General features: G+C 38.2%; 1 long non-coding RNA gene across 1 annotated transcript; it reads right to left on the bottom strand.

Annotated features, from left to right (window-relative positions):
* Positions 1-55,277: 55,277 nt before the first annotated feature.
* Positions 55,278-58,723, bottom strand: LOC123602070. Its single transcript, XR_006714358.1, has 2 exons — positions 58,694-58,723; positions 55,278-55,377 (listed from the first exon to the last, which is right to left on the bottom strand). It is a non-coding gene; the product is annotated as an uncharacterized LOC123602070 (long non-coding RNA).
* Between the last annotated feature and the right edge of the window lie 12,078 nt (positions 58,724-70,801).

Here is a 70,801-nt window from a genome sequence, read left to right as displayed (position 1 = left end):
GGTGGGAAATTACTTCCAGTGCGTCTTTTTAAAAAACTGCTTATCCTTTTTCCCCCAACTTTTCCTACCTTGCCCATCCCTTACCCCAAGCTACTTTATTTTAACCCCTAGTTATTTGACTTAGTGTTCACCAAAAGTGATGGACTGTCATCTTCAGGTGGAATAATTATAGTAACTTTAATTTGCCCTTAAGAGGTACACTTTCCATTGTTCCTCTTGATAACAGTTTCTAAAATCTTAAAGTTCATTCAGCCAGCAAGTCAGCCTGCCTAAATATTTCTCAAACTCGTCCCTTCTATCCCCACTGGCACTTTGTAAGTTCAGACTTACCTTACCTGAGCAACTACAACAAACCATTAACTAGTTTCCTTACCTGTGGTTATGTCACTTTCAACTCATTTTCTACCCACCTACTAAAGTGATTTCTCAAAAATGCCCATCTGTCTTTATCATATTATGGCCCAGGACATACAGGATCAAGCCTGCATTCCTTTTGAGGGGACGTCTGGCCCCCCATGCCTTCCTCACTCCCACTTACATCCTCTGCATTTACTGCTATTTGCTGTATCTGCTAGTGCTGGCTCTTTTCTTGAAAAACTGCCCCTCTTCTTTACTTGGCAACTGTCAGAGTATTTCTTCTAGTATGCCTTGGCTCTCCCCCCCTAAAGATTCTATCCTGCAAACCACTCCCATTGGAATAGCTATTTCTGTTTTTCCCCACTCATTCACTTAATATATTGATTTGAGATGATCTGTTTCTTTCCTCAGTATATCAGGTCTTAGTCAACCTTATGCCCACTAGGTTGTATTCACATTCCAGTGCTTAGTTCAGAGAGGGAGGTCATAAGTATGTGTGGAAATGAACTGCAGTCTTCCCATATTCTTCAACAAAGGGAATGCAAGGTTTGATTTTTGTGGAGAGAATGGGAAGGTTGCTTCAGAGCTTCATTAGACTCTGTAATTATTGTGCATTTTAAAATTTTACTTGATTTAACAGAACTGTCACAGGACTAATTCACCCAATGATGATGCTGGAGGCCCCTTCTATTTAAATTTAAATCTCCTCTTGCCAGGAAATGTCAGTGCTGATGCTATGAGGATCAGCGGCCCCACTTGTGCAGTTCTCCTGCTGCGTTGAAGTGAGCCACAAGTAGGTCAAGTGTCTCACTCCCTGAGTCAATGGTTCTGCCTGAAATAGAATGCAGATGGATAAATCTCTTCTCTCAAACATTGCTCAAAGCCAGCATTTTGATGTAAGACTAAGCACAGCTAGAAATCAACATGGATGCCAATGCACTTGTTGAGAAAAAAAAAATACTTGGAGCAAGAATTTATGATGGAGGATATGAACATATTCCAAGTAGTTTTCAAAGAATGCACTATCAATATTAGGAAACAATAATTCAACTATATGTGCTTGGCCCTAACAGAATAAACTTGATCCATAAATATGACTTAATTCATCTTCTACAAAAATGCTGCTGGGATTCTGTTGACAATATTTAAAATAATCTTTTTTTTTTTTAACGTTTATTTATTTATTTTTGAGACAGAGAGAGACAGAGCATGAATGGGAGAGGGTCAGAGAGAGAGGGAGACACAGAATCTGAAACAGGCTCCAGGCTCTGTGCTGACAGCACAGAGCCCGACGCGGGGCTCGAACTCACGGACTGCGAGATCATGACCTGAGCCGAAGTCGGCCGCCCAACCGACTGAGCCACCCAGGCGCCCCTAAAATAATCTTTTATATGACACTTTTTGAATGGCATGACTCAGGTGTGGATGCGAGCTAAATTTGGTTCACACAGAGCAAACGAAAAGAAGTTGGCCTCCTATGATCTGGTGTCTGCCTCTCTTTCACCCTTATCTCTTACCACGTGTTACCATGACCTTTAGATGGCAGCCACACCAACCCTTTTATTCATACCACACTATCTTGTATCTATGTCCTAACTCATCCTGCTCTCCCTAGTTATTTTTTGTCCTCATCCATCCTCTGTGTTCTCATAATACTCTATACAGTCCACTGTTACCATACCTACCATGTTGAGATCTCGAGACATTTGTGATTGTCACAAGTGGATGGGGAGGCTACCGGTATGGGTAGAGGTGAGGCACGCTGCTCAATAGTCTACAATGCACAGGTCCAATAAAAAAAAAATTGATAATACTGATGTTGAGAAACACTAACTTAGCATTTCTGCTACCTCAAATAGGCTCAGTTAATGTCTGAGGAAAGAAGGAAGTCTTAGGCTAAGGAATGTGGTACATCTGGAATAACTACTGTCAAAGGAAGAATTCCTTTGCCATTCTATCTCTCTGTTCTTGTCTCATCTCTCATGGGAAAGAGCCTTCCATTCTCCCCTTTAGCAGCAATACATTGCAAAGGCTACTACTATATAACCATAGCTCAAAACCTACTAAATTCTTTGTTAACATGTGCAGGGAACATATGTACCATGGACTTGAGCTATTGTAACAAACCAGACACAAGGAATTTGTTTCATTCTGCATATACTGGTTCTAGTCTGCAAGTCTGAAATTGTTATTTTAAATGGATTCCAGGCTTACTTAGAAACTATAGCATTGTCAAAACTATCTAGCACAATCAGATGCTTAGAAGAATGATAGCTCACTGAGTAGAAAATTTATGAGTGTCAATACATCTTCAAGTTGAAATGATCTTAAGGAATTATACAGTCCTTCCCATCTTGCATGCTCATTTGAAGATCAAAGAGGACAATGGGAAATTTACACCAACCTTGATAACTAGAATTCTGGGTTTTAAAAAGCCCTTTAGGATTATTTAATTTTATTCTTCTATGAAATGGCTTCTAAGTACACAAGAGAGAGGAACTGTCTCTCTACTGTCCCTCCATGGATTTAATTCTTAAGGCCATGACACCAGCAATGGCTACCTCTTAGTTCTGCATCAGCCATGTTGGAAATGGAAAATCCCACAGATATTAAAAATGCTAAGCCAGGATGGATATGGAGGGTAGGGTTATTTGGGATTTGGAGGGGAGGAAGAGACCCAAGAATCTGAAATGTCTGAAACTGACAGAACTGCCCATCTTTTCCTGCCTGCTTCTTTCCAGTACTGCTTACAAAGGGCCATATCTCAATCTGGGTAACTGATAACAGCCATGATCTAAGGGGATATAGGAAGTCAGAAGGTTCAGCCACTTCTGCAACTCAGGTGTTTCTCTGGAGGGAAGGGGGAACACTCAGTTTATCTGCCTTCTTCAAACATCAGCTAAACAGTTAAACAAAACTGATACATCTAAAATTTTCCAGGAGCATAAAAATTTCAAGTTCTAGTTACCATAACTGGTGATGGGGTAAAGGTGAAAGAAAAACTTTAAAACAATCATCCAATGTAATTAATATTATAACAAAGCTCTAGGAATAGAAAATAAAGGCATATAAATAAAATTATCTTAGTAACAAAAAGCCAGAAATGGGGTGCCCACATTTAATTTTACATTAAAAGAAATGATAACCCAGTCAAGTGATGATATCACTGAGATAAGTGAAATTCCTAGAACAATGTGAAACTTTTCTTTTCCTTTCTTTCCATCAGAAGAAGCCATGCCATCTTTTCCAAGATTACCTATTATAGGTATTTGGGCCTTGCATGACTGTATATTTTGCGTCCTCAGCCAGGAATATGACAGATTTGTACTCTACTGCTGCCTTTTTCCCAACAGTGCATGTGTCATCTAAAGTAGTGAGTGAGTCTGGATTACACCACCTTCAGTCTTCTGTATGGCTGTGCATTCTTGATCTTATACTCACAGAGTCAGGCTGAGGTCGTACTCTTTAGCTTTATGAGGAAGAAGTATCTGGATAATGACGCATGGTAGTTTTCCCTGTCCACTAAACTAAATTCCATAGAACACACAACAAAAACACATTCCATCAACAAATGTTTGATTAGGCTATAGAGACACTAAAGTGTTTTATAGAGATGTTCTTTGCTTTGAAAGGAATGATATGCAAGATCGGTATCTAAGAATTTTCTCTGGGTAGGTGGTAGACTTGAGTGGATTGATATACATTTTCTTGAGAATGACTTTTTTTTTCCTTAGCTTACTTAGCATATTTCATGTGAATAATTATATAATTTACTATTCAATAAGGGATGCTTTTGTCTGGAAAAATGCTCAAGTAGAAGGGACACTTGGACGCAGACACACACTGAGACTGCCTCAGGCAAGTTGAAACTGTAGGTCATCCTACAGAAGAGCAAATGGGCTGGCAGACATGGCACACTACTCCAGACATGTATTTTAAATGAGAGGTGTGGCAGAAGATTGCATCTTCTCTTCAACAAAGGCACCAAGGTGTTTTTTGTTTTTTGTTTTTTTACATGAAATCTATGCCTATGAATTGTTTTGGTTGCTTGGTTGAAGAGAAAGTGAGGGCAACAAATAAATGGAACCGGCTATGTCAGCTTACTTACCGAAGCATGGGGCATCACGGAAAGTGTAAGAAAGATCTTCACGAGTATCTGAGTTCAGTGAGCTCAACTGAGAAAAATTTTGAAAGATGAGGCAAAAGAAATGCCTTCTCACTCAGGGCCCAAAGAACACACACTCTGCCAACTCATGTTCAATGCCAAAGTAAAAGTGGGATTGTAGTCTTGTCATTTTTACTTCATCAACCATGGGATTATCAGTGAATTCTCTCATTCCATTCTGTTCCTTTTCACAGGACTGTAAGATGTATCATTGATCTAAAACACCTATAAAACTTACTCTACACTTATTATAACCTGCAATCATAATGTTGAAATTCTTAGCATCGTTAGGACTTTACTCTGAGTAATTGGAGATACTTGAAGTGTTTTTACCTGCTCTCCCTATCTTGTTAAACTTGTTGGATGGATGGTTGGTCTTGTTTAACTGACTTAGACATTTTGGGAATTCAACAATGTCTGTCTAACTTTAGTCAGAAGCTGTTGGCACTGATCAATCCCCTGGTGATAATCCTAACCAGCACTTGAATGGGTCATGTCATATCAATCTAACCAAGCTATGGAAAATTTGTGCTCTATTTTGAGCAACTGGTGGTTCCCACTGCCTGTTTCTAAACTATCTGGCAGATGACAACCTTCTGCATTTAATGACTTCTCATTTCTCTGCTAGATCATAGTAACTTTTAAGGTATTGCAAATGGCAATTACTGAATGACAATTGTGATTGAAATTCAACTACAGGTGGTACTACAATTGCAAATATCTCAATAGAGGTGGCAATACATGGACAGCTACCTTTACATACAGTTACACTGATACATGTTCAGGCAATTACCACAAAGGACAACTTACACTTCTGGGAGCTGGCAAGTTGCTTTTCATTTAATTATGCAATGAATACCTGATCTCACAGTACGAAAATGTTGACAAAATACACCCATAAATCAAGAAACTAAGGTAATATACTTGGCTGATTAGTTTCGCAAAGGAAATAAAAGCCACTGAAATGGCAAAACGGCAAGTATTTTCATAGTGACACAGTAAACAAGTTAACTAAACAACCTGTCATTCCTCATACTTTTGGTTGTTTTAATCCTGCTTTTTAGAACCCAGAATAATTTCACACAGTTGCACATATTTATTTTATTTTATTTTTTTAAATTTTATTAATTTAATTTTTTTAAGTTACATCCAAATTAGTTAGCATATAGTGCAACAATGATTTCAGGAGTGGATTCCTTAGTACCCCTTACCCAGTTAGCCCATCCCCCTGCCCACAACCCCTCCAGTAACTTTCTGTTTGTTCTCCATATTTAAGAGCGTCTTGTGTTTTGTCCCCCTCCCTGTTTTTATATTACTTTTGTTCCCCTTCCCTTATGTTCATCTGTTTTGTCTCTTAAAGTCATCATATGAGTGAAACCATATGATATTTGTCTTTCTCTGACTAATTTCACTTAGCATAATACTCTCCAGTTCCATCCACATAGTTGCAAATGGCAAGATTTCATTCTTTTTGATTTGCTGAGTAATACTCCATTGTGTGTGTGTGTATATACACACCACATCTTCTTTATCCATTCATCCATCGATGGACATTTGGGCTCTTTCCATACTTTGGCTATTGCCGATAGTGCTGCTATAAACATTGGGGTGCATGTGCCCCTCCGAAACAGCATACCTGTATCCCTTGGATAAGTACCTAGTAGTGTAATTGTTGAGTTGTAGGGTAGTTCTATTTTTAGTTTTTTGAGGAACCTCCACACTGTTTTCCAGAATGGCAGCACCAGCTTGCATTCCTAGCATGTATTTATTTTTTAAAAGCTGGGCTATGAAATGGTTCAGTGTTTGTCTCCATAAGGTAGACAAATCAGTTTTAAAACAGTATGTTAGAAAAAAAAAAAGCTGGGGTGCCTGGGTAGCTCAGTCAGTTAAGCATCTGACAAGTGATTTCTCCTCAGGTTATAAGCTTGTGGTTCATGAAATCGAGCCCCGTATCAGGCTCTTCAATGACAGTGTGGAACCTACTTGGGATTCTCTCTCCCCCTTTCTCTCCGCCCCTCCCCCACTGACTCACACACTCTAAGTAAACATTTTTTTTTTTTAAAGCTAATAGCTTATGAACTGCAAACAGGAATGGTGTATGGATCAATGGATATTATAAAGAATGTGGTAGGGCCTTGTGACCTGATGAATCAAGCAGGTAAATCTGGTCAGGATCATTACCCTTCTCTCCCCCAAAGGATTATATCAATTTAGTTCTCATGATCTTTAAGGGACTGTCTGCGCAGTCCATTTTCATGAGTTCTGCCTGGGGCTTCATCCCTGTTTTCAGAGCATATGTGCTGAGCTCTGCAGACTCACCCCCACCTTATATATCCCTGTGTGTTTTACAAACTTAGAATGGCATTTGGGCTGCTTGGCTCCAAACCTCACTTGGTGATAATGACAACAGAGTTGTTGCTGGAGAACTATTGTGAGCTTCTTGTTTGCAGTCGAGTGGGAGGTGGCACCTGCTAGGCAGGACAGCTCAGGGACAGTGAGGACAAGGAGGCACTCCCCCACACATTTCTATTTCGAATGAGTCTTTCTCATGCACAGAGCCTATCAGAGTAGAGTTCTCTGCCCCTTGTTGTGCTCACCAAGTATTACATGGAGGTTTTAAGAGGAGCCAACTCAGTGCTGACAGAGAAGAGAAGAGAGTAGCCAGTCACCTAAAAATCAATTATCTCCTTAGTTATATGACATCTATCACCCTGGTCCGTACATGCTCCCTCATACCAAAAATATGCTGAAATAGATAAGGTCCAAATATGCCAAGAGCAGACACCTTTGGATAAAGATGTCCCATAACAACCGTGGTGTTCTGACTTGCCTCCTAATGTCATGCCCATCTCTGCAAAAGGCATCCTGGAGACAGCGTGCAATTTCAGACACTGGGTGGCATCAAGGGAAGGTTGGAAGTACAGGTCAAGTTGAAGAGTGGGCAGACCTAAACTGGATTAAACAAATGCAACCGTATCTTTATCTAAAACTGAAATAAAAATTTCACTTTATCTGAAAGTGAAATAAAAAAAATAAATGCAAACATGGAATGAAGAGGCCTCACTCTGTGAGACGGAGTTGCACTAAAGAGAAGGCTAAGCCAGGTGACGGACTGGGTGGGCACAAGGCAAACAGCAGCCTCACAAAGGACTGAAGGAGGCTTTGGGTCAAGGTGAAGAGAGACCATTATGGCATAATTTAAATTTGCCTGAACAAAAGCTTAAGAAGCGTTCAGAATTATGTGGAGTCATCAACACATGCACACACACATCCCAGCAGCAAGCAGTCTGGCTTATCATCCCTTTCAAATTTTAGGTGCTAAAAGTCTCCACAGGTGGAAAATCAACCACATTTTCAGAGGACTCGCCAGAGCTATCCTTCATTGTCTGGATATGCACCCAGCTGAATGCATTCTTCACACGACTCTAGTTTATGCCACAACACGTTGCATTGCCTCTCCACACCTGCGGAATGTATTTGCCACTTCTATTTTTACAGATGAAGATAACTACCCCTGTAGAGTGATCTGCCAATTAAAACTTTAGGAGAAAATGGTAATTAGAATCCAAGACCTGACTTGCTTTCTTTCGTCCCTGCCTACTGTGTTGGGCTATACCATTCACAGTCCTAGCATTTCCAGGACTTAGTGAACTGGTATTTAAGTCTATAGGACAGAAAGAAGAACTTGCTAGTTTATTTTTTAGAAATTTATAGCAGATTAAGAATGACCAAGGCCAGGTGTGTTTTATGAGTTCCTAGAACATTGCTTTACTGTTGCTCTCTGAATGAGGATGGTTGTGTAGTTCAAGTCTCTGGCTATATTTTTCTGTGTCCTCCCTTCCTTGCTTTGTTCGTTTCTCACACTTGCCCTTGTGGGAACAAGAAGACGAGGAAGAGGAAACATCTTTGATGTTTTTCCTTTGAAAATTCTCATTGGTGTTAAGTTCTTTACTCCACTGGGATTTGAAGGTCTATGAAGCAGTGTCTTTGGAAAGGACGATCCACAGGGAAACATCTACTGGGTTCTCTGGTAGTCATTCGACAGGCCACATAATTGTGCTGCAAATCAATATGTCATGCCCCTAACGTAGGAAGGCTCACAGCGTGAGATAGAAGTTCCGGTAGGGAAATGCTCTCTCCAGGAAATGGAGCTGAACAAACCCACTGAGAATGAAGAGTGGGAAGGGCAGGGAAGCTGCTTTTCTGCTGTGAGTGGGAATAACTGCAAACCTGGACCCAGGCTTCTCTGGGGGGAGGGGGCAGGATGCTATGACACTTGTCCAGCTGTTCCACACTTGCCCACTCAGAGACTGCCTCTGGTTTGAAGGGGTGTCTGCTGGGTTTTTTATTGAGTAACTTCGATTTCCTCTGTTGCTTTTAATAGCTATCATCTTACATTTCCCCCAGGGTAGCTTCTATTGCTTTTTGGTGTGATCATCTTAATGTCACACTGATTCTCAACTGAAAATAGGAAATGCTTTAGGCTTTCTTTGTTTAAAAAAGCTTCTTTTTAATTCTCAACATTTCTCAACATTCATTTGTTTCTCCACGGGTAACCATAGTATTTAGTGAAAAACAAAATGTGGTTGGATGGGCTGGTTGGTAACATCAAATTAGGAGGCTAAATCATCTTAAGGCACTTACTCTATTACTATACTCTATTGTGATTTATTAATATGCAGTTAATTTATTGGCTTTTCTAGTACCCACCACATGCATAACTAAAATGGGCACCATTCTGCTTAGTACGATAAAGTTATATAGTCAGATATTTCCAAGAATTTGCAAAGAATAATCAAACAGAAGGTTACGAAAAGGCTAAGAGTTTAAAAGAAGAATTACTAAAAGATTGTATAAATCAAGAAACTGGGGGAAGCAGCATATTTCAGGGACTCAATATGGTTTTCAAATTATAGTCTTTGAAAGGTCACAGCGGAATTTAACAGACTTGTCTCAAGTACTAATCTATCACATTTGTGTAGGGTTGCTAGCCGTGGCTGGAAAAGAGGCGGTCCGTGTTATAGTTCTGAGAGGTAGTTGGAAGCCAATCCCACGATCATACACAGACAAGTTCTACCAGTATGGGCATTGTTGTGATAGCCTACATAAGGTGTATCATAACAGATGCAGCAGCAAGTCACTGACAGGAAGAAAACAAAGCCAGACCAATCTACACAACCATGTCAGTCTACAAGAACTTTTCAAAGGGCTAATGTGCTGGGGTTTTCATTACTGCCCAGTGGGGAGTGGTACTGGCCATCTTCTTGATATTGGTGACATTCACATCAAACATTCAGTGTTACATCGAGGTAAAATATTTCAAAATGACTGACCTGAAGAGGATGCATTCCTACAGTTGGAAAATGTTTCAGAAGGGATTTTCAGGGATTAAGTAGTAAAAAATAAGGAGTGTTCAATCCTTATTTTGTTCTTACCAAGGAGCAGTATCATATAGAATTGGGGTTTACATTCTGTTTCTGCCACACACAGTGTGACCTTGAGCAAAGCCCTTAACCTCTCTGGGCCTCAGTTTTTCTCACCCATTAAATGAAAATAATGATGTTTCACACAGTCATTATGAATTTAGCAGTTTTGAATACACAATACATGCTCAATAAACAATAGTACTTTTCTATGAATTAGATTCAATAGATCTGACTCCATACCTCTAACTACTGTGAGGCAATCTAGGGGCGCCTGTGTGGCTCAGTCGGTTAAGCGTCCGTCTTCGGCTCACGTCATGATCTCACAGCTCATGGGTTCAAGCCCCATGTCAGGCTCTGTGCTGACAGCTCAGAGCCTGGAGTCTACTGCTGATTCTGTGTCTCCATCTCTCTCTGCACCTCCCCCGCTTCTTTGTCTCTCTCTCTCTCTCTCAAAAATAAACATAAAAAAAAAAAACTTAAAAAAAAAAAACTACTGTAAGGTAGTCTACATTCTGGGAAAATAGATGAGTAAGACATAGATTCTGCTTTTGGGAGTCTGCAATTTAGTGCAATGAAAGAACAATGCACAGACTAAAATGGTCAGTGCCCAAAGTTAAGTATAAATAAAGATGCACTGGAACACTGATCATGAAGCTATTTGTTCTGATGGGTGGGATTGGAAAGGACTTCACTGAGGAGGTGGCATTTCAAGTGATGTGTGAGTAATGGATATGTATTTTTCCCTAGTTCAATTTGTCAGCTCAACTTAGTCCAAATGACTTTGTCATGATAATTACGATGGCAGTGAATGGCACACCCTGGACTCAATGTCTGATTTGGGACAGGAGATAGAAAACATATTCCTTCTTCCACGTATTTTGGCTACCTAATCACTACAACTTTTATTGATTTTTTAAGAAGTAATGTGGGCTTGAAGAAAGATGCTCTACAAAAAATCATTTTTGGGAATAGGAAAGAAAATAAACAAAATTTTCTGATTCCTATCCAAAATACACTACCATCTAATTCTATATTTCCCGTAACTCAACAACTCAAAAGCATTACTGTGACACATTGTTTTAAGTAGTAAATTAATAGGAAGGCAAGGTGGAAAACAGTAATAGCTAATATTTATAAAGTACCTACCATGTATCAGATACTCTTCTATGAATTTTAAATACATTAATTTACTTAAGCCTCATAAAAGTCCTATGAATTAGACATCAGTCTGATGCCCATTTCATTGTTGAGGAAATTGAGGCATGAAAACATGCAATAACTATTCCCAAGACCACAGAGCTAAGTAGAAGAAGATAATAGCTTGCAGTTGGGAGACTCTTAGTTTCAGATCTGTTCTAACAAACTATATAAGAAAACTTTTTTGCATAGGAAAGTAATTTGGTGAATTCTCTGAATTCTTCTAATTGTGCTAAAACTATTTGTGATCCTTGTTTCAAACACTTAGATGTTTTAAATATTTTCATACTTATTCATTTAATATTTAATGTAAAGTAATATAACTTAAAGTAGTTCTTCAACTTTCTTTGCCTTCCTGTTTTGTATAATTAATGACACCAGTTAAAAATAGTTTTACATGAGGAAAAAGTATTAAAAACTTTAGGTGGGAAATGGTGGAAGAGGGATGAAGTGGAGAAGGCACTTATTTCAAGGAATGTAAGTCATACCTATTGACTTTTTTCTTGCATCTCTGCTCCTTATTTGTTTGCCTACATGTTCCCCTGTTTCAGAGTGGCCCCTTGGATGATTTTTTATACTTCCATCCATTAACATTTAGATAAAGATTCTTAGTTAACATAGAACACTATGGTCATTACTTATATACCATGTTTAAAATAAGGTCCCTATTTTCATTGGTCCTAAATAGATAATTTAAGCAATTGAATTTTTCTATTTTTTAAGAATGAGCAATTCAAACAAATCTGAGGGGGACAGGTGAAAGACACCCTCTCTTCTAGTCCTTTGTGAAAGGCTTCACTTTGGTAAGATGGAGGAAGAGGACAGGGTCGCCTGAGTCTGGCTGCGGCTCACCTGGGAGCCAGCCTTCCTGCATCTTGGGCTGGGCTACACAGCCCCTGGCTTCCCCCAAACATTCTGTGCTGTAAGAAAGAAGCCCAGAAAATTGATGGGCCAGATTTTCTGTCTATATGACTCCACACTAGTCTTTTTCACTCACTTTGTGAGATTTCAGGCCCATCCAGGACGCAAGATTCTCCTTTGAAGAGCTTTAGAATACAGCATTGTTTGAAAACAAAAGGTTGGATTTGGCCCTAAACAAATATGTGAGATTTGGAGAGGAAATCTAAACTTGCCAAGGGGCATGATTTCTTGCCAGCCTGTTCTGAAAAGCCCTCATTTTCCTTAGCTTACAAAGTCACCTCTTCTTCACCAAGATAATAGAGTTGATCCAAAATCTTGACATCTTATGTTTGGACAAAGAGTCCCTTCTGTGGCCTCCTCTTAAAGTGTATTGTCTCTTAAATAATCCAAATTATAGGGATGGAATCATAATCCTCTCTTTTTAATCATGTTGCTTTCTCTCTGACATGTCTGGCTTCCTTAAGACCATTCTCCCAGTTTATATCATTCATATTTTATATTCTCTCCTACTTGTCAGCCCATTTTTGAAAAGGCAGGCCGAATGTCCCTTCTCTTTGTGATTCACTCCTGTTATCCTCCCTATCCTCTCCATCCTGGTACACTTTTAACTTCTGGGCTTCCCCATTCAGGTTATATTCCATTCCTCCATACAGTGCTGGGGAGGGATTGTATTCTATGCATCTAGTTCCAATTGGTAGCTGCTCACAAATTTGGAGTGATGAGGAATGTCATCACTGAGACATCCATAGTCACTCCATGAACTCACAAGGCACCTGGGCCCTTATATGGTTGGGGTAATTTTCCACTTCAGCTGGCAGTATCCTACATGCACAGTATCTCTGGGCTGTGGCCATATCCATAATGGAGATGGAAGTAGGACCAACCCAATTGCAGGGCTACTGCAACTCTAGAGCCCTCGTACCAATTAAATTTATCACGCTCTGATTAAAGCAGGGGGGGATAGGCAAGTCCTCAAATTCAACTTAGCCTGACATCCCACCTCTGTACTGTACCTCATGAGATACTCTGCAACTCTGGCTTACCTCCATCACATCTGTTTCTCTTCTATTTTTGACCCTAATGCTTTAGATCTCCTACAACCACCAGCAGTAGAAATGGCAGTTGAGCTACCGAATTAGTTGTCTTCTTTCTTTATTTCTTTCCTTCCTTTTTTTCTTTCCTTCATTCCTCTGTTCCTTCCTCATAATGGAATGTGGAATACCTTTTCTTACTAATAATCCAAAGATTCATTTATTTCACATAAGCTTGTAGTAAACTATTTTTTCTATTCGAAGTTGCAATATACTCTGTTTCACATGACTTTTGAAATGAATGTGTCTTGTTGCTTTAGTGACCGTCCTTCGCATTGCAGATTTCTGATACAATTACGTGAAAAGTAGATTCAGGGAGGAGAGACACAAGTTATCATACTACAGCTTTGTAAAATCCTAGGAAGTCTTCAAATATCTGTTTCAATGGGTACTCTTATCCTCTCACATTTTGGGAATGCCTTCCATCTTTAAAGACCTCTTAAGACTTATAAATTATTTAACACTGCAATAGTAATACCTTCCTATTGTATCTATTAAACAATATAGGAGTCCACAAAAAAAGCTAACACACTCCAATCATAGCCCTGATTATCTGTGCCCCTGAGTAATCAACATGAAAAAGTTTATGTTTATTTTTCAAAACTTTCTCTAAAATATATTACTAATTATATTAAAAGAATATTCACAAATATATGCAATTTATTTTGTTTGGTTTTGATTTTAATTTTAAAAATATGGAATTATACCACACGTGTGTGTGTGTGTGTGTGTGTGTGTATGTGTAATTTATCCAACAATTTCCCTATTCATGGACATTAGGTGGATTTCATGGTGGGGGGGTGTAATTTGCTTTTTTAACTACAGGCCATGATACAATAAATATCCATCAATATGTAGTCAGTTTCAAAAATCTTTTCTTGCCTGGTTTCCAGATTTGGGTGATGGACTTAAGAAGCTGGCTTTTTAAAAACTTTTATTTTTTCCTTACATAAAAAATTTAAAAATGCCAAATCTGTGCCTTTCTTGGGAGAAAACTGTAGCAGAGGATAACATGATTTCAAATCTTAAAATTTTATTTGGATACACAACTTAATTTTAAAAAGTTTCTTCCTTTATTTTGAGAAAGAAAGAGCATGCATGCACGTGAATGGGAGAGGGGCAGAGAGAGAAGAAGACAGAGTATCCCAAGCTGTGAGCTTGGAGCACGACACAAGGCTTGATTCCACAAACCCTGACATCAGGGCCTGACCCCAAATCAAGAGTCTGATGCTTAACTGATAGATCTACCCAGGCATCCCTTCACAACTTTTGTCGTAGGACAAATTACTGCAAACTCCCACTTTCCACACCTCTCTTTTTTTTTTTCTTTTTTTTTTTTTTTTTTTTAAGTTAAATGTCCTGAAAATAGAAGGAATAGATTTTGGAGATGATAAATAAATTATATGTTTAAACTTTGAACATGAAGACAGAATGTTAACTAAATAGGAATAAATATATTAAGGCAAGAAACCTAAAATTGTCTATAAGCAGATGTCAAAGATTTATTCAGCCTACAAATACATGCCTAATTAAGTTTTGCTTTATTCAATCTTGCTTATTGCATACCGCATTAGAGAGTGCTGTGTATTGGGAACTCTAGTATAAGGGACCCATCAGCAGAGATAATAACTATTTCAGTTCTCCATCTAAATTTAACTTGACTACATCAACCAAATGTCCACTTCACCCACCTTGCTCTATTTTCCCTCAATGATTAGGTGAACAACTCACCATTTTGTCATTAATACCCAATGGAAGATCAGAGTTACTCCTTAGCTCCTGAATAGCCCAGCCTAGAAAGGAGAGTACCTTTGACCTAAATAGTAGCATAATTAACCCTAATTATCTGGTTAGACACAGATGGGCCTAATGTGAAGTCCTTGCATACTCTAACCTAAAATCTTAGATCCCTGCCAGGGATGAATGTTTAAGAGCTCTAATCCTAAGCACACATCACAGCAGTACTGAACTAATCTTCACTGAGTGCCCATTAGATACCAGGCATTGGTGTAAGGGATTGTGTGCACTGACATAATTCTTACAAACTGATTGAGGTCATTGCTATAATCACCTATATTGTACAGACAATGAAGCCGAGGCTCAGAGAAATTAAATAACTCACCTTAAATCACATAATTTAGTCATTGTGGGAGAGCAAAGTGTTTAACCCAGTTCAGGTTCTTTCTACAAAAATTACTAGGTTCAGTAGAATGACTGGAAGCTGCTATAATAAGTAAATCCACAAACATGTGACCTCTCAAACAGAGTGTGTATTTCATGTGTATCAAGAGCCCAAGGCAGATGTTTGAGCCATAGAAGTGTCCACAAAATATTTCCTAACACAAGCAACCGCATTCATGCTCCTAATGGGCTGTGGAGAACTTCCTCAACAAGGTGATTTCAGGATCTAAGCTACTTCCATCTTGTGGTTTTGGTAATTCCTAAGGACTCATTTTTACCAAAAGTAGAGAAAAAGGAGGGTAAGGGAAACATAAGATGTTTAAATGGAATAAGCCTAGAAGCTGCATAGACCACCCAGGGCTTGATTTCCCTGCAGAGGAGGTTGGTAAATACAGTTTAACTATGCATCTAGAAAGAAGAGAAAGCAAATTTTGACAAACAACCAAGTATTCTCTGCCACAACCTCTTTTTTTTTTTTTTTTTTTTTTTTTTTTTTTTTTTTTTTGTCTAGAAGGAATTGGCAAAATATCTATGCCACGGGGTGTATGGAAACAAAGACAGAAAATAGAGCCATGCCCCTCAGGAATTCATAATTTAATTTGGGAACAAGGAAATTAACCTATAATGAAAAATAACAGGACAAGTTGGCATAATAGGAACCAACTGGGTTTCAGGAATTTAGAGAAGGGAAAAGTGATTATGGACGGTATTACAAAGGATCTGAGTTATGTCTTAAAGAGAAAGAGCAAGGAACCTTTGGCTCCTGAGGGGAAGACCAAAAAAATCTTCAGGTGAACAAACAGTCTATATTTGGGCTGGAGGCCCCAACTTTAAACTTCATCTACTTTATAATTCTGTCTTGGGCAGATATCTATGTCCTGTGGTACATGTAATATTCTCCTGATTGACCTTAGCCATATCATACTGTAATATTTCATATTCTCATGCCAGGTAAACAGATTGAGAAGGGTAGCTGAACAAAATTAGGAATATGGAGGGAATTTTGTAAGGATACTAGTGCTTAATGGCTTGTTTTAGATAATCTATAGGACAGTGTATCAGTGATACACTCTGAATCACATTCTACTCTCCCTGATCTAGAGTCATCATTATGACTTAAACAGAACCATGCAATTTTGCTGTGGACAGAAATAGCTTTATCACTTTCTAAAATTGTCTATTTTTGCTCCAACATAGAAAGCTCTTCTAAGACAGTATCTGTGTGCCTCATTTTATCCTAGGAAATTAGAATAGTGCAAAGACCATCAAATTCCCAAGCATCCTAAAAGCTTTTTCACTGGTGACTCAAGGCCTGTATGTGTTAGCAAGTAAGCAGAGGGGGAAATGTCCACTTCATCAAGAAGTGCTATAAAACCTTTATTCAACATAGAAAAGAATCCACCAATACAGCACACTTTGCTGTCCACCATCCCAGACACAGAACAAGAAAGCTGAGGGCAGACATCTCATAAATATACCACTGGGTCAGAAGAGAAGAAAAAGATTAGAATGATGGATATGGGAAATTAATGAAATTCTGAGCAATCTGGAGGATCCCTTTGTAATTCCTGATGAGATGCGGTGAGAGTGAGCTTCAGGAACCCGCTTCAATTACTGAGGTTCTGTATCTGTGCCTTTGACTGGATCATGTCCTACTCCAGGGCCCGCTAAGAAGGAGAGTCAACACCATAACATCTGCTCGTGAGTTCTATCTACTCTTCTTGACAGTCATTTAACATCGAATCAGAAATTCCAACAAAAACCCTTTATTCCAGTGGGAGTGGACTCAGGTCAGACATTAGAGATAAGACTGAGGGTTGTGTATGTGAATAAAAATATTTGCTGAAGGAACCCACATGGTGGATCTTAGTTAATATCAGGCATTTCTACACGGTTTCCTCTAAAAGCAATGAGTCACCAATGTGTTTGCACTGAACCTCTGCTTGTGCCAGAACAATGACCTGATTAAGTGGGACTTTGAACATAGAAGGTACCTTCAGGGTAAGTCCGAAGAATAGGTATAAATGGATACAAAGCTGGGACTTTGTATCTCAAATCACAGTAATCTCTGATTACATTTGCTCCTTTGACAAATATTAATTGAGCTCCTGTTATGTCTCAGTCATGGCAATTTTAACTCTTAGTATTTAGTGTTGTACAGATGAAAGTCTCAGCACTCACGGGACACACAGTTTTATGGGAATGACAGATAAAAATCAGTAAACAAAGAAAACACACAGTTAACTTGTGATAAGTGCAGTGAAGACAAACAATAGAGTGCAGTTCTTCCTGGGTGGCAGGAGGACCTACACAGAGAGACTACTAAGGAGAATGCTCTGTGAGTAGATGATATTTAAACTGGGGTCCTAGAGGATACAAAGTAAAAAAGGTGTCCACCATCCAAAGAGCAAGGGATAAGATAAGGGGACAGTTCAGATAAGGAAGAAATTAAAAATACTGAACTTCCAGCAGATAACCAGCAACCACAGTGTTGGAACACTTTTTTTTTTTTTTAAGTGTATTTATTTATTTTGAGAGAGAGAGAGACAGACAGACAGACGGACAGCACAAGCAGGGGAGGTGCAGAGAGAGAGAAGGGGGTGAGGGAGGGAAAGAGACAGAGGGAATTCCAAGCAGGCTATGTACTATCAGCGCAGAGCCCTATGTGGGGTTCAAACTCTCAAACCATGAGATCATGACCTGAGCCAAAGTCAAGACTTGGATGCTTAACCAACTGATGCACCCAGGTGTCCCTGCAACAACACTTCTGATGTTGAGTTTTATGTGTTACTTTAGCTAGGGCTATAGTCCCCAGTTACTCAAATCTAAGTGATGCTATGAAGGTATTTTGTAGATGTGATTACTGTTCATCATCAGTTGACTTTAAGGAGAGGCCTGATTCACTCAGGTGAAAGGCCTTAAGAGTAGAACTGAGGCTTTGCAGAAGAAGAAAAATTCTACGGCCTGCAGCCCTGGCTTGTGCCTGAGGCTTCCGGTCTGCCCTTCCTGCCCCACGGATTTCTGACTTGTCTTATCAACCCCACAACTGCATAACCCAATTCCTTGCAATAAGTCCCATAATATATATCTGCTATTGGCTTTGTTTCTCTGGCTGAACCCTAACCAATACAGGATCTTGTAGCCCTCACAGAGGGCCAGCCATTATTCCTTTAGTTGCTGGGTTTCATCGAAGTGCAGGGGATTCTAGGAAAGGGGCAGGTAGATGTATGTAGGGGTGTGCAGGGGCATGGGGTAGCAGTACTTACCAATGGGGTGGAGAGGCCATTCACTGTTTTCACAACGAGTATAATTTATCAGAGCATGCAGGCTGAATATTAGCAAGAATTCCAGAAAGAGGGAAGAGAATATATGAAAGTCCTAAGACCAGAAAGTATTTGGAATATTCAAGGAACTAAAAGTAAAACAGAGATTTTGGATACAGTGGGCAAGAGGGAAAGTGGAATAAAATGATGGAATACAGGATCAGGGGGTGCAAGTATTTAAGTACAGTGGGTTTTATTTAAAAGCTCATTGAAGATTTTCAAGTAGGTCAGAGTCTGCTCAGAGGAGAAGAGATTAGCCTGGGGTTATGTTGAAGTCAGACACAAGAGTGTACAGTTCACCCCTGAAGAGCATGGGGGTCAGAGGCTCAACAATCTATGAATTTTGACTCCCTAAAACTTATAGTCTCGTGTTGAGTGGAAGCTTTATCAATAACATAAACACCTGATTAACACATATTTTGCAGGGCATATGTATTATATACACTACATTCTCACAATAAAGTAGAGAAAACAAAATGTTATTAAGAAAATCAGAAGAGAAATTACATTTACAGTACTGCACGTTAAGAAATCTGGATCTAGCGGTCAGTGCACCAGGTGATAGTCCTGTAGGTCTGTCTCTTGCTTCAACCCTGCTTGGAAGGAACAGACAGACCCCAGGAGGCCGCTTCCTCCAGCCTCCCAGCACCCCGCAACCTCTTTTGCAGTCGCAACCTTCAGAACCACCTTCTCAGCCATCCTGTGTCTCCCCGAAGAGCCAACACCGATTTCCGCACTTGGCCCCTTTCCTGCGCACCAGCACGAGCTCCCACATGCGTCAGAATTATGCCACCCGGGTGGCAGCCGTGTCCACCGCCTGGCCCACCTGCCTCTGCGCGTCTCCCGCACTCACCTCTGTCTGGGCCGCTGTTTCCACGGGGAGGACGTGGCTCTGTGGACGCAGGCCACGTTGCGAGCTGAGAAGCTCCAGGGTCCCCGCGTCGCTGGAACAGGCCAGCCAGGCGGGGCCACAGCACTTCTTCCAGGACGTGCAGGAGCCACGCACGTGAGCGGGATCGACCTCCGGACGCCAAGGCAGCGGCCCCGGCCGGGAGGATCCCGAATCCCGTCCTGTGCGTCCGCGGACGTGGCCTCTGCCCGCACCCACCCACCCGCGTCTGCGGGCCACCTGCGGGACCTCGGCCAGCTGCGCAGGTGCCGCCCATCGCGAAGATGGACACCACCTGCCTGACCCCGTGGGCCGGCCCGCCGGCGGGGCAGGGGCACCTCCTCACCTGACTCCCCCCTCAGGCACCGCCTTTCTCCGCGGGGCCCCCTGGCTCTTCCCTGGTGTCAGAGCTTCTGCCTGAACCTCTTCCTGAGGCCACCAGGCAGCCCTTCAACCACCCTGGAGCCCTCTCCCAAGCCATAGACCAAATGGAAACAATAAAGCTTTTTGCAGAAAACAAATATCCATGTATAAGTGGTCCCAGAGTTCAAAACCATGTTGTTCGAGGGTCGACTATATGTGGCGGTCTAGGCAAGAGATAATGGCATCCTGGACAAACTTGACAATGGGAGGGATGCAGATGAATGGGTGGTAAATTTGGAAAATGATAATGTGAGTACGTGCTGATAAAATAAAAGGAAGGGGACTGAGGGATGAAGCTGATGACCCCCGATTCCACAGTGGGTGATAAAGAGATGAATATCTGTGCTCGCCACAGGAGGCTTTCCCCCTCACAGTTGATAATCCACAAGATAGCTGAGGAGTTGCATTGTTGAGGTTTGGGGGTGTGGTGGGACTGGATCTAGGACGGTGACCTCACATATCTGGGGATTATGGGACAGAGATTTCACTTCTCCTTCACATTTCCACTGATTCTTGCCCACGCCCAATCTTTGTTTCCCTAACCCACTTCCTCCTGCCTTGCACGTAAGGTGCTCATTTCCCCGTTGTGATTTCCATGTTGTTGTGAAGGAGTGTGTTGTATATTTAATTGCTGTGCGTGCTTCATGCTATGGAAGTTTTGAAACACTAAAGTTGTTCTTATACAACTGTGGAAATACTGGGCCAGGCCCAAGAAATGTGTTTTGTTCATCTTGATAGGGTTTGTGTTTGTGCAAAATGAAGAATGGACTCTTTGATGTCATCCAGAAGAAGGTTGTGTTGAAGTTTCAAATATACCTTGAAAAATCCTCAAAAAGGATTAGATGTGTGTGGTTAATGGACAGGGACCTGCTTAAGAAAGTATCCCCGAGGCCAACAGAACAGCTTCTGAAAGGGTCTCATGGCTATTTTGTTTTATACTCAAATATTAAGTATTATGAGTTAAATCACATCGCTCGAAAAAGAAATATTGGAGTTATAATCCTCAGTACCTCAGAATGTGACCTTATTTGGAGGTAAGGTCTTTATGTACGCAATTAAGTTAAAAGAAGGTCATTAGGGAGGACCCTGATCCAATATAACTGATGTCCTTATAAAACGGGGAAATTTGAACACAGAGACACACAGAGAGAGATGATGTGGAGTGACAGAGAAGAAGGCTATCTACAAGCCAAGGAGAGAGGCCTGGAATTCATCTTCCCAGTTTAGCCTTTAGAAGAGAACAACCATAGTAACACCTGGATTTGGAACTTCTGATCTAACCGATAAGACAGTAAATTTCTGTTGATTAAGATTCTCAGTATGTGGTACTTAATAAAAACAGCCTTAACAGACTGACATGTTATCTATATACTAAACATTCCAAAATGTAGACCAACACTTGGGTAAATCAAATTCAACCTTTCTAACCTAGGCTATCTAGATTACGGCTAATTTGAAAAGAAGTGAATTCATAATTTAAAAAAAAAAGGAAAGAAGAAGAAAGTACAAGGTGGTATGAGGGGCACAGGGAGAATGGGAAGAAATGAAGCTAGAAAGCTTATGGAGGGAACAAATGTCTGAGAAAAAAACCAACCTAGTCCAGGCTGAGTTCAAAATGTTATATTCTAGTGGGTTACATTGATCTAGTGACTATTTCTGCCTGCCACAACTTTGTACAATATTAAAATCCCTACATACACACTGAGGTTTAAGCAAAAATTTCCAAGCAGTATTTACTCCTGAGATTTCTTCTCCCCTGATAAAACTTATCTCCAAAAAATAAAGAAGTGAATTCATAAAGTGTTATTTTGCTGAATGAAATGAATCTAGGTAAATAACTCACTGATTCTTATAAAACATTTAAGTGCTTATGACTATTTGCCCTTTATTTGTGAACTTTGTTAATACACAGATCATGTCTATTAGTCAGATCAATACCAGTTTTTCCGATTGTTTTGAGGATCTTGCTTTATTTACTGTGAAATTGTTATGTAATCAATACATATAACTAAATATACTCCTAGATTTTCTGTATTGTCATACAGGTCAATTTTGGTAGCGGTGCTCTATTGTTTTAATGTTTGTTACCTTACAGTATGTCATTTTGGTAAGATGAGTTTTTTTCTCATAATATTATTTGATACAGCACAGGACAGTAGCTAAGAGCTCAGTGTTTATGTTTCATGATTCCCTTACTGATCTAGGTATGAATCTTGGTATCTTGGCCTCCTTCTAGGTTTGCTATGAAGAAAAAGAAAGAAATGTGAAATACTTAGAACAATGACTCATCCATAATAAACACCTAGTAAATGTTGTCTATCATTGTTGCTATAAGCCAAGCATTAAACGAAGGTCCTTGCAACGCTAATGGATGGTACAAATAAAAGACCCATTTACAGTTGAGGTAGCTGAAGTCACAGAGAGGCTCAGTAATGAATAGAAGATCCAAGATTCAAACCTAGGTTGTTCCAAAGGCCACTCTTGTTACCAAAGTGCAGTAAGTCCTCTGGGTGGGAAGTCTCAAAAAAGTCAGCTATTTTCATCGTATCCATGCATGTTTACTTTCCCATATTAATTGTAGATTATTTTCTAGAGTTCCAAAATATGCTGGTTGAATTGGGATATAATTTCACGAGATAATAATTTCACATTCGCCTTATTATGAGTGAGGTTAAGCACACTCTTTTATGTTTTGCATTTTGTCTGCCACATGCGTTTCTTTTCTGTGAGCTCTTTAGTGTGCAGTTTTGTTCATTTCGCTATTGATTCATTAACTTTTCATCCCAAGTTTACCATTATCTTTGGACACACTCCATTTAGGCCTTTGCTTCCATCATTTAGCCCATCATCACCTTCATCTAGCCTAAATCAATAGTTATTTCCTAGGCCTTGTCTTTTCTTACCTATCAGTAACACTGAACACAGGTGACCACTCCCTCCTAATAGAAAGGCATTCTTTTCTTGTCTTCTGGCTTAGAGTACACTCCTGTTCATCCTGCCATCTCACTGCCCTCTGCTAGTCAGTTTCCTTTCTCCTATTTTCCATATGTTCCTAACATCTCAATGTTGTATCCTGGGACTTAGTCCGGTTATACTCCCTCACCCCCGAAAGGATTCTGCCAGTCTCATGGCCTTAAATAGGCTGATGGCTCTCCAACGTTGACCCTCTTCCCTGAACTTCACCTCCAGGTGCCTGGGTGTGCACTACCTCCATCCAGATGGCCAGCAGGCTTCCCAAAATCAACTTGTCTAGAATCCATCCTCCCCCTACACCTGTGTCTCCCGAGTTCTGTTACATCCTTGTAACAGTGGGGCAAAGTATTTCAGATTCATGTTCGACCCCTCTTTCTCTCATAGTCTATCTCTAATCTCTCAGCAAAACTTGTTGAGCATCTCTTCAGATTTTATCCAAAATCTGATCTCTTCTGTTTATCATCTCTTTCCTGGGATATTATCCTAATCGGTCTCCTGGCTTCTACACTTGTGGCCTTTATGGTTCATTCCAACACAGCAGCCAGGGAAGTCCTTCTAAAATATAAGTCCAGTTCCGGCACTTTTCTTCTCAAAGCATTGAAGTAGCCTCCCATTTTACATAAAGAGAAGCCAAACTGCTTACAGTGGCTACAGCTCTTAGGAGACATCCCCCAGGCCACTACCCAGGCCCCATCTCAGGCCACTTTCATTCTGTTCACTTCGCTCCAGCTGTAGGACCTCTGTGCTGTCATTCCAATAGACCAAGTGTGCTCTCCCTCAAGGGGGTTTGGCTTGCTGTTTTTCTGCAGTGTCATTATCTCCCCCCTTCTCATGCATCTCTTCAGATGTCCTTCTATCAGCGAGGCCTTCCCAGACTACCTTACTTATAATTACACATACTCATGTGCCCGTCCCTCCTCTGGCCTGGTAATCTCTACGTCCATTCTCTATTTTTCTCCATAGCACTTGTAACTATCAGATGTGCCATATACTTTACCTGCTCATTCACTTATTGTCCCTATGTGCCCACTGGAATATAAACTTCACGATAGCATGAGTTCTCAGCTGGTTCACTGCCGTATTCTCAGGGCTTTAAAATAGTGATTGGCTCCAAGTAGCTACTCAAATATTTGTTGAATAAGCCACTATGTGCACTGAGTTACATCCTTATTTTCAGTGAAGGAAATTGGGACTCAGGTAGCTACATAACTTTCCTTTGTAGCTAGTAATGAAATCAGAGTCTATACTCTGATGCCTCAGACTCCAAAGTGCTCCTTCTTTGTTTGCATTGGGCTGCCTCCTTCCAGAAGGAGGGCTTTTATTTACATTTTACATTTATTTACATTTTAATTTTAAGGAGACGGTTGAAGTCCAGGATAAGTCTTCAGAGAATCTGGGTTCTGGTCCTAGCTCAGCCACTCAATAATGGTGAGATCATGGGGAAGCCACTTAAGTCTTTTAGTTCTCAATGATCACTTGAGCAATCTGAAGAAAAGTGTCTATAATCTCTAAAGTTTCTTCCAGTGAGCAGTCTACAACCCATTAGCTTACATAGTGCTTAAGCGGATGGTATACGGTTTACCCAATGTTGTTCTAGTTCTCACAGTAAGAAGTACAGAAAGATCATAGGTTAATTTTGTTTTCATTTAGTTTAAGCCTTTTTGCTAAGGGAGGTGTTAATATACCATAAAGTTTTATTGTTTTTCTCTGAAGCAAGAGGAACAACTGAGATACAATTTGCTCCATATTCTTGCCAATGTCTGATAGATTCCCCACCCTACTGCCTCTCTCTTTAAGTGAAACAAGACATAATTTCATATCCCTGGTCTGAGCGAAATGGCCATATGTTTTAGAAAATCTGAAAATAATGTATTATGCCTTGTTAAAGAGAAGCTCTTTTGAAACTTGTTTAAAATCTAGGCATGTAAGCACAGTGCAATAATTATAACTGGAAGAGCTTCCCTAAGAACGTTGTGAAAGTTTAGAGAAAAACCTGTAAGGTGGACGCATGTAGCAACAGATTAGTTGGTCTCTTAGCAGTTATTATCCTTCCTCTGTCCCTAGGTCTCCACTCTGGCAGTTAAAAACAAAGAGATGCTCACAGAGAAATCTCAGGACTGACAAGCTGGTTCCTGCCACATTTGGAGAGTGGCATTTGGGATGGGAATATATTATGTGAGTTATAAAGGAAATAAATCTCATTTGTGGTCTCTCTAGTCCTTTAATTAGAAAAAGAAAAAAAAAAGCACAACAAACTGTCTGAGGCCCCAAGAACTATAGTTGGCAGGAAGTAATTATTTTTCTTGGAGCTGGCGCAAATGCTCAGGGCCAGGTACAAAGCCAACTGCAAGATTTGACATACATAGCATTACACAGCATCAAAAGATTCTGCTGCAATCATCACATTTTATCATCACAAGAGCGGCTTCTTGTTCACCCTTTCCTCTTGTCCAGATGACCAAGTTGAGAGGCCCACTCCCACCCCAGTTTCTCTGGTGTCTTTTGTGCCATTTATTCACAGTGGAACTTCTGTTCCAGAAAAATCTCTGGATGAACCTGTAGAGAAAATCCTCTCACTTGTCCACTACAATGACCCAGTAGGTTAAGAAGATGCATGCCACTTAAAATTAGGCTAGAACTCCTATGTACACACTGAAGTTGTGAGTGCTTTCAATACCATAGAGGCTAAGAGTACCAGTGAAGTAGTTTCATGAATAAACAGTCAATTCCTTTTCATTGTTTTCCAGGACCCAGATGCAAACTTCAGTATGCATTAGAATCATTAGTGGATTTATGTATTTATGTGTTTATTTATTTATATCTTTCCATCTCTGGCTTTATTGAGATATAATTGACACATAACATAACATTGTGAAAGGGTAAGATATATGGTGTGATGCTTAGATGTATATACATATTATGAAATGATTACCACAGTAAGGTTAGTTAACACATCTATCACCTCACATAGCTACCTTGTGTGTATGTGGTGAAAACATTTAAGCTTTACTCTCTTAGCAACTTTCAAGTACACAATACAGTGGTGTTAACCATAACGACCATGTTGTATATTAGATGCCCAGAACATATTATCTTATAACTAGGAGTTTGTAGCCTTTTTTTTTTTTTTTCTTGGAGAGAGAGTGTGAGCACAAATGGGAGAAGGGCAGAGAGACAGAGAGAGAGAGAGAGAGAGAGAAAGAGAGAGAGAGAGAGAGAGAGAGAGAATCTCAAGCAGGCTCCATGCTTGAGGCAGCACTTTGCACGGGGCTTGATGCCAGGACCCTGGGATCATTATCTGAGTTGAAATCAAGAATTGGACATTCAACTGACTGAGCCACCCAGATGCCCCAGTTTGTAGCCTTCTACCAGTATCTCCCCAAATGAAAGTTATTTACACTCCTAGGCATGCCTCCAGAGTTTGATTTCTTTGGGATGGTATAGGCACAGGAATCTGCATTTAGGCAAACAACCTAAGTCACCAGAAATCAAAGCGGATGCACCATTCTTCCACACTCTGGGTCAAGGGTGGTGGTGAGAATGACTACAAGGAAATCAAGTAGTACCTCTTGGGTCTTCCTGAAGTTCAGTCCAAGGCAGCCTCAAGAATGGTTCTCCCTGACCTTTTTTTTCTATTGGCAGGTACTTCCACCTTGTGGGTCATTCAAGTTTTCTTCTCTGTCCCCTTCCCTATGCCTGACACTTCATGCAGAATAAGACAGAGTCTCTGTATCCTCCTTCCTTGCACCATCAAGACAAGCAAACATATTCTTTCCATTATGAGAGTTTTATTGAAAATCCTTATGAATAACAAACTGGACGTAAAAGTAGGGAAATTAAAAACATCCTGAATTTTATCAAAGATTTTTTAGTTGTGGCTCCAAGTCTGCTTCTCGTATGAAGGAATGGAAGAAACTTGGGGTTTTAAATTTTAATTCTTATTCCTGAAACTAGAAATCCTCAAGCTTCCCTTCCTTCCTGTCCCTACTTCTTGTTCCAACTTTGGTAAAGCCCCAACATCTCCAGTGTTTCATGGATTCCTGCCAATGGAATCTATCATTCTCTTTGTTTCCACTTTTTCAATTGTAAAACAAATACAAGCTAACTTTCATGTACTTCGGACACCAATTTCCTTAGTCAGAAGAGACTTTAAATATTGGAAAAATGAGAACTATTAGGAAGAGGTAACTTATCTCAGAAATTGGTCATTACTGGTAATTGGTAATTCTCTTTACAGTTCCAAGCAAAGAGTCTATGCGGACAGTCCCTTATTTCCACCCCCTACACCCAAATTTCAAAAGGACCAGGTTTTTAAATTTTAACTTTTTATTTTATTTTATTATTTTTAAGTTTATTTATTTATGTATTGTTTTTATGTTGATTTATTTTTGAGAGTGAGAGAGATCATGAACAGGGGAGGGGTAGTGAGAGAGGGAGACACAGAATCCAAAGCAGGCTCCAGGCTCCAAGATATCAGCACAGATCTCGATGCGGGGCTCAAACCCACAAACTGTGAGATCATGACCTGAGCCGAAGTCGGATGCTTAACTGATTGAGCCACCCAGGTGCCCCTATTTCTTTATTTTTTGAGATGGGTAGAGCAGGCACACAAGAGGGGCAGAGTGGGAGAGAAAGAATTCCAAACAGGCTCCACACTATCAGCACAGAGCCCAATGCTCGGTTCAAACTCATGAACCATGAGATCATGGCCTCAGCATAAATGAAAACTTGGACATTTAACTGACTGAGCCACCCAGGCGCCCTCAAATTTAACTTTTTATTTTAAAATTCAAACACACCCAGCAGGTTTAAACTGCCAGTTATTTATGATACCTTATTGTGAACACCTTCCTTTTTTTTTCTTCCTTCCACCCACAATTTTGTTTTATTTATTTTTATTTTATTTTATTTTATTTTATTTTATTTTATATTTTATTTTATTTTATTGTACATTCTCAATGTCTTTAGCTTACACAGAAACAGAAGTGAACAAGACAGAAAGTGTTCCTCACTTAACGGACAATAAAAGACAAAATACATGATTTAAATAAATTTATTTAAGTATTTAAATAAATAAAATATAAAGTAATTACCTGTGCTTGCAAAAACAAAACAGGAAGAAGAGTGGAGAGTGGCTGATGTCAAATATGCAGAAAGCAGTGTCTTAACGGGGAAACACTTGAGAGCAGGGGCACTGCTGGAGAGGGAGCCCTGGGAAAAGTTATAAAATAAAACAGGTCACCTATGAGGTAAAATCATGGAAGTATTGGTAGCGGGAGGTGAGGGTGGGCGGAGAGGAGAAAAGTGCAGTGGAGCTCTCCTTGGGTGTGGCTTGGTTTATGTTGCTTGGATTCCTGAAGATAATCTTATTTCATCTGTTTGTGTCTCTGATAATTATCTCATTCACTTTGTTTGTAAATAAGCATGGAACCTACAAAATGATCAGCTCTTCAGTGTGGCTTCCCAGACTCCTAGTTCCTTGTCCCCACCTGACTGGGACCACCTGTCTCTGCCTGGGGTCTCCTCTCAGCTGTTTACTCTCTCCAGACCAGTTAACTGGGTGAATTGTGGAGTTCACCTGATTTGTTTTGTCTTTATCAGGATTCACCATTCTTCACTCACAGATGGTCAATGTCTAAACAGTGTTATTTCATACACTATGCTATTAAAAAAAAAATTATTTCTGGTGAGAGAGTAAATCTGATCCATCTTGGCCATAATTGAAAATGAGTTCTCATACTTTGTATCATGAACCACAGACGTACTTCACAGCTGGGCCACACACAACTGATTCCATCTGATATTTGTTCCTGAGCCTAAGGTAGCCACTATAGGCTGGCCAGGGAACAATGATTAATGTTTCCAAATGCTTTCCTCTCTTGAGGACAATGAAGACGAAGCATCCAAAATGACAGTGGTAGCAGAAGGATCAGCAGACATAGGCACTGAAAGAACCCAAAGCCAAGAGGCACAAAGAAAGTGGGTCAGAAACCATGTTTGATAGAAGCCATGGGTGAGAAAGAAGCATAGAAAATAGAAGAGGGCAGAAAAGAGTTGGTAATGGGTAGCTTGAGTAGAAACAAAGATGGAAAAAAAAAATGAGAGAAGGGTCATGGGGAAGGCAACTAGAGATTCTGTTGTATTCTAAATGATTTTCCCTTTTACTATAAAACTTGGGTATACTGAGGCACCTGAATGGCTCAATTGTTTAAGTGTCCGACTCTTGGTTTTGGCCCAGGTCATGATCTCACGGTTCATGAGATCAAGCCCTGCATCAGGCTCTGCGCTGATAGCATAGAGCCTGCTTGGGATTCTCTCTCTATCTCTCTCTGCCTCTCTCTCAAAAATAAATAAACTTAAAAAAATGTGGTTATACTGATTTATAAGAGTGTCCAATACTTCCTTACTTTCTTCTGAATCTTTCCAGTAAGGTTTGTCGCTTGAGGTAAGCTGACCCCAATTCTTTTTTCAAAAGAACTTAAGACTCACCTATTGGATCCTTGGTAATGGCAGTTGGTTAAAACTGAGGCAGGGTACAAGGTATGCATACATACTGGTTACCTATTATAAAACCATTTAATGAGACCCATGTAATGGGAGATATAAATACGTACCTCTTTCATTAAATTGTCTATATCACCCCTTCATTATTACAAACTGAAGAGATAATTCTCTTGAAAGAAAGAAAGAAGGAAGAAAGAAAGAAAGAAAGAAAGAAAGAAAGAAAGAAAGAAAGAAAGAAAGAAAGAAAAAGAAAACTAGAAAACTATTTCAGGACAAATAAAAGGATATGATGCCTAAAGCTCATATATTCCTCAGATGACAGATCAGGTGTCCCCTCCTCAGAAATCTATCATTGACCCCTGCCCCTATGTCAGATATCCTGTTACACACTCTCAGAGCACTCTGAACTTTCCCTTCAAGTGCCTGTCTCAGTTTATAATTATATCTTTTTGTCTGTGTAATTAGTATTATCTCTCCCCAACTAAATTATAAGCAATAAAGGGTAAGGATACTCTAACATTTATTGAATTAATGAGTGGGTGCTTTAAAGACATGGGAAAACAGAATCCATATGACAAAAACGCTTAGTTTTTACCAAAATTCATTTTGGTTTATCCTGGAGACAGCCAACTTTATTTGTCAGGTTCCCACATAGATGTGGCTATATGAAACAATGCAAGCAATGTGGGGTGTTTCTAGGCATGATCTATTAAAGTCTCCCATTTACACACTCTTCCAAGTATTTTCTCCTTTTGAATGATGTGGATGATGGCCCCTGACCTCTTCCCACTACTCTCCTTCCTTCTTTCCATCCCTAGGGATGCTTTGGGAGACACATGATGAAGATGATGGAGCCACAGTATGAAATGAGCCTGGGTATCCAAGTCACCACATGAAACAGAGTTACCACATTGTTAAGAATCACCCACTTTGACTATTACATAAGTGAGAAACAAACTTTTATTGTGTTTGAGTCAGTATACACGTGTGGATCTATTTGTTATTGTAGCCTAATCTACCTTATTAAAATCCATGTGTATGAAGGTATTGGGAGATATGAGGGTGGGAAATGCATCAAACATGGAGAACAGGAATGCCCTTGCATTAATAAGCACTTGGAATTATAATTACAGATGCCAAGTTTCAAGCAATGCCAAGAAATTAAGTTATAGATTCTCCATTGTCTGGGGGCTTTAAACTTCATTTGGAGGGCTGCTGGTGAATGAACCTAGGGATTTCTTGAAAACCCATACAGTTCCATTATTCTAACTCTATCCACCAATGTTACTTGCAGGAAAATAATTCATCCTTCTTTACAAAGGAATACATACACTGTCATGGCATTTGAGAAATATGGCATCAGTCTCCTTGGAATAATTGAGAATTTTATTATCCAGTTGGATGAAGTAATAGACTCCATGCCAACAGAGCCCTTGTGAGGCTGACTTCATAAAAATAAAAGACAAGAGGTAAAAACATCCATATATATATATCCCCCAGATACGTCTTCAAAGCTAGCTTTGATAAAATTTCTTACGGCTGAAGGACATAGAAACAGTACATTCAGTCTACCTGTACCCAAAGGAAACTTCCTCTTTATTTGATGTAACTATGGAGTAAAATAACGTATCAAGCTCTGCTTTGGGAAACAGAAGGCAGATTCAGCTATTATTTATTCTTAGCATGTAAATGACTAAATGCCAATGTATGTTGTCTTTCAAAAAGAATACAAAACAGCAAAAACAGCTTTCTAACTCAAAACTCTTGAGACGTCTATCCTTTACATTTATTACTTTACATGTGATTTAATCTGCCTATTTTTCAGACCATAAAAACTTTTGTTAGGGAACTAATCTTTACATCAACAAGGAAATCAACAAATATCTTTAGCACAACATACTATCAACCCCATGGATAAATAGAACATAGTCCCTGCCCTCACATAGTTTACAGTTCTGTTTCAGATACCAGCTATCAGTCTAAGAAGGGATAAACAATGTTGAAGTTGCAAATTAGAAAAAAGTGTAAAGTGAATAATATAAGAATTCAAAGGGAGGAGAGATCATTCCTGACCTACCTGAAAAATTATGTGGAGAGAGAATATGATAAAGGAGTTGGGATTTGAGCTGGACTTTGACTTTGGATAGACTATTTTATTGGTTAGGAGTTAGGTTTAGCTGCATGTGACACAACATCTAAATTAAGTAGCTTAAACAAGACAGTTTTTTTTTTTTTTTTTTTTTTCCTCTCCCACATAGAGCTTTATGGAAATAGGTAATCCAGGACTGGCACAGCAGCCCAAGAATGTCAGGGTCAAAGTTGATTCTCTTGATCTTTCCTTCATCATCACAATGGATATACCACAGCTCCAGCCATCTCTTCTACAGGAATGGATGAAGGGGGTCAATAGGTACAAACTTGCATTTATAAAATAAAAGAGTAACTGGGATGTAATGTACAGTATGGCGACTATGGTTAACAATGCTGCATTGCATATCTGAAAGTTGCTAAGAGAGTAGATCTTAAAAGTTTCATCTCAGGAAAAAATATCTGTAACTATGTATGGTGATGAATGTTCATTAGATCTATTGTGGTGATCATTTACAATATACATGAATATTGAATCGTTCTACACCTGAAACTAATATAATAATATAGGTCAATTACACCTCACATTTTTTTAAAAAAAAGAGACAATTTGGACTTTCTATTCTTTTATTTGCTATTTTCTAGAAGTCTAATTATGCCTAATTATAATCCCACTTAACTTGTTAAGGAAAGATAGGATACTTAGTTAAAAAAAAAACAACAAAACAACAACTCTGCTGTCCAAAATAATTAACAGTTTCTCCAGCTAGAATCCTGTCAGATCTCAGCAGGAAGCAAATATCTGTAGCTGAGATATTAAGGGAGTTGAATGAGTACTTAATATATTTTAATGCATCTCTGGTTGGCAACTCACACGGACACTTTCAAACTGGAGTGTTGGTAGACTTGGAGAACAGGAGCTCTATGCTGTGGCAAATCAAAGTTAGAGCTGAAGTCCTTTGATTCATAGTTTTTTGATGTATTTGGAGAAGTTACTGTAGCAACAGATTATGTCACCTGAAGTTCAGAAGAATGTTTGAAGATGTCAGAGGAAATGAGTAATCCTTACCTGGAGAAGTAAAGCAGGTAGGCAACGCCTCTTACCAGAAAGTGACAGTGGTAACTGCATCCCTTATTATTTCTGTCTTTTATTAACAAAACATGTATGGTTATAGCATTTGCTTTCAATGAGCATGCATAAGGCAACCCGTAACTATCACATTTTAGGTACTCCTATGAACTCTTTCAAAGCACCCATTAAGCTCAAATCTGGACATGTTTCCTATTTGTAAAAAATGACAACTAAGCTTTTTTTTTCTTTATCTCTAGTGATTTATCTTTTATTTAAATTTTTTAAAAAATGTTAATGTTTATTTTAGAGAGAGAGACAGAGCATGAGCGGGAGAGGCAGAGAGAGAGGTAGACACAGAATCTGAAGCAGACTCCAGGGTCTGAGCTGTCAGCACAGAGCCTGACGCAGAGCGCAAACCCACGAACAGAGAGATCATGACCAGAGACAAAGTTGGTCCCTTAACCGACTGAGCCCTCCAAGTGTCCCAAGTGATTTACCTTTTAAAAACCAGTTTGACTACCAATACATATGCTACAATTTTAATGTGCCAGACAGTTATCTAAGAGATGGAAGTAATTATGCAAACATTCTTTTCTTAGAGAAGGTGAATTAGGATAACTTTCATAGAATTATAATCATGAGGGGCATCTGGGTAGCTCAATCGGTTAAGCGTCCAACTCTTGATTTTGGCTCAGGTCATGATCTCACGATTTGTGGGTTCAAGCCCTGCATCGGGCTTTGCGCTGACAGCATGTGGAGCCTGCTTGGAATTCTCTCTCTCCTCTCTCTCCCCTCTCTCCCCACCCACACGTGTGCTCTCTCTCAAAATGAATAAACTTAAAAAAATTATAATCATTGATTTTCACTGATATGTGTCTAAGGTAACTAAAACTGTAATATTTAAAATGCTATCACGAAATTCTTAAATCCAGTTACTTAAGGTGATATATATATGCATGTATCCATATATACACACATACACATTTATATACTTAACACATTTAGTAAAGAAAATTTGTTTTAAAAGTAGGTTGCCTTTATTTGTGTGAATACATTTTTTTCTTAAATTCATAGGTACAAAGCCAGTGATGCTTTTTTTTTAAATTTTTTTTTTCAACGTTTATTTATTTTTGGGACAGAGAGAGACAGAGCATGAACAGGGGAGGGGCAGAGAGAGAGGGAGACACAGAATCGGAAACAGGGTCCAGGCTCTGAGCCATCAGCCCAGAGCCCGATGCGGGGCTCGAACTCACGGACCGTAAGATCGTGACCTGGCTGAAGTCGGACGCTTAACCGACTGCGCCACCCAGGCGCCCCAGTGATGCTTTTTTTAATCTCTCATTTTGTTATGCAATTGTACTTTGTTTTTTGAATTTTAAAATCTATTGCTCACAGGTAGAACCCAAATGGAAAACAGAAGTTCAGCTTCCTTGAAAAAGTTGGAATGATGCAGAGAACAGGGTATTTCTGGAGGCCACTAAGCAATTGCTTCATTAGCACCTCGAGTGGAACGTCAGTAACTCTGGTCACTAATTGCACATTTTGTCAGGCCCAATTTTCATCCCAGGGAGGAAAATTTTAAACCTGTGTATAATTTTTAAGAAATTAAGTCCCAGCTCGTCCTAGTTTCCAGGACCATGATTTGTTATGTCTGAGCTATTCGTAGCATTCTGCAGTATGTCAGCATTGCCTCCATGGAAAAACAAGGACACCTGTTGAAAAATATCCTTCCAGATCTTGATTTAGGCCAACTAATAAACACAAAAAGGAGAAAAATATTCCCCAGGTTTTATACACACACACACACACACACACACACACACACACACACACACACATATTTTTTCCTTTAAGTTCTTAAATTTAATTTGAGACAGAGAGAGAGAGAGTGTGTGTATGAGTGAGTTGGGGGGAGTATAAAGAGAAGGAGAGAGTGAGAATCCCAGGCAAACTCTGCACTATCAGCTCGGAGCCTGATGAAAGGCTTCAATTCATGTACTGTAAGATCATGACCTGAGAGGAAGTCAAACACTCAACCTACTGAGCCACCCAGGCACCCTATTCCCCAGGTTTTAAGTTTATATATAACGCTTATTATGTTTTTGCTGCCACAAAGCCATTTTCCTCCACTTCCTATTGCCAACCCCCCCACCTCTAAAAGATGGTTAGATATCCCTTCTTTGTGTATTCCTGGTAACCTGTGCGGGGCTGGTGTGGTCTTATGAATCCATGCTGTAATTGTCTGATAACTTACCTCAACACATGCTTGGAACCTAGTACAATTCAGTGATTGATTGGTTGAATACCGCATCTCATCAGTTCTAATATGTACATTTTTACACCACTGATGTGTCTTAAAATCAATGATGTCCTATCATTATTGTTATCTGGGGATCATAGTTGTCATTGAAGCAGGGTTGTTTGTGCTGAGTAGTGGATTATAGTTTGATTTTATTCATTGTTTCAGCAAAAACCACAACTCTCTGTTCTTGGGAAGCAATCACCAATTTCTTTTATTGTCTCTCTCCTCCCCTGTACGTGGTCCACAAACAACAACACTATCATCACCTGGATGTGGGTAAGAAATGCAGAACCTCAGGCCTCACCCCAGGCCTACTGAAACAGAATCCTCATCTGAAAGAGATCCAACTGCATATGCCCATTAAAGTTTGAAAACCATTAAAGCTTTCTGGGACCTGAGAAAGATAGTGGCGAGCTGAGGAAGCTGTGTGACATTTTTGCCACTGGAATGTGTGAAAGAATGATCTCTGTCACAAGCCAAGAACTGCAGCTGAAGGCAGGGCTAGGACCTCAGCCCCTGGCACGCCAAAAAGAAAACTCAAAAACAAAATAGGGGCACCTGAGTGGCTCAGTCGGTTAAGCATCTAACTTCGGCTCAGATCATGATCTCGAGGTTCATGAGTCTGAGTCCCACATCAGGCTCTGTGCTGACAGCTCAGAGCCTGGAGCCTGCTTCGGATTCTGTGTCTCCCTCTCTCTGCCACTCCCCTGCTTGTCTTCTGTCTCTCTCTCTCTCAAAAATAAAGAAACATTAAAAACAAACAAAAACCCCAAATAGGGCTGTGTGGGTGATTCATGTGGGGAACATGTCTGCTCTTAAGGCAGCACCACACTGTTTAGCTGGAAGCCGTTTTTCTTTTTCAGTGATATTTAAATTAATGTATCTTCCAATCCCCCATGACTTCATGCACTCAGTAACACGTGATATTCCTTCCCTCTAAAAGGTCAGCTGAGAACAGGAGTAGGGGCCTGACCTAGCACCTGGCTCTATCTCTAGCACCCAGTGCAGCATCAGTGAGCTGAGTGCACAAAGCCTATTTATAGGAGGGAATTTACACTTTCTATTACTTCTTCTTCCTTTGAAAATAAACCAGGTAAATATTCCTGAGATTTATTGTTCTGAATTACTAACTCCTGTGAACCAGGTGAGGACAAGAACTTGTAGGTCTCAAATATAAACTGCGATCAGGAGACCTATTAAATAAAATATGATTTATACAGCTTCAGCATATAACATAAACAGAATACTGGACAGGGAGTCCAGAACCTGTTTCAATTCCAGGCCCAAGAGCTTTATGCAAATGCCTCTACCGGCCTGCACTCAGCTTTTTCTTTTTTAATCTTTTTATGTTTTATTTATTTTTGAAAGCAAGAGAGACAGAGCATGAGTGGGGGAGGGACAGAGAGAGAAAGAGGGAGACACAGAATGCGAAGCAGGTTCCAGGCTCTGAGCTGTCAGTACAAAGCCCTACACGGGGCTCAGACTCACAGACCGTGAGATCATGACCTGAGCCAAAGTCAGATGCTTAACCAACTGAGCCCAGGCGCCTTGTCAGCTTCTGCATCCTTCTAAGGACCTGGAGCACATAAGCTCCTCTCAGGTTCAGTCCCCAGGATAGCTCTATTTTTCTGGCCTTCTAAAGACCCTAGTGTCCATTCTCATCTTTTTTTTTTTTTTTTTTTAATGTGTTTTCTAGCTTATGTATAAATTCGAACTCAGTGAGTTAAAAAGACAACACATGCAAGGGTAAGGGTCACGTTTTTGTCCATATTGTGTTTATTAACACGGACAAGCGTGCCCGGAAGCTCATTGAACATTATATACATAATTGAGTTGAAACACTTAAAGAGCTAAACTGAAAATTTGGCCAGCTTTTGTTGTTTCTAATAGTTTTAATCCTAGCACATTATTTAGATTTAAGAATTTCTGATTCTGATACTGAAGTCTTTCTCGGTCTTTACGCTTTGAAGATACCTTCCTTTTTTTCCCCCCTTTCTCTTGCTCTTTTAACTCTTCACAGACTGTGGGAAATAATGGCAACTTTATTTCTAGACTTTTGAAAAGATAATATGGTGCACTTATGCTCATAAAGATGAAGCATAGCTGGGAATAGGACATGTGAAAAAAGAACAGAATTGAACTTAGATTTCAATCAGATAAACAGGTTGATATTCCATAAAAGAACAGTCGTACAGATATTGGTCAGAACTTAAATTCACAGCCCTACTCTACTCACTACTTAGTAATACTACTTAATAATATTTTCTGATCCTTTTTTAATAGTGATTTAAATTTCTTCTATTCTGTGAATAAAATGTTTTCTGTGAATAAAATGTAAATTTATTGGGCTAGAACTGGTGTTGAAGGGACTGAAAAATGTCCAACTGATATGAAACAGACACCAGGGAGAATCTCTTTTGACTCCCAGATTTGGCTTTGGTTCTGTGCTCCCATTTCTGGCTTTGATTAGAGTCCAAAGGTGCCGTTTTATTCTCTTCCAGACATGATTGCCACATTTGTGTTTGGAGCACTCATATGAAGTCTAAAGTGACGAGTGTTCCAGGACTGGGTTAAAAACCCCATCTAAGCTGATTTTTATCCTCACTCTCTTAGAGTTGGGTTATTAAAGCTCTGGTTTGTCATTACCTACTATTCATGATTTAATATAGATAGAATAAGAACCCTTTTCAAACAAATATAAATTAACATTCACTTTGGTATTCTTTTTTAAATGTTTATTAATTTTTGAGAGAGAGAGAGAGACACTGCATGCAACGGAGGGGCAGAGAGAGAATGATACAGAAACTGAAGCAGGCTCCAGGCTCTGAGCTGTCAGCACAGAGCCTCCAAAGTAGGACTCAAACTCACTAGTCATGAGATCATGACCTGAGCTAAAGTTGGACACTTAACCAACTGAGCCACCCAGATGCCCCTCACTTTGGTATTCTTAAAAAGAGTATGCGAATGTCTTTAAAAAACATTTAAGGGTTACAGAGTAATCACAGTATTTCTTTGCTTTTTCTTTTTTTTTTTTTTTTTTTTTTTTTTTATAAATTTTTTTTTTTTTTTTTTCAACGTTTATTTATTTTTGGGACAGAGAGAGACAGAGCATGAACGGGGGAGGGGCAGAGAGAGAGGGAGACATAGAATCAGAAACAGGCTCCAGGCTCTGAGCCATCAGCCCAGAGCCCGATGCGGGGCTCGAACTCACGGACCGTGAGATCGTGACCTGGCTGAAGTCGGACGCTTAACCGACTGCGCCACCCAGGCGCCCCTCTTTGCTTTTTCTTTAAGATTCTTGTTCATCTGGATTTTTTTTTCTCACTTCAGTGTTTTATATAAAAAAAATATTGGCTACTTACTTTAGTTTCTTCCTTTACTGAGCCTATAACTTATTTCTCTGTCAATTGGTTTATTTAAATTTTTCTTGTGTAGGCCTGAATGCAGAGAATCAGTGCTACATTAGCTGTCTCTCTTCAAAAAAGTCCCTCCCTGAAGCAAACTTTTTCCTCAGATACAAACTCTGCTAAAATGTTTAAGAAAGACATATGCAGAGGGCTTAGAAAGGCCGGAGTAGCAACACAGGAAAGAATCTTAGATCAAATGGTCCAGAAATTGCAAACTAGTGGCCTTTAGACCCACACATTAACAGTTTTATTGAAATATAATTTACATACCTTAAAATTCACTTGACATGTAATTTTTTTAAGATTTTATTTTTAAAGTAATCTCTACACCCAATGCAGGGCTCAAACCCACAATCTGAGATCAAGAGTCTCACATTCCACTGTCTGAGCCAGGCAGACATCCCTTGACATGTATTTGTTTAATGCATTTAGCTTCACCACTTGAAAAATCTAAACTTTTGGTTTATCTTGGAAAACTAAAGCATTTAGGAACACAGGGTTCTGATACTGTCTTGTTTTTTTCAGGTGACACAGGAATTCTGCAATTTGACAGTCTCCGCTATACCTTACTGTCTTATACTTAGCAGGCCTCATTTGTTAAGACACCATCAAGATCCCGTAGGCTTTACATCTGTGATGCCTGGTTTAATCCAATCCCCATTCAACAAATTAATACAGTTGGGCCCAAAGAAGTGAAAGGAGTCACCCAAGTAAATTAAAAATGATTTATCCACTTGGTACCAACCATATGTTACTTTAGAATTATTTGATAAAACAAATTTTAATTATAATTCTCCGCGACAAAAACAATTCATATAACAATGCTGATATGTCACTAAATTGCTTTCATGAACGATTAATGGGTTTCAATATGCAGTTTCAACAACTCTGCCTAAAATAATGCCTTATGTGATTGAACTCATCATAACAGATCCTTAAAATATTCTGCTAGTGGCGCCTGGGTGGCTCACTTGGTTAAGCATCCAACTTCGGCTCAGGTCATGATCTTACTGTTTGTGGGTTCGAGCCCCGTATCAGGCTCTGCTGACAGCTTGGAGCCTGCAGCCTGCTTTGGATTCTGTGTCTCTCTCTCTGCCCCTTCCCTGCTCACACTCTGTTTCTCTCTCAAAAATAAATAAAACATTAAAAATAAATAAAAAAAAAATAAAAAATATTCTGATAAACCTAAGTTTTAAGGATGAATTTAGGGTCAAAGGTAGGTGGTACATAAATATTGATAGCAGTAATTCCAATAAAGGCTATCATTTATTTAGTACTGACTATGCGTAGAACAGCATTAAGAGAGGCATGTAAGGGACAAGACTTGTAAAGAGTGACTGACAAGATGGGGTAAAAAGTCACCTTATCATAAATGAGTGAGTTAATTTTCAGGCATTGATAGAAAAGAGGAATTTTCTATTTGTTTTGAATTAGCATGGAAATTCAAGACTCTAGAACTGTCCTGTCCACTATGTTAGTCACTAGCCACATGTAACCATTTAAATTTCGAGTAATCAAAATAAAATAAAATTAAAAATTCATTTTCTTTGTCACCCTGGCCACATTTCAAACACTCACAAGGCATGTGTGGCTAGTGGCTACCATGTGACCCGTACAGATGTAGATCTTTTCCATTATCACAGAAAGTCCGTTTGGGCAGTACTACTCTCTAATAATATATCATCTTTTGAGACATTTGAGTCATGTTCTCACAAAAACTAAAATTGCCACGTGCCAAATGTACACAAATTAACCCATGTATTTTTATAGTCCTTTCTAAAATACAGTAACTGCTAGTTGTCATCAGCCAGCCAACATTCGCTTCGATTAGCAAAAGCTAATGTGAACTAAACAAGTTGGGTGTGGAGTTGCTTTAAATTGGTTTTCTTTAAACTGATATTTCAAACTTCCCTCCAATCCAACTGCAATTGTTTGAAATGATTCGCTAGCATTAATGTCAAGTGATTCTCATTTCAAAACTAAATGAGAAGTAATTAGGGCAAAGGCAAGTGTTGATACATTCGTAGAATTCTCCGGAAAGCTTAAGTAAATATATAAGCTGCAAGACAATGCAAACCTCTATGTCCACCAAAACAATGAATCTCCTGCAGCAGTTTCTGAAGGCAAGAGAAAATGTGGGGGGTAGACTTTCATCAGTCTTAATGTAATTTTCAAACCACCATTGGCCTGTTAGAGAGCACACTAGCTGATGCCAAAGCCAGACACTGAATAACTGATTTTATAGCTACTAGAATTTATCTACCCAAGGCAAATGATACAGATAACTGATCCAACTCACCATCTTGTCCCTACTGTGTTATCCTGATTTTGAGAATGGGCTAGAAGCAATTTAATGCTGGAGAGTTTGTCTGGTTCAGACTTCAGACAGATGCAAAGCCCTTTGTCTCTCCATCTTTATCCAAACCCAGTCAGAACCCACAAGCCCCCAGATCAATGCTTTTCTGCTTTTCTGACTACAACTCACAGTAAGAAGGGTATTTTGCATCGGGATCATGCAAAACACACGTGAAGCAGAAGTTTCCCAAACAATACTTCTTCTAACTACTGGGTGCCCTCTAATATTTTCTGCTTATTCTAGTCTATGTCGTTGTTTTAAAATGCTGGTCAGGACGGACTAAATTGCTTTCATGACCTACTAATGGGTTGCAAGCTGCAGTTTGAAAAATACTGCTCTGGGCAATCCTGGAATCATCTTTATCCATTCCTGGATATGAAGCCCCCTTGAAAACTGGCTAAAATATGCATAAACATGATAGCTGATGCAGATATGTTGATATTTCTGAAACATGGTTGGAAATACTTTCCGGCTTCTGCACTTTTGACCCAAGCTTTCCTGATGATTTGTTGGGACTGATGTTTCCACTTGCCAGAAGTTCAAAAGCTCTTCTCAAATCAGGCTAGTTAATGTTTCCACTTGCCAGAAGCAAGTTCAAAGGCCTTTCTCAAACCAGCTCATTATGACTTGGAAGATAAATGGGTTCACCTTTTGTAGAGAGCTTTTACCATGAATTATTTTTCCTGCTCCTTATAATCTCTTCCAGTACAAATGTGGAACAATTATAAAAACAAAAGCTGATTCTTTAGAGGCAGGAAAAACATACCATCTGAAAGATTCTATAGAATCTGATGCAAGGAAAATCTGAATGATTTCAGAGCTTAAAACCTTTTCTATAAAAGTTTATATTTAGATATTTTGCAGATAAAATACATTAGCATAACAATAATATCCATATTAAAAATTGTCTCCAAACCTCAGTTACTATCTGATTTATTCCAATAATTATTATAACAAATTTTCAATAAAGAAAAACATGTTTTACAGATTTTTGGATTCCACTATATGATTTTTATAGTACCTTTCAGTCCATCACATTTTAAAAAACATGATTACTATTACCAATTAATAATGATAATAATATTAGCAGTACTAGTAGTAACACAACAACCCCAAGGCCTCAAGGGCAGATGTTTTTGTTTCTATTTTACAAATGAGTCAGGCCCTGGAGAAGAAAGACAGGAATTGACCGCAGATGAAGTTCCTGTGGCCACTGCAAATTACCAGGTGGGTGAGCCTAGGCGAGTCTCTTGATTTTCTTGTAAACATGTAAGACATTTAATTATTTCAAAAAGGTACTTTAAATTGTCGAGCTCAGTAGTAAGAGCCTGGTAGGTCTTGGGATGTTTGTTGTGTTGAATCTGCATGAAGGGCAAATGGGTTTTGTTTTTTGTTTTTGTTTTAGGGCAAATAGGTTTTTAACGCTCCACAGCTATCAATCCTTCAGGCTCCTCCTGCTTTCTTTATTGGAATTTTATTTATTTTATTTTTAGAGAGACAGTGTGAGCAGGGGAGAGGGACAGAAGGAGAGAGGGTCTTAAGCAGACTTCACGCTCAGCACAGAGCTCAACACAGGGCTCACATCTCATGACTGTGAGATCATGACCTGAGCCAAAATCAAGAGTCAGACACTAAACCCACTGAGCCACCTAGGTGCCCCTTTAATGGAATTTTTTAAATGCTTGATTTAATAAAGAAAGAAAATCCAGGAAATTAAGGCAACATGTAAGTTAAGAAAATGAGATGCCAATAATACTCTACATTAGGGAAGAGGTGACACTGAAAAAATTATTTCATTAATCTCCACCAGTTAGGGTGATGTGGTTTTCTAGTTAACTGAATTTACATTGGTTTTAAATGGTGGTCTTGGTTTGCATTCTACTGAGAATAGATGGCCAAGAGAGTCAGATATAAGGATCATGGAGATATTTAATTGGACAGGAAACTAACATGCCTATTGCTCCCAATCTATAATTAGTTCAGGACAACAAATAAGAAAGGCATATCTCATTTAAATAAAAACCCAAATGTAAGAATTGCCTGGATTTTCAACAAATATCCAGTGCATCTCTACTCCAGACACCTTGCTGAGTGCTTTTATATAATGTCTCCATTTCCACATGTCTCCATTTCCACATGTTGGAAATGCATGTGGATAATAAATAAATTAAATCTTATGAAGGGCCACTATTATCCCATTTTACCGATGAGGAAATGGAGGCACAGGAGGGTTCTATAACTTGTCCAAGTTAAACAGTAGGAAATAAAAAAGGTGGAATCAGGCCTCAAAATCTAAGATATCTAAGATATAGGCAAAAGGCTAAAAGGCTATGCTTATCATTCCACAGGTGAGAACTGAGACTTAGAGAGGAAGTGTGCCTGGAATATTGTTACACAATTCCTCAGTATGTTAGCTGGAATTTAAGCCAAGTTTTTCTCACTTTAATTCCCCCTCATTTTCATACACATACACACACAGACACACATACTCCACATGATATGTATATATGTTTGTGTATGTGTACATACGCGTGTGTGCAGACGTATATATATATATACATATGTATTTATTTACAGTGATATATTTAGTGTGTATATGTCTATTTATTCAGTGGCAGAACACAAAAGAAACCTAAACACACCCAAATAATTAGACAAATGTAATGTTTCCTTCCTTAATTGACAAATTTGGTAATTTTGTTCTGTATCTTTTTCTTAGGGTAGAGTTTTTGTTCATTTTATTTCTGAGAGATAGGGCTCTTTAGAGTCAGAAAAAGCTAACATTTCTCGGCTCTTTTTTAAAATAATTTTTTTAATGTTTTTATTTTATTTCTTAGAGAGAGAGGGCACGCGCGCAAGTGGGGGAGGGGCAGAGGGGAAGATACAGAATCTGAAGCAGGCTCCAGGCTCTGAGCTGTCAGCACAGAGCCTGAAGCAGGGCTCAAACTCACAAACCGTGAGATGATGACCTGAGTAGAAGTCGGATGCTTAACCATCTGAGCTACCCAGGTGCCCCTCTCTGCTCTTTATCTTAATTTCTTACAACCAAAATTCTGACACAGTTTATCATACCTACGCTATAGACATCAAATACATTTTCAAATAATTTTGAATAACGAAATAAAGAAAAGACTTGCCTTTATGACATAGTTATGGAAATTCAGCTCTCAGTGAGGCTACTCTGATTTAATTGATCCTCTCTACAATTCAGAGTAATAAAAGCAAACATTTGTTTACAACATCTTTTATACACTGCACATACCTGATATACATGACGCTGAATAAATACATTGCTCTTCATTTGGAACTATTTGTCTTAAGGGACTAGCCACGGCCAAATCCAACATACAGATATTAACAAACTCCAGTAGAGTAATAAGGGTATTTTGTTTCTAGAAGTTCAGCTGTGAGGTGGAATGAACTTGTATAAAAAGACCAAGAAGACAAAGGTATGGATAATTCCTTCTTCTCCCTTAACCATCTTCTGAAAGAAAAGATGATTTCTAGTCAAGGCAATTGACCTCCTTTTACTGCCTCACGGATCTTTTGTCTTCAGTCTTTGTCTTAGGTTTCCCTTAAACTCCCCATCTCACATTGTCTTACACTTGATGTGCAAAGGCCATGCTTGCAGCAATAACTGGTATACTGAAAGGAATCCCATGAAAGGTCACATTGCTTGCCTGAGGGCCTAATGTTAGCATTTTTGCTGAGAAGAGAAGTTCTTTCTACTTATTGGTGAGGATAAAGGGAAAAATGATGTGCAGTGATTCATGATTTGTTTTACAGCTTAGGAATGTTTGCCAGGTGAAAGCTGCCCTGACTTTCCTGTTTACCACCTCCCGATAGGATCAGTGTCCTTTAGGGAGAAGCCAGAGGAAGTTTTGATCTCTTCGCCATCTTGTTATCTGCCTGGAACACCATTTTTCCCTTTGCTAAAACTCTAACAGTGTAAAGTAACCATGGCCCTCTCAAAGATTTGAAGCAGGTCCTATTTTATTTGGGGTGGACCAAGTGCACAGGGAGGTTTTGCTAACTCAGTAGCTGGCAAATCCAGATTTTTCCCTAGTGTGAATTAGACTGACCCTCTAGATGGGAACCCAGGGGTAGGTTGCATATCCCATTCAGATAGATAGCTAAACTCACAAGGACGTCAAGCCATTTGTAAAACTAAATTAATTAATCTAGTACTGGACCCAAAAAACAACTTTCCTTTCTCCCTCTCTCCCTTCCTTCTTCCCTTCCTTCCTTCTAGTCAATGTCCAGAAGCAGGGAAGATATGACTAATGGGACAAACTGGTCAATATTGAGCTGAAAAGACAAGATCAATAGGATGTTAGGTGTTGATTTTGTAGTAGAGCATCAAAGTTATCTTTAAGGGTTTTTTTGGTTAACTTTTTAGGGTTTTAACTCACAAGTGCAATAATAGCCATGCTCTTCTGACTTGAAATAACTAGGTTTTATTTCCTCAGAAATACACCAAATAAAATAGTGGTAAATCAGAAACATATGCCAACACAGATGGTCATTTTAAAGAATGAAATGCAAAACTGTTGAATAAGCATTCAAAGGTCAGTGTCATAACACTGAACTTTCCTAGACGTAAATGAAGTTATATCCTAATGCACGTAATAAAATATGTCCTTATTTGTCAAAACAAAGAAGGGAAAAAAATACAATATAACTCCAAAATTTATTATCCTCTAATCTAAAACTTATCTTTTTACTCTGTAGCCTGTAGAAGAATGAAATAGACCTATCTGTATGCAGAAAAAGGCTGTCTAGGGGTGCCTGGGTGGTTCAGTGGGTTGAGCGTCCAACTTCAGCTCAGGTGATGATCTCACCGTTTGTGAGTTTGAGCCCTGCATTGGGCTCTCTGCTGTCAGCACAGAGCCCACTTTGGATCTTTGGTCACCCTCTCCCTTTGCCCCTTCCCCACTTGTGCTCTCTCTCTCTCAAAAATAAATATAAACCTTAAAAAAAAAAAGAAAAGAAAAAGACCATCTAATATAAATAATAATAAGTGAAAAAAGTTGCATGACAGTATGCATAATGCCAGTTTAGGTCTTTCATAAAAGTAATATAATGCTTGAAACAGTATAAACTGTGACCAGAAGGATTCTTCATCAGACATGTCTCACCTCATATGCTCTTGGTTTCACCCATCTCTTGTTCCAGGCACTGCTGGAGGGATGTCCTCAGATGCAATTTATAAGGCCTTTTAAAGGGTAATCCTGAAAGACCCAGAAATCTGCAACACATAGCTTCCACCAGCTAGATAATATCTTTTTGTTAGAAATCTCTCCTTTTGAGTCATTCCCCTGTCCTCATTCCTGTCCAATGGATTGAACTCCTTAATAAAGTAGAATTTGTGAGCCTTTGTCTAAGATACATACGTACACACACACACACCTTTAAGAGCGGCCATGTAGGCATGCTGAACCAGTCTTACATACCTGAGATAAATTCCATGAGGTTGGGACACATAATTATTTTTATACATTGTTGGGTTTTGGTTTCCTAGGATACAGTGTTGAGGATTTTTCATCTATGTTCATGAAAAATCTGTGGTTTCTTTTCCTGTGATGTCTTTGTCTTGTTTGGGCATTAGGGTAATAGACCTCAGCATGAGAAGTACCCCCTCTACCTCTCTCTTTTGGAAACATTTAAAGAATTGGAATAATTTCTTCCTTAAATGTTTGATAGAATTCACCAGTGAACCAATCTGGGCCTGCTACTTCCTGTTCTTTGAGGATCATTAATTATTGATTCAATTTCTTAATGGATAAAGGCTTGTTCAAATTGTCTATTTCTTCTTGTGTGGATTTTGGTATATTATGTCTTTTAAGGACTTGTCCATTTCATCTAGCTTATCAAATTTGTGGGCATAAAGATGTTCATAATATTTCTTTTTATTCTTTTAATGTTCATGGAATTTATAATGATGGCCTCTCTTTCATTTCTAATATTAGTAATTTGTATCTTCTCTCTTTTTCTCTTAGTTAACCTGACTAGCACTTTACCAATTTCACTGGTCTTTTCAAAGAATCACCTTCTGGTTTTGATTTTTCTCTATTGATTTCCTGTTTTAAATTTCATTGATATCTACTTTAATATTTATTATTTCTTTTCTTCTTCTTGCTTTGGGATTAATTTGCTCTTCTTTCTCTAGTTTCCTACAGTGGAAACTTAGTTTAGTGGCTTTTCATCTTTTTTCTTTCTTAATATGCATTCTATATATTGCTATGAATTTCCCTCCATGCACTGTTTTTGCTGTGTCTCACAAATTTTGATAAGTGTTATATTCATTTTAATTTAACAAAAAATATTTTAAAATTTCTTTTGAGATTTCTCCTTTGACCTGTGTGTTAAAGTATAGAATGAAATCTTGCCATTTGCAACTACATGGATGGAATTGGAGGGTGTTATGCTAAATGAAATTAGAGAAAGACAAAAACCATATGACTTCACTCATATGAGGACTTTAAGAGACAAAACAGATGAACATAAGGGAAAGGAAACAAAAATAATATAAAAACATGGAGGGGGATAAAACAGAAGAGACTTATAAATACAGAGAACAAACTGAGGGTTACTGGAGGGGTTGTGGGAGGGGGGATGGGCTAAATGGGTAAGGGCACTAAAGAATCTACTCCTGAAGTCATTGTTGCACTATATGCTAATTAATTTGAATGTAAACTTTAAAAAATGAAAAATAAAATTTAAAAAAATAAAAATATATTGTTTAATCTCCAAGTATTTTGAGATTTTCCAGTTTTCTGTTATTGATCTAGCTTAATTACACTATAATTAATCTGAAAGCAGATATTATATGATTTCTAGTCTTTTAAACTTGTTAAGGTCTATCTTATGACCCCAGTAGTGGTCTATCTTAATCAAAGTTTCATGTGAGCTTGAGAATGTGTTTTCTGATGTTGTTATGTGAAATAATCAATATATGTCAACTATATCTAGTTTACATGTGGTAGTGTTGAGTTCAACAGTGTGTTCACTGATTTCCTGTCTCCTAGATCTGTCCATTTTTGATAGAGGTCTTAAAGTATCCAACTATGGTAGTGGATTCATCTATTTTTTCTTGCAATTCTATGAGCTTTTATCCGACATATTTTGATACCTGCTGATGTGTTTCTTTTTAGGTATAGACACATCGAGAATTAATATGTTTTCTTAGAAAACTGAACCCTTTATCATCAGGTAATGCCTCTCTTTATCCCCGATAACTTCCCTTGCTCTGAAGTCTGCTCTGTGTGAAATTAACATAGCTACTCCTGCTTTATTTTGATTAGTGTTATCATGATATTGGTATATCTCACTTCATCCATTTACTTTTTAAAAATTATTTTATTTTATCTTTTTATTTTTATTTTTTAATTTATTCCCAAGTTAGCTACCATACAGTGTAGTCTTCATCACTTACATATAACACCCTGTATTCATCCCAACAAGTGCCTTCCTTAATGCCCATTGCTCTTTTAGCCCATCCCCCCACCCAGCACCCCACCATCAACCCTCAGTTTAATCTCTGTATTTAAGAGTCTGTTATGGTTTGCCTTCCTCTGTTTTTATCTTATTTTTGCTACCCTTCCCTTATGATCATTTGTTAAGTATCTCAAATTCCACATATGAGTGAAATAATATGATATCTCTCTTTCTCTGACTTATTTCACTTAGCATAATACCCTCCAGTTCCACCACATTGTTGCAAATGGCAAGATTGCATTCTTTTGCCTAGTCATTATATATATATATATATATATATATATATATATATATATATACACCACATCATCTTTATCCATTCATCAGTTGTCCATCCATCCATACTTTTAATCTATATTTGTCTTTATATTTAAAGAGGGCTTCTTGAGGGGCGCATGGGTGGCTCAGTCAGTTAAGAGTCTGACTTTGGCACAGGTCATGATCTCATGGTTTGCGAGTTCGAGCCCCGCGTTGGGCTTTGTGCTGACAGCTCAGAGCCTGGAGCCTGCTTCAGAATCTGTGACTCCCTCTCTCTCTGTCCCCTCCCCGCTCATGCTCTGTCTCTGTCTCTCAAAAAATAAATAACTGTTTAAAAAAATTTTTTTAAAGAGGGCTTCTTGCAGACAACATACAGGTGGGTATGGTTTTTGATCCACTGTTACAATATCTATCTTTTAAGCAGTGTATTTAGGCCACTGATGTTTAAGGTGATTATTGATTGGATAAATAGTTAACATATTTGTTACTGTTTTCTATTTGTTACTCTGTTCTTTTTTCCAAGTTTTGTCTTCCACTCTTCTTCTGCCTTTGTGATTTTAACTGAGCATTTTATGATGCCGGTTTCTTATGTGAATAGAACAGCTATATTTCTTTTTATTATTTTTTTAGTGCCCTAGAGTTTCAATATATATTCACAACTAATCCAAGTCAACTTTCAAAGTACACTATACCACTTCATGGATAGTGCAACTACATGATTATAACAAAATAATCCTAATTCTTCCTTCCTGTCCCTTGTATCATTGCTGTCATTCATTTTTCATATACATAAATAAGCACATATATATACAAGTAAGCATACCTAATTGAACACATTGTTATTAATTGTTATTTAAAAAACTGTTATATTAGTTCAACTAAGAATAAGTAAAATAAAAGTTTTATTTTACTTTCACTTCTTTTTTTGATGTTTTTCCTTACTTTATGTAGTTCTGAGTTTATGACCCATGTCATTTCCCTTTTCTCTGAAGAAATTCTTTTATTATTTCTTGCAAGACAGGTCTACTGGCAACAAATTACCTCAATTTTTTTGTTTGTCAGACAAAGTCTGTATTTTCCCTTCACTTTTGAGTGGTAATTTCACAGGACACAGAATTCTACATTGGTGTGCTTTTATTTTCTCCCAACACCTTAAATAATTCATTCTACTTATTCTTGCTTGCATGGCTTCTGAGAAGTCAGATTTAATTTTTATCTTTGCACCTCTATGAGTAAGGTTATAGGGTTCTACTAGAATCTTTAACTCTCAGAATTTTCCACATTGAGCCTTCAGCTATTCATCAATTACAGTTTGGTTTTTTCTATCCTAGCATTGGTTTCCAGTGGAGGTTTCTGCTCATGGGTTTCTGCTCCAGGAAGTTGTAATTATTTTTATTCACCTGACTTTCCAATTTTGTGGACAGCAGTTTGGTCTGTGACCATCCTTCTCTGATGGGTGTAAAAAGATTTGTTGATTTTTCAGTTTATTCAAATTTTTTCTCATTGTTAAAAGGGAATGATGACTTCCAGGCTCCTTACATTCCAGAGTGGGAAACCATGATTTATTTTATTTTATTATTTTATTTTATTTTATTTCATTTTATTTTATTTTATTTTTTAGTTTTCCAAACACACTATACGTAACATAGGTCAGGAATTGAATAGATCTCATTTACACCTGTATCCCAAGGACTTGGAAAAGTGTGTGGCACATAATAGATGTTCAATAAACATCCTTTTAAATGTTTATTTATCTTTAAAAAAAAGAGAGCAAGAGAGCAGAGGATGGGCAGACAAAGAGGGAAAGAGAGAATCCCAAGCAGGCTCTGCACTGTCACCACAGAGCCCCATGAGGGGTTTGAACTAATGAACTGTGAGATCATGATCTGAACCAAAATCAAGAGTCAGACACTTAACCAACTGAACCACCCAGGTGTCCAAGACACTTTACAATTTGACCTAGAGCAGCCCTGATCATGTCATGCAAATTATCTTGTGAATCTTTTAAGCATGTGTTTCATTAGTTGTCAACTCAGTTAAAAGGACATAAGAAAAGGATACCCAAGTACTATTCCATGTTTGTAATCCTGTATATATTTTTTTCAATTTTATCCTGTAGTCTTTAGGACTATTTGGGAGGTTTTAGTTTTAAAATGATCTAGTTCAAATTAGAATCCCAATAGTAAACACCTGGTAGGTAGGAAAACTGTCATATTGGGTCCATATTCGGTTAAAAAAAGTAAATCTGTTGCTAACCATATGGTAGGGTGATACAAACTTATTTTAACATTTAAAGATTTGACATTCTTTCTATACATCATAATAAACACCTTTTGAATGAGTGAATGAATGAGTGCTGAATGAAAAATGGCAAATCAACATCTTCTGCTGTCTTTTAAAATCTGTGTTACCTCACTGCACAAGGGTACTCATGTTTTTTATTTAAAACTTTATTTTGAGACACTTGATTCTACCATCTACTTACACTTAAATCCCCTAAAATTCTTTGCAATTATTTTCTCATGGTTTGTATTTGCCCCTGTCTTCCTCTTACATGTGTTTTTAAAGGGGTATTAGTCACTAATCTCCATTTTCTACTTTCTGTGGGTATCACTTAGAGTGTAATTCATATTTTATGTCACTTTCAAGTTTCCACATTTAAGAGTAGTTTTTTTGTGCTGTTCATCTCACATACCTCCAGAAAGAAGTCTTTTGGTAGTCTGGAATAGGACACCTACAAGTATCCTGGGATCACCTCTCAGGTCCAAATGAGTCACTATGTATCTGGTAAGAGTTTCCTTCTAAGTTAAGCCACCAGTAACACATGGAACAATACTCTGATATCAACACCCACCACCCTGTGTGCTAAAAAAAGAAAATAAAGTCATGAATTGTTTTGAAAGTCTCTTAACAGTCAATCACTTACACTAACTTTTCTACCCAGAGAGTACCCTTGTCTCTTGACTCTAGCTAAATAATGGAGAAGCTCTGTACATTCCAGAAATTGTCATCTTCATCTTGGACTTGGTAAACTGCTAAAAGCCAATTTTAAAATCTTGGGGCGCCTGGGTGGCGCAGTCGGTTAAGCGTCCGACTTCAGCCAGGTCACGATCTCGCGGTCTGTGAGTTCGAGCCCCGCGTCAGGCTCTGGGCTGATGGCTCGGAGCCTGGAGCCTGTTTCCGATTCTGTGTCTCCCTCTCTCTCTGCCCCTCCCCCGTTCATGCTCTGTCTCTCTCTGTCCCAAAAATAAGTAAACGTTGAAAAAAAAAATAGTTTAAAATCTTAATGTGCTATCTATTGAGTAACACTCAGGTGTTCCATTTTATAAACAATGTTTCTTTTTAATGTTATTTCTCAAATGTAAGGTTGTCATATTTAGCAAATAAAAATATAGGATTACCCAGTTAAATTTGAATTTCAGAGAAACAATAAATACTTTTTTTAGTATATGTATGTTTAATGCAGTATTTCGGATAAACTTACACTAAAAACACTTCATTATTGTTTCTCTGAAATTCAAATTTAATTGCATATCCTCCATTTAATCTTGCAACCCTACTAAAGTCCCACATATCATAGGTAAATGTTTGGGGAATCAACACTCTTTGTTTTGTTTAGATGAAGAGTTTGATTTTATTTGTATTAAGAATATTTTTGATGAGAGGATAAGCTAAATTATGTTGAGGCCAAAGAAAATGCGTCAGAATTGCAGCAGGAAGAATTTTGATTAGGTTTAAGGAAAGTTCTTTTGACTCAGCAGTTTTGGATATCTTAAAACAGAAACTTTTTCTCAGCATAACTTTTTCAAGATCCAAGATCCTCTGAGATATTATTGACTATAAACTCTAAGATACCTTAGGTATAAAGACCAAACTGTTTGAACAATGGAGAAAAGTAGACTGAACCTTTATGAACACATAGACTCCTAGCACAGATACTTCACTGGTTATGTCTCAGAAGAGTGCATCGAAGGAACTAAAAGCACCGTTTAGCAGAAATCTTTGCAGGTGTAGAGGCTGAGAGAAGCATTCTAGAGAGAACCCCTTAATATTTAAAAAACATAATGTTGAATTTAGGTTTTCATCTGATCTGAAGGTCTTCCATTTGAGAGTAGACTGTATGCTCCCAGATGGCAGACCTTTATCTCTGTATCTGTGAATCATCCACAGCACCTTGCAAAGCAGGTGCTCAGTAAATACTTTTCAACCAAGAGATTAAAAGCCAAAGTTTGTATGGAAGGAAGCATTTGCTCTTTACCACAATGTCCCCTGTGGGCCATACTAGCAGCTCTTCCAGCAAATAAATATGGATAGTTTGCTATTCTATTCATTGCACTGATGAGCTGTCAAATCATCTTTGAGCTTCTTTTGCTGGTGTGTCCCAAGTTTTATTTTCTTCTCACTGATGTCATCTAAACAGACTTGTTTTTCTGGTTCTTTGAACACTTTGATACCCTCCTGCCTTCCTCTAGCCGCTTCCAGCATCCATTATGTTCCCTTTGCCTTACTGATTTATCACACCCATTTCCTGCATGTGTTCCAAACTAATGTTTGCTCCATTAGAGGGATTTCCTTGTAGACGGTTCTGCCCAGAATATGTGATGCAATATAGACAACAGAGAGAATCTGTTCAACTGGACATGTATCTTTTTTTCCCTGTACCTTCAACTGAACATTTATCACCAAGCACTGTTTCTTAAGCACTCCCATGCTTGGCACACTTTATCGGTAACTGCACCGGTCAAAGTAAGACGGTCTTTCCTTTCCTGAAACTTAACGTTGCTTACAAAAGAGTACTTTGTTGGTTCATTTGTTAAGAGATGTTTCCTTTGTTTCTTTCTCCCGCCATCTCTCTCCTTAAAGCACAAATCTGTAACCCCACCCCCCAATTAAAACACTATTTACATTGTTGAATAGGTAATGCAAGTGCACATTATAAAGTTCAAACGGCACAGATGATTTGGAGAGAAAGTAAGTACCCCACCCCCACCTCCAGCCACCGTGCAATTCACCTGGCACACAGACACTGTGTCTAACTGACCTGTTTGTTAGGTCAAGAATCTCCCCGTGGATGAGCTGCACTTACACAAGTATATATATTAATTGCAAAATGTCGTGTACTTTAAGCATTGTTCTGCTATTTGCTGTATATAAAAAAAAATAATACCTATTAGGAATATAATACAATTTTGTACATATTAAGCTTTCTCTTTTTTAACATGCTTACATAACAGCCTATTTTATAGTTATATAATGATTTCTTTTTACTAGGTACCTTTTGGTAGTCACTTAGAATATTTTCCCAACTTTTGCTATTATATACAGTGTTGCAGTAAATATCTTTAAACATATGCTATTTCACTCTTTCCCAATATATCTCTAGGAAAAATTCCCAGATGTTAAATTTCAGGGTCAAAAATCACAATGTTGACTAGACTGCTTTAGTTTATTATCATGAAAGAAAGTTCTCAAATAAGTTTCTTGTTGTTGCTGATCATAAATATGTGGAGGAGATGGTCTCTATAATTTTCCTTCCTATGAGGTTCACCTTAATTTGGCTATTATTTACTTTCCAAATACCTGTAGATTTAAATCAAATTTTATTTTATTTTATTAAAAAATTTTTTTTTCAATGTTTATTTATTTTTGAGAGAGAAAGAGAGAGAGAGACAGAGTATGATCGAGGGAGGGGCAAAGAGAGAGGGAGACACAGAAGCCTAAGCAGTTTCCAGGCTCTGAGCTGTTAGCACACAGCCCAGGGCTCGAATTCACAAGCCTAAGGTCATGACCTGAGGTGAAGTTGGACACTCAACCAACTGAGCCACGCAGGTGCCCCTAAATCAAGTTTCTGAGAAAGCTTACCATTCAGAAGAAACCTAAGGTGAATCTATATAAAAAATATAAAGCACAAGTAGCCTTCTTTTAATTTTTGATTTGCTGAAGATTAGGAATTAAGAAGTATATGTAAGGGTTTCTTTTAAGCGGATCATTTTTTGTAAATTATCCACTTACATATGGACCTTCCTAGGGGTCACTTGGAAGTCATTTTAGACTCTGAAATGTAGAACATGTGAGATCTATAGATCACAGTTGTACAGATCAATTCTAACACTGCCTAGTCACATAAATTTTTAAAGTTATATTAAATATGTTCTCCTTATCCACTGAAGCCATTACCAGGAGAAATTTTCATTCCCTATTTCTCTTTTTGCCTAAGATGAATGGAGGGCTTGCCCCATCCTCAGAGGCTTTGGAAAGTGCTGCAGAAAATCTTTTCCCCATTGTTTTCAGAAGACAGCCCAGACCTTTGAGGTATAGCTCAGACTCTGCTGCTCAGATAAATCAGCCTGGTGCTGACTTCCAGCAACAAAACAGTACTGGAAACATTTCACATGAATGATCTTATATAACTGATATTGTACTAATCCAGAAAAAAATATTATTTCCCTCTTTTCATGCACAGGGAATGGAAATAGGCCAAGTTTTTGCACTGCCCACGCTGAAGCCTTTTTTCTAGACTTTGATTTACAAGCATTCCATTGAGGTAGATACTATAGGAGTTCAGACCTTCTTGACATTTCCTAAGTATGTGTATCACATAATTAGATAATGCCAGCAGGCCCTAAGTGTGAGTGACTTCACATCAAAGCTCTATGAGTTGCTGTCATGGGCCTTTTGCACTGATATTTGCACATCACCTGGCGACAAACGTATGATGGAACTTATAATAAGACTTCCTCTTTGTGGGAAATCCAAATTTGCTTCAGTTTGGTGGCTTCCAAAAGGTGAAAGCCCAAGAAGCACCCTGTCTGTCCTTACCCATTACGAAACAGAACATTGAGCCACAGTCAGTCATGCTGTCTTACTAGAAGAAATTGTGGTGAAATGGGAACTGTTGGTTATGTAGTCTTCCAAAGGCACTCTGATGGAAATGGCAATAGATACACCTGAGAAGATACAAGCTTAGTTTCTCAAATAACACCCAATAACATTCCTTTACTCTTTCACTTAGAAATCCTCACCACCCAATTTGCAAAACCTACTGAGATTAGAATTGACACTTTCACATTCATGCAGTTTTAGCTGAGGGAAGATACTTAGCTGACACTACCTAGTGACTGAGCCATCATTATCATCCATCAAGCAGCCTTCCTCAGTTTCCCACAGCATCGGCTGTAGAGTGTGCTCTTTACTCACTGGGATAATTCTAGACAGTTTCTTTAATATATACTTTGTATCAAATACAGTTCTGACTTCTTAGGATGGTTTGGAAAATTAAATGAGATAGCATGTGCAAAGCATCTTAGATTCATAACCCTGTCCAATAAAAATAGCTGGTCACAAATGTAGGCCACATCAATGATTTTGAGGTTTCTTTTAGTTCAATTTAAAGGGTATGAAGAAACAGTTAAAATACCTTTAATAATATTTTCTTTAATTCAATGTACCTAAAACATTGTCAATTTAACATGTAATCAATATAAAATTTATTAATGAAATATTTTATATTATTTTTTCATACTAACTCTTTGAAATCTGGTAGGCATTTTACATTTAAAGCACTTTTCTTTTTTTTTTTTTTTTAAATTTTTTTTTTTCAACGTTTATTTATTTCTGGGACAGAGAGAGACAGAGCATGAACGGGAGAGGGGCAGAGAGAGAGGGAGACACAGAATCAGAAACAGGCTCCAGGCTCTGAGCCATCAGCCCAGAGCCCGACGCGGGGCTCAAACTCACGGACCGTGAGATCGTGACCTGGCTGAAGTCGGACGCTTAACCGACTGCGCCACCCAGGCGCCCCTTAAAGCACTTTTCAAATTAGATAGACTACATTTCAAATGCTCAATAGTCATTTGTAGTTAGGATACTGAAGAGTGTACTCTTGGGACAATCACAAACATTCCAAAAATATTAGTCACTTTAGCTCTTACTAATACCCTTTTTCTCTTCTGTTGTGATGCTTTTTGACTCTACTCAACACTTATTTACTTTTTCTTTATATTCTATCTACTGCTTGTCTTTTCCTTCTAGAAAGAATGTTCATTGAAAGGCATTTTTGTTTTCTATAGACATTCATCCACTACATATCCCTTGAGAATCCATGTTCCAGGCACTGTGTGGTCTATTTTCTAGGTTTGTATTTCCCATAATACATGGCAGTGTCTTCCGGATGGTAGGCACCCAATATATCTCTGGCATGTGCATTGCCTAGTTTTGTTTACCCACACACGTCTGACCATTTTTTTCTCAAAAAAGTATGTTTTTATAGATTTAGATTTTTATTTTTAATTAATAAGCAATGGTCTTGAACAGTGATGGCATTTGCCTTGATTGAGTATGAAATTTAGTCATTGATGTTTCTTTATTACTGTGCAATCATAGAATGATTGCTCCACTAATGGATTCTTCTAAGATCTGCATTGCCACAGAAAAACACAAACTTGTCATGAGTTCATAACTTTGTGTTAGAAGTAAACAAAACTAGATATTTATATGTAGTATTTTAAGTGATTAACCAAAATAACATAATATGAAAGTTCCATTCAAACCATAAAAGCTATAAAATGTTAGTTGTTGGTAATATCATTATTGATGGTCTATAATAGTTTTTGCCGTATGTTACATGGAATATTGACCCATGACAAGCTCTTTGGGAGAAAATAAAATGGATCTGTGGTCAAACAAGTAAAGAAAGTTATATATACCATATATCTCTGTTGGATGGTAATAGTGCCTCTTAGGATATTTAAAGCCCTTTTAAGTTCAGTAATAAAACTATTTGAGTTTGTTATTTGACCAGTGAAAACATTTTTTTTAAGGATGACATCTGTAATTCTACAAAATTCATATATGATAGAATACAAATTGGCAAATTCTGGACTAAAATAACAACTGTAAGCAGTCGAGAGATCTGAATTTTAAGCTTGGCTCCCCACCACCTACAACTGAATCTTATTCAAGTCTTCTCATCTCTCTGATCCTCAGTTTCTTCCTTGGAAACTATATACATAAGTGATTTTCAACCTGATTAAACATCTTCCTCACCTGTGGAATAAAATAGACATATGGCTGAGCCCCATCCTCAAAGACTCTGGCTCTGGAGATGTGGGATATGGCCTGGATGTCTTTTGTGTGTATATATTTACACACATGTATATGTATGCACTGGGTTCTAAAGCAAAATGTATTGTTTATAACGGGCTACTTGGAAGATGGGTAAAATGGGTCTCTAAATTTGAGGCAGACATGGGAGGGAAAATAAAAGTGGGCTAACTAAGTTTTGTGTAAATAAGAGATGTTTCTAGAAGGTGCTGTGGAGTCAGCTAGAATTCTGTGGTGAAGGATTCAAAGTATGTCACACTGACCCCTTTATCAATTACTGTGTAGTTGGGAATGTGGTGTAAATCTTAGTTTCAGGCTGTCTCTGTCTCAATTAGAATAATTCTAATAAACTGATTAGTTTCTGGTAAGACTCTCCTTTATTCAAGTGCTCTTAGAAATAAAGGAGAAAATCAACCCACCATCCCTAATAAGAAATGTTAAAAACTTCCTATATCAGTCATGTCATAGTTAATTTATCACAATTGTTAACATAGAGAATCTTAAATTCCATACAAAAGTAATAATTTTTACAAGGTTTTAGTTTTGGCATAAAGAAATAATTGGAATTTGGAAATATGATCCATTTTTACTTTATTCTACTACCTCATCAAAATAGGTTTACTCACTTTTTCCTTGCTTCCACGGACCCAACTAAATACATCCTAACCAAACCAATGAGTAAGTAGACCCTTCCTGCATCATGGGACTTTCTGTGTCATTCCTACAAAGGTCAGGTTGAAACAATGGGTCCTGAACTACACCCATAAAGCCAATGGTTTCAACAAAGATGCTATCTTGAAAGGTTTTCCAAATTGTTATACCACAAACCCAAAAGCCAACTGAAGCTCCTACAGAAATAGCCTAGGATTGAACTTGGCTCCCTCCACCTGCATTTGTTGCATATGACAAGTGGAGGAAGAAATAGCTTTTAGCAAAAATCTAAGGACAGATTTCATTGTGCTTAACAAGAGATGTTGAACAAGATTGCAGAAATCACACCTGAGAAGCAACATGCTAAATGTGTTTTCAACATTAAAGCTAAATTGCAATTTGGTTATTTTGCTGGTTATCTAGATTATTTCTGACTCTCCTTTTGGTTAAGTCAGCCCAAGTCTTCATTGGTAGGATTTTAAGTTTTAAATTATTAAATGCTGCTTTTACCTGTTTTCTTCCATTTACATGAACCAAGTCTGAAGGAAAAAGAAAACATAAAAATTTTTTAAACTCAAATATATTGACATCTTTGTGATTTTACAAGTGTGCAAAAGAACCAAAATATTTTATAACTCTTTTTTCTAATATATTTTTCATGGATTTTCACAATGCTCAATATCTCACAATAATAGATATTTTTCAATAAGCCACAATCATTACCTAAATTTCTTTATGTGATACCATTCATGTATATAGGCATATACAAATTAAAGGAGAAATTGTATTTATCATCTTCTGATCAAATAAAAGCAGACAAAAAAGAAAATAAGTACTATTCACTCTTATGAATAAGGTATTTTCCCTTCGCAATAAAAATGCTCAAAGAATTGCATAATTCTTTCAGTTAACTGTGGGGACCTTTAATGTGCCTTTTGTTTGTAAAAGTAATTTATCCAAGAGACAAGACTTGGGGCTATAAATTAAGATTAAGAAACAGATAACAAAACAGAGTGCAGAAAATGTTGCTATTGGAGTTTATCAGATGTGGATATTAAAATCACTGGGATTAAGAAGTTCAAAAACTAAAGATAAACCTGAAGAATTCCTGCAGAGAACTGGAATATGAGTAAGGAATCAAAAGAAAATTAGAGAGCTATAAAAACAATGACTGATATTAAGAACTCATTAGATTATTGTGGTAGGTTGAATGGTGGTCCCAAACTTTTCTTGGGGTTAATAGATAAAGGGCTGATATAACCATTATATCCTCCACCCAATGGTCTTCTCACTGGGCTACCTATAGCCACTCTGGTTGGAGTGGGAGGCACCCAGTCTTCCTGACAAAGTCTCACCTTATGTAAATGTTTAAGGCCTGATGACCAGATAGCCTACATACAGCCCTATATAATGAATATCCCTATCAATTTATGGGGTAGAGACTTACTGAGTCAATGGAATGAATATTCAGCGTAAAACAAGTTTTTCCTAGCCACTGCTCAAATTAAATCCCTCCCATTCAAATGGAAAACTAACAAACCTGTTGAGCAGTGGCCAAGAAAGGGGATTGATTGATTCATCTCCAACAATTAGTACATGAACAGTTAGAAAATGAGCATATAGAGCCTAATAGGTGCCCTTGGAATACGCCTATAAAAACTGGCAAGTGGCGACTTCTTCATAACTTTAGAGCTATTAATGCAGGAATTGAGCCTTTTGGTCCTTGCAGCTAGGAACCCCCTCTCCTTCAATGTTGCCTCAAAAATGGCCAATTCTTATTACTGATTTGAAAGATGGCTTTTTCACAATCCTGTTAGCTGAACAAGAGAGAAATTTGCCTTTACTGTTCCTGATCTTAATCATTGCTGGCCAACACGCCGTAACCATTGGAAAGTCCTCTCCCAAGGGATGCTTAATAGCCCAACTATATGCCAATTTTATGTCAAAGAAGCATTAGAACCGATTAGAAAGCAGTTTCCTTTTTTGATCATTTATCACTATATGGATGATATCCTTTTTTGTGCCCAGCATCAACAACCTCTAGATGAGCTCTTTGCCATTCTCCCTGACCCACTAAACAAACAGGGTTTAAAAATATCCCCTGAGAAAGTACAAAAGTCAACTCCTTTTTCTTTCTTAAGACTGCAAATGTTTCATACTCAAATTCATCCTCTCATTCAGACCATTCCTAATGATGTTCGTACTCTTAATGATGTACAAAAATTGTTGGACACCATTAACTGGGTTCATCCTCCCCTAAGCATTACTAATACCCATCTAACCAACCTCCTAGCACTGCTTTCTGGTAATCCTAATTTAACATCACCACACCAGCTCTCCCCGGCAGCAAAGAAGGAGCTGGAGAATATTCAGTCCATTCTTACCTCTCGTAGTTATGATAGGCAAAATCCCAACCTTTCTTTGCAGATATATATTCTTAATACTAAAGATTTTTCTACTGCGTTAATTGGGCAAGCTGCTGTTAAAAAGTTTTAAAAATAGAATGGCTCTTAATCCATGTTAGTCTTTTTTCTTTTTTTTAAATATTTTATTTTATTTTATTTTATTTTATTTTTTCAACGTTTATTTTATTTTTGGGACAGAGAGAGACAGAGCATGAAAGGGGGAGGGGCAGAGAGAGAGGGAGACACAGAATCGGAAACAGGCTCCAGGCTCCGAGCCATCAGCCCAGAGCCTGACGCGGGGCTCGAACTCACGGACCGTGAGATCGTGACCTGGCTGAAGTCGGACGCCCAACCGACTGCGCCACCCAGGCGCCCCAATCCATGTTAGTCTTAAACATATCCTCACCCCACTCATATTCAACATAGCACAATTAATCCAAAAGAGACGTTGGAGATGCTGAGAATTATTAGGTCAGGACCCTGCAAGCATCTACTTGCCAACTTGCAGCACATTTTTGATAGGGCCATCCCTAATTCGCTGGCTACAGTTGGCCCTCACAGATTATGTGGGCAATATTGTTTATGGGCTCCCCTCTGACCCTTGGTTTAAGATTCACCAGGAAATTAACATTGTTCCTGAGAGAGTCATGCTATAACAATAAAGGCTTCTTGCCTTTGGAGAGTTGGGAAAAACTGGGAACATATTTCTTATACTGGACCTGGCTCTACGCAGCATTTACAATTACAAGCCGTATTATTAGCATTAGAAACTTTTCCCCAACCTTTAAACATTGTTTCTGACTCTCAATATACAGTGAATTTAATGAAAAATTTTCCTTTTCACATTCTTCACCTCCCACCAGACACTGCCTTTGCTATACTCCTCCAAAGTATTCAGCTAGCTCTAATCTCTCACACCTCCTGGCTCTTTTTCATTCACATTTTCATTCACATTCGTTCCCATACATCCCTTCTTGGGCCCATTGCTAAAGGCAATGCCCTAGCTGACAATATTGTTTCTCAAGAATGTTATCCTCTTTTTGAAGCCAGAGCCTCCCATAATCTTTACCATCAAAACTGGCAAGCTTTAACCAAACAATTCAACCATACTGTGAATGAAGCCAAACAAATCATTCACTCCTGCTCAGACTGTCAATTACTATCCCGTTTCCTTCCCAGCAGGAATAAACCCCTGCAGCCTCAAGCCTAATGAGATTTGATAGACAGATGTTACAGTTTACCCTGCATTTGGTAAACATAAGTATATCCATGCATCTGTAGATACTTACTTAGGTGTTATTTTTGCCTCAACTCATACAAAATAAAACAACAAAGCAGTCATTCATCGTCTTTTGCATGCTGTTGCAGCCTGGAGCTTCCCCCACACAAGTAAGACAGATAACAGCTCAACCTATGTCTTCATTTCATGACTTCTGTGCCTTATGGAATATCTGACATATTGCAGGTATTCCTTATAACCCACAAGGCCAAGCTATTACAGAACGAGCACATAACATGCTCAAAAACATGTTAAAAAAAACAGAAAAGGGGAACCCATGACTGTCTACATTACAACCTCAACTTCATGTCGATCGTGCTGTGATTACTCTTCATTTTTTAAATCTTGACCCTCAAGGACTAACTGTAGCTGAACAGCATTCTTCAAAACCAAGTAAACCCTCTCACCCTATGGTGCTGTACAAAGCCCCCAAAGGGGGCCCACGTGGTCTGGGCCGACTAAACTTCTCACCTGGGGTAGAGGATATGCTTGTGTTCTTTCAGATTCCGGACCTCTGTGGATTCCCTCTTGGTTGGTGAAGGCTTACCATGGCATGGTAGAGACCCCCAGGATATCTTCCAATGAACCAAGACTTCCAGAGAATGACTCTGAATGAGCGGCCACCAGCCCCCTTTTTCAACATGGAAGAAGCCTCTTCATGGACTCATCATCCTGAAGCCTTCTACAAATGCAAGTCCTTGCCCCTGATATAACAAGGGGGAAGCCTTAAACACCTGCTTAACCAGGCCGGCATCCTCTTACAACAAAATGGTATTGCATACACCCCTGACTCGCTTCTGATGACCATGATCTCCATCACTGACAGAAATTCGATTTGTGTAATCCTGATTCTACTCCTTGCCCTCATTTGTCCAGGCCAAGTTCAATATTCATATTGGGCTCATTGCCTTAACCCACCTATATTTGATAGCTTAACATTCCTAGACTGGGATATTCCTATTAGCAATAATGACATTGAGTTCATGGGAGGAGCCAATCTTAAGCCACACTTCCAAATAGAACAAGAGCCTTGGCTTTATATGCCAAGACCTCAGTGATGGCTTGCTTCAGCACCTCCTATGTGTGTTACTAAACTTAGCAACTTATCTACTTGTGTTAAACTAAAAATAAACTGGATTTTGCATATACAGCCCAAAACCTCTACAAGGCCAATTTTACCTTTTTCTCAGCCACAAGCTTTTATATGCCTCAAAAAACAAGCATATATCACACTCCTAATGTTATAGTTTATTCTAGTCTCGAATATTCAGATCACCCCTGGAATAATATATCTTGGACAACCTGTTATGGAGAGACTGAGCATAATCTTCACTGGGGTAATTGGACTGTTATTGACAGGGTCCTAGAGGATATCTTGAAATGAAATATTCAAATAAGACCATATCCTTTGACCAGTTTAGTAGGTAGAATATTTTTTGGAAAGACAGAGGATTGTCTGGCCCTATAATTTCTGCACATAAAGGGAAACTAAAAGGACCTTGGCTTGTTAATCTTTGGAAACTAGGTCTTCCCTTCTTCACTTGTATTATTAGCCTTGGTGAAATTTATGTAAAATGACATGTTAACCTAACTTGGGCCTCCCTGGCACAACCATCAATTTGCATGGACCACTATTTGTGTCCCTTCTCTCTACGTTCTCTTTGCTACCTCCACTTTACAGACCCAACAACTAGAAAATAGTTATAATATCTCTACCTGCCAGGGCTGGTTTATGTCCTGTGTAAGTAATGAAAACGTCACCCAATTAAATATCTCCTCCTTATTTGAACTTCAACAGTGCATCTCAGCCTGGGTTCCTGTTAATAGCTCTGAACCCTGTATGCATTCATCAAGACTAGGCACACTTTCTAAGCTCATTTGACATTGGCACTCTACTCTAAGGCAAAAAAGATTTGTTGGCCTGTTAATCATGGGCATCCTAGCAGCAGTAGGCGTTATTGCCTCTGCCACTCTAGCTGGCATCAGCCTGCATCATACTATCCAGATAGCCCAGGTCCTTAATAAATTTATGGTCAACACTACCAAAAAATTTATAAGCCAGACTTCCATTGATAGACAAGTTTTGGCCCACCTAGAAGTTCTTGAGGCTGCAGTGGAATTTATTAGAAAACTACAGGAGACCTTCTTCCTCCACTCTAAACTGCCCTGTGACCCTAATTACCAGAATATTTGCATAACTGGCGTTCCTTATAATCACTCTCAAGCTTGGGATGCTGTCTACACACACCTTCACAGTGTCTTTTCTTCCTATTTCTCTGACAATATAGGAAATTTAGATATGACATTGTGCCAACAGCTGCAATATACAAAAGATCAGCTTAAAAATGAATATGCTAATTCCTGGGTAATGTGGCATAACCTAAATCCTTTCTCACTTACAGCTAGCACCCATCTCAAATTCTGGATAACTCTGGGAAGTGGAGTGCTTTTACTGTGTCTCTTTTTATGTCTTTGCAGAATCACGCCTCAGATCATCCAAAAGCAAAAGAAGGACCAGAAGCTCATCATGACGGTCCTTGTACACTAAACTAAAAGAACCAAGAAAAACAAAACAGGGGAAACTGTGGGGAATAAACTTGGGAATTCCCTGGGCTTTCACCAATGGGTTAACAAGGCATAAAGAATTAGAAAGCCATAGGATGTTCTCACCCAAGTTTGGGTAAACAAGATTAGGTAAATAAGTGAAGAGAGGGTGAAGCAAAAGCCCCAGTACAGATAGGGTGGGGCAAAGTCCCCAGTATAGAGCAAAGATACATGAGGTAAACAAGGTTAGGTATTCAGGGCAGAAACACCCCCCAATTTAGTACTATAGCGGAAAGCTGCTTCCACAGGAAGGAAGGATCAAATTAGGTAAACAGGTAAATGGGGCTATAGACCCGCTGCAGTGCGAAGTTGTCCACAGTGGAGCTGATTAACAAAAGAAAGGTTCCTTGTTGACTGTGAGGTAGCATGCTCTGTCTTTCTTGTCCCCTAGACTAGTTTAGGTAAACAGAGGTGGTGCCTCACATCTGCTGTAAACAACCTCCCTCCAGGCATCAAGGTTTTGTTTTGTATTAACCTAAACCCCTAGCCCCGCATATCTTCAAAACCCCCTTTCCCTCATGCCCATGAGGTAACGTTCAAAGTTTCATCGTCCCTTTGTGCACATCCATCACCATGTTTGTAAGCCTTCTGATCCTAATAAAAACGGAGCAAGGACCCTTAATCAGGGCTCTTGTCTTTTCTTGGACATTAGCCATATCTCACATTTTAATCCTGCATCCCGCTTTCTTGCCGGACAAGAAAGAACTCCAGACCCAGAGTCTATGACACTAACTATATCATTAATTACATTTAATATAATTGACTAAATGATTAAAAATTACCATCATATACTGCATAAAAGAGAAACACTTTAAACATGAAGACACAAGAAAGGCTAGGCACCTGGGTGGCTCAGTTAGTTAAGCATCCAACTCTTGATTTAGGCTCAGATCATGATCTCAAGGCTCATGGAATCAAGCCCCGCATCAGAATCTGTGCTGATAGTGTGGAGCCTGCTTGAGATTCCCTCTCTCCCTCTCTCTCTGCCCCTCCTCTGCTCATGTTCTCTCTGTCTCAAAATAAATAAACATTTAATAAAATGATGTAGTAAAGGTAAAAGAAAAAGCAATATAAAAGATATAGAGTGAAAACAGAAACCAAAAAAGAGATGGTATTAGTAATAGACAAATACCATATTATGAATAGATAAAATAAAAGCATTGATAGATGTAAAGTAGCATTCATGAAGATAAAAAGTTCAATCCACCAGGATGATACAGTATATAATTTAAATTGTATACATCCTTAATAAAATAGTCTCAAAATACATAAAACAAAAAATGACAGAACTAAGTGAAAAAGTAAGCAAGCCTATAAATACAGTGACATGTAAAAAAAAACAAAAACAAAAACAAAAACTCAGTCACTGAGTAAGCAGTGGAAGAATCAGTGATCACATAGAATATGTGAAAAATATAATAAAAGGTAACTTTGTGGACTTATATAGAAAGCACTGAGCATCTGCAGAATACATATTTTGTTCAAAAGCACATGAAGCATCTGCCTAAACTGAATACATACTGGGCCAGAAATCAAGTCTCAATAAATTATAAAGGATTGAAGTCACAAAGAGTAAGTTCTAAGGTATAATAAAGATAGAAATAAGTTACAAAATAACTAGAATGCCCCCAGATTTTTGGAAATTAAGCAATACACTGCTAAATAAGTCATTGGGTAAAGAACAAAAACCCCAGCGAAAACTGGTAAATATTTTGAGCTGAAAGACAGCAAAAAAGAGACATATCAAAAATTATAAGATAATGCTAAATAGTGTTCCTTGAAAAAATATATAGCTTTATATGCATACATTAAAGGAGCTAAAACACCTAAATGATCCAAATTTTTTAAACATTTATTCATTTTTGAGAGATGGAGAGAGACAGAGTGTGAGTAGGGGAGGGGCAGAGAGAGAGAGAGAGAGAGAGAGAGAGAGGGAGGGAGACACAGAATCTGAGGCAGACTCCAGGCTCTGAACTGTTAGCACTGAGCCAGACATGGAGCTTGAACTCATCAACAGTGAGATCATGACTTGAGTCGAAGTCAGATGCTTAACTGACTAAGCCACTGAGGAGCCCCTAAAACACTCAAATGACCTAAATATACAACTCAAGTAGATAGGAAAAAAAATCAAGTGAAACACAGAGAAAGTAGAAGGAAGAAAGTAATAAGCAGACATGAAATGAATGAAAACAGAAATGAATGAAAACAAAAACAAAAATAACACAATAGAGAAAATCAATAAAAACAAAAGTTGGTTTTTTGAAAAGATAAAATTTTAAACTCTGGTGAGACTGTTAAGTAAATGAGAAGGAAAGATACAAAAATATTACAGGGAACAGAGCATAGACTTAAAATGTTAATAAAGGATGCTATGAATGACTTTAACAAAAATTTGAAAATTAGGTTAAATGGATTCCTTAATACACAAATTACAAAGCTGAAAAAAGATAACTGAAATAGTCGTATATTTATTAAATATGTTAAATCTATACCTTAAAATCTTCTCCAAAAGAAATCTCCAGTTTTCTTTTATCAGTGAATAGTTTTTACCCTGAACTCTTTTTAATATTTAAGGAAATAGGAATATCTCTCTTACACAAACTATGTCTGATGATGTAAAGAATGAGTCTCTTCAACTTGTTTGATGATGTAAACAGAAATTAAAAATCCCTAACAAAATATTAGCGATTCAAATGCAATAATGTATGCAACATGTAATACATCAAGACCAAGTTGGGTTCTTCTTGATATATAAAAAGAAAATTATTTTAAAGTTCAAAAACCAGTCAGCATAATTTACCACTTCAGCAACAAAAGAACAAATATCACATGACTATCTGGATAGATGCAAAAAAAGGGTTTGATAAAATCCAATAGCCATTTATGAAACAAAACACAACAAAACAAAACTCACTATGCTTGAAATAGAACAAAACTTTCTTAACCTGTTTAAAAAACTATCTCAACAAATTTTGCAGCAAACGGCATCCTTGGTGTTGAATTTTTAGTCTTTCACCCTGTAACACGGGATAAAACAAGGTACTTATTATTATCACCTCTATTTGGCATTGTATTTGCTGTCCTAGCTAGTGTAATAAAGCTAGAAAGAGAAATAAAAGGTAGGCATATGAAGAAGGCAAAAAATAAAAACTGTTGTTAGTTACTCTCAATGGTTTTTGTAGAGAATCAATTAAACAATTAGAATAAAGAAATTAAGCAATTTGTTGGATACAAGATTAGTGTGCGAATATCAATTAAATTTCTATATTCTAGTAGTAAGAAGTAGAAAATTAAAATTAAAAATTTATTATAACTTCAGAAATACTTAATATCTAGGAATAAGTGAAAATTGTGCAAAACCTCAACACACACACACACACACACACACACACAACCTATAAAACTGTATTAAAAGAAATAAATATAAAGAAAAGTATTTCCATGTCTATGGACTGGAGGAATTTACATAGTTAGCATTTTGCTTTTTCCCAAATTGATCTATATAATAAATGTACTCACAAATAAAAATCGAGCGGACTTTTTTTTTCGGGGGGGGGCGGGTAAAATTTGGCAAGTTAATTCTAAAACTGATGCGAAAAAGCAGAAGGATGAAAACAGCCAAGATTATCTTGAGGGAAAAGAACAAAGTACTATGACTTATGCTACCAGATGTCAAAACTTATTGTAAAACTACAGTAATTGTTTCAATATTGAAGTGGAACAAGATGGACAAATAAACCAATGGGATAAAATAGAGCCCCCAAACAGACCTATATCTAAATGGAGATTTGATTTGTGGCAAAGGTGGAAATGCATAGCAGTGAGAAAACAGATGAATACTCTACCAATTGAATTACTATGTGAAAATATATACCCCTTGATCCCTATCTCACACTATGTGTAAAAAATTAACTCTAGGCTAGTTGTAGATCTAAGTGTGAAAGGTGAAACAAGAAAGTCTCTATACAATAAAATAGAGAATATCCTTACAGTCTTACATTATGCAAAGATGTCTTTAAAAGAAGAATCATAAGTCCTATATAGATAAGGTCTGAAAATTGGAGTAAGAACTTATATTTGTCAAAATACACCATTAAGAAAGTAAAAACACAAGTTATTGAGTGGGGGCAGGTATTTGCAATCTGTAATACTAACAAATAACTTACATCAACAAGAACAGGGGCGCATGGGAGGCTCAGATGGTTGAGCGTCTGATTTTGGCTCAGGCCATGATCTCATGGTATGTTGGTTTGAGCTCCGAGTCAGGCTCTGTGCTGACAGCTCAGAGCCTGGAGCCTGATTAGGATTCTGTGTCTCCCTCTCTCTCTGCACCTCCCCTGCTCATGTTCTGTCTCTCTTTCTCTCAAAAATAAATAAGCATTAAAAAAAAATAACAACACAATACATTGAATAAAAAGATTCAACATTATTAGTTGTCTCAGAATACATATTAAAGCCATCCTTCTAAATATCAGAAATTGCCACTAGTTGAGAACAATTGGTTTTGATGACATGGAATTTTGGTTTTAAAATTTACCAGCTGCTTGACTTTGGATAAAGATTTCTTCATCTGTAAATAAATGATAATAATATATGCTCAAAGTGTTTTATCTCTATACCTCAGAAGTTAAGTTCTATTTCTCAGGTGTTTTTAAATGGAAGAAAAAAAAAAAACCCACAAAACTCCACCCTAAGTTTCAGGCAATTGAGAGACAAAGGGATTTCACATTTGGAAAACACATTTTAAAACTTGTGGTCAGGTTGTGACTCTAACTCAACCAATGCACAGCACATACCCAACCAATATATATTACCTTCATGAACTAATGTAAAAATATATTCAAGAAAGTATCATTTTAGTGTCTAACCAGCTGATCTTAACTTTGGTATGTTAATACTTAAAAAAAAGAAAAACCACTTGAACCAGAGGTCTTCCTATGCTGCTTTTTTCTCTTTTTTGGCTATTTTGGTTAATCCCTAATATTTATCTAATGTTTATTTACAAATATATAAATGAAAATGCCTAGTGGAATATTTAATTCATATAGATATTCTCGTGTTTCTATATGCAGAAATTATAGTTCTGATTTGAGAACCCTAACTCTACTATTATTAAAGCTTTTGCTAATTTTGAAACTTTTTTTAGAGTTATTTATTTATTTTGAGAGAGGGAGTGAGTGCAAGTGGGGGAGGGACAGAGAGAGAGGGCGAGGGAGTATCCCAAACAGGATCTACGCTCTGCATGTAGCTCAATGTTGGGCTGGATCTCATGACCCTGAGATTATGACCTGAGCCAAAATCAAGAGTCGAACGCCTAAATGACTGAGCCACCCAGGAGTCCCTAAAATAACTTTTATTTTAAAATTACAGTCTCACAAATCTCATTCTTTTTTTATCTCTATTTTTTCAGAAAACTCTACCACTCTTGATTTTGATTTTGACTTCTTGCATCATGAATGCCTAGGGGCAAAATGTATTTTTCACCATTTTCCTAACAGTGTAAAGTTCTGGGGGTAGGAACATATGGTTGTGGAGAGAATAGGAGTGATTACTGGAAATCCTTGGAAACTGTCAAGATTCCTAACATCCTGAGACTTCATTTTCCTTTCTCAGTGAAAGTTGTCTGACATTATAAACAATCAGCTTTCCATTTGGTGTTGGTTTTGTTACAGAGAGAAAACAGGCTTTGAAATTAGTTAGGCAGGCAACTTTAAAGGCAAACTTTCTACTTAGCATTTGTGAGACATTAGGAAAGTACTTAATTTCTCTAAACGTCCATTTACTCATCAATTGAATCAGGAAATTATATATTATTTATGTTTTTTGCAGTTAGAATGGTAAATGGAAAATATGCAGAACTGTACCTGATACATGCAAATATGGAGTAAGTATGGACTTTCTCCCTTACTCCTTTCTATCCACTTAGGTAGGCCTTGTAGCCCTGGAAGATGTTTTGCATCTTGGCTCTACTCTTCCTCCTTAATAGTCACTCCTCAGACTCGTCCTTTTCATTAGCTCACTGAGGGAGTTACCTTCCTTGGAGCTTTTAAACATTATTAACTAAGATGAACGGAATGAATGATCTGTTTTTTTTTTTCCCCAACTGCATGTACTGATTTACCTTTCCTTTGAGAAACAACTGTTATTCCTTTAATATGAAATTCACTTCAGTTCCCCTACCTTTTTTCATGGTTAACATGCTCTTGCCAAGGATTTGTGTGAGTTCCCTCCCTTGGTATCTGAGCAATATTTTCAGCAGATAAGGATGAGTTCTGAGTTCTGCTGTTACCTCTGTTTCCTTCTATATTAAAGCACAGTAGGAAAAAATGC

Source organism: Leopardus geoffroyi, chromosome A1 (genome assembly GCF_018350155.1).
Source record: "Leopardus geoffroyi isolate Oge1 chromosome A1, O.geoffroyi_Oge1_pat1.0, whole genome shotgun sequence".
NCBI lineage: Eukaryota > Metazoa > Chordata > Mammalia > Carnivora > Felidae > Leopardus > Leopardus geoffroyi.
Note: the sequence above shows the minus strand (reverse complement) of the source record. Positions and strands in the feature narration are given on the sequence as shown.